Here is a 70,693-nt window from a genome sequence, read left to right on the forward strand (position 1 = left end):
AGATGATGTTAAAATCACATTGGATACGGATGTTATACGGATGCCAGGTGAGAAAATAAAATATAAATAAAATTAATATATATATATTAATCACACACTCGCATGACATACGCAGGACACTCATCCACCTTTTCATGATGAACATCGGAGTTTTTATATGCAAATGTCTGCAAGCACCAAGAATAAATCTCATATACTGTAATTGAGTATATACCTTGAAAATGTATACAGCTCTCGCAGCAGAGAAGGCTTAACCTACTGTAGATTGGCACGTTGGGGCTGTATTGTCTCATGTGTGGACGACCAGATACACTTACTGAATGAATGATTGTCCATCGTATGAAATATTCTCTCATTTTGGCTTTCAGGCTATGTGCCCACGTAGTTTTTAGGTTGTGCGGATTTTCTTGAAAAACCCGCAGGTAAATTGGCAGGACAAAAGTCCTGCGGTTTTATACCTCATAATGATAAGGTGTGAAACCGCAGCGGAAACCGCACAAAGAATTGACATGCTGCGGATTGTAACCCGCGGAAAAATCCGCAGCATGTGCACTGCGGTTTTTTTCCATAGGAAATAAAGGTACTGTACAACGCAGCAGAATCTGCTGCGGACCCGCAGAGCCAAATCCACTGCGGATCCGCAGCAGAATCCGCAGCGTGTGCACATACCCTCACAGTGCAATAAAGGACATTGTCAGATGTGTGATGCCTTTCATTTAAAATTCTTATATAATGGGTGTCCTGTGAATTGTTTCAACACTACAAGGTATCACATTAAGGGAAAATAAAGGGCAGTTCCTTCTGGAGCACAGAAAAGATAGAGAAACATTGGAGAGGAGGACATTATATACAGCAGATGTCTAAAGCAGAAAATAAGTGGATATTTGCATTAAACACATTAAAGCCGGCAGGTCTCAATAGTGAAGGAACTATTGGCGTTTGGAAACTAAAGGAAATGTATTATAAAGAAAAGTTTTGCACCAATGAACATTAAAACTCACTAGTGATGAGCGAACGTGCTGGGATAAAGTTTTACCCAGCATGCTCGGGTGCTAACCAAGGGTCTTCGACGTGCTTGAATAATACGATCGAGTCCTTGCGGCAGGGACTGTCTAGCAAACGGGTGAATTTCACAGATATTTTTTCTTTGATATTCTTAAAGCTAGATATTCTCCTCTCAGATGCGTTTTTTTTTGGCAGAACTTCTTTCCTCAGCACGAAGCGTCTAAATATGGAGTTTAATCCCGCTTGAATGGATCCATTATTTGAAAAACAATGATTTTGTCCTTCATCTAAGCCCCTCCAGCCTATATGGCACTGGTGGGATTTAGTTCTCTCACACGTACAGGGGTCATGTTATACTATATATAAAAAAAAAAAAAAAACTCACTATTGGCATTGCTGCACACTTGAATAACTGTGTAACAAAATTATTCTACCCAGTATTACGCTGCCCTCAATATAGTCAGGTCCCGCCCAATGACAGAGGGACATATGAACAAACTGGTCCGTCACCAGCCACGAGAAGACTGTAATAATGGAAGCAGTGCGTGGTTGTTTCCAGAAGCCCAGGCACATTTATAGTCAGGAATTCCAACCATGAATTGCCTTCTTTAAAGGAGAATCTTGTAGTATTCCAAACCACCAATGTGCTGGAGGCAATACGGGTAGAAGTCACACAAACTCCAAGAATGGCCAAGATGTGGGGAAAAAAGTAATATATAAAACGCAGTGTGTACCCAAAATGATACCTGTAAAAACTTCACCTTCTCAGGCCAAAAAACCAAGCCTTCATACAGCTCCATCAAAGGAAAAATAAAGTGACGGGTCTCAGAAAATGTCAACAAACCAAACTTTTATATAGATTTTGTCTTCATTTGTTTTTTGGGGGAGAATGTTGTAAAGGCGGATATCACAGAGGCGTCTGACTTCTATGCTGCTTGCCAATAAATAAATTATTTGAGCTTTAGAAAAAATGAAACACACGACCCAGAAAGTCATCACCAAAGCGGTTTATTAATTTACTAGAAACACAGACGGGACGCGCTCCATTGATACTCGGGTCCGAGGTTCACATCACTTCTGTACATCTTCCAATTTTGGTTCTAAAATACAAAGACAAAAAAAAAAGATTAACTCTCGCAATGTGTGTATGATATGGGAACGTTCTTCAGGATGTTGGAGCTTATTATTCAGAGGCAAGGAGACCAGCTTACAGGGTGTCTGACACAGCATGGCCTATGGTGAACAGGGAATGAAAGAAAGAGTGGCCTAAACTAACACCGTGCACTGAAATTGCATTAAAATGTGGCTCAAAATTTGTGATCGTGTTAAACCAACCAATATTTGGTGCACACCTCTACTAGGTTGTGTAGAGATGTGCCACTGTGAGACATACAACTTGAGAATTTTAGAACAGTCCCATCTGACAGCTGCCTAATGCGCAGGTATCTGGGCATCCAGTGAATGGTTATTAGGCTCACTGAATGGAAACAATATTCTTTTAGTCGGGTTGGTTGTGATCCCTTTTACGCTGAGCTAGCTCTGCTCATCAGATGATCAGAAGCCACAGGTCAGCCTGGTGCATATTCACACTACTGAGTGCTGTGACTGTCATCTTATAACATTATACAGTCTTATATGGTAGAAAAAAATAATACTAACCTTCAAACTTTAAGTCTGGAAACTTTTCCAAGTTCCCACCGCCATATAACCGCTGTAATTTGCTGACGTCTTCATTGAGGTCTTTCTGGTATTCGGCTCCAGCATCGACGGCACCGCCGGATTGTCTACGAGAGATTAAAGGATATACAGTTTAGATGGAATCAAGTCTCAAGAAGAAAATTAAATATTTAATTTGTAAACACAAGAGAATCTATGTGGATATCTGCACGACCGCAAAGCTTTAGGCTACGTGCCCACGTTGCAGAAATGCTGCGGAAATGTCCGCAGCATATCCGCAACTCCCCGCTGCGGGTAAAACGCATGCGGAATTCGCATGCATTTTCCCACAAAACACAAGCGTTTTTAGCTTGCAGAATGCTTGCGCTTTCCAAGCGATTTGAAGCATCGCTTGGAAAGGTGATTGACAGGTTGGTCACACTGGTCAAGCATAGTGCTTGACCAGTGTGACCAACTTTTTACTATTGATGCTGCCTATGCAGCATCAGTAGTAAAAGACAGAATGTAAAAAAAAAAAAAATATGGTTATTCTCACCTTCCGACAGCCCCCGATCTCCTCAGCGGCGCTCCCGGTACGTTCCGTTCCCAGTGATGCTTTGCGCGAAGGACCCGAGATGACGTCACGCTCGCAAGACTGCGAAGTCATCTCAGGTGATTCGCGCAATGCATCCCTGGGACCGGAAGATGCTGGCAGCGTGGCTGACAGGCGGGAAGGTTCCGGGGGCCATCAGAAGGTGCGTATATCACTATTTTTTATTTTAATTCTATTTTTTACAGGATTATGGTACCCAGGGCCTGGAGGAGTCTCCTCTCCTCCAGACCCTGGGTACCATCCGCACATGAAGCTCTCACTTTACGCATGGTAGGCATAGCCACATGCGTAAAGTGAGTGTTTCAATGCAATCCTATGGCGGCGGAATTGCCGCAATTCCGCAGAAATAATGAACATGCTGCGGATTTTACCGTTATGCGATTCCACAGCGGTGAAATCCGCAGCATGGACACTGCAACTGCGGAATCCCACAGGAATGCATGGGGATGCGTTTTTTAAGCGTTTTAGCTCTGCATTTCTTTAAAAGGTTTACTTTTAAGTAAGGAAAAAAAAAGTATGTATTTTGGCTAAATGTCATTTTTGGAACTGGATTTAAGTAAAAATTTTGCACTTTGCCTTTAGCGGCATTTAACACGTGTGTGCGTCACACTCTCCGCCCATCAGCTAGCCCATGACGTGATCACGGGTCGCCAATTAGTTGTCATGACAGCCGGTGGTCAGCTAATGACCCGTGCCTTTCTTGAAACCCTGCCTGTGGCTGGGCTTCATAAGAAACCGTGATTTCTGCTCTATGCAGTGATGCTGTGGCATTGCTGTATATAGCCCAAGTGATTGGACAATCGCAGCTTCAAGTTCCCTATGGGGATTATGAAGTTTAAAAAAATAAATAAATAAATTAGAAATTTTAAGAAAAAAAAAGTTAAAAACATCCCTCTTTTCACCTACTGAATTAACAAAAAAAAAAAAAAAAAGGAAATTGGACCTGTTGTGAAGTGGTTAAAGCACTCTGGTAGAATAGGGAGGTAGGAGATTAGTGATCTGCCATGAACTGGAGGATCCTTAGGGTAGCAGCATCCATGAATTGTTAGTGATCTTCTCCTGCCCTGCACCGGTCACATGAGCCAGTGTCAGGCAGGAGGCGAGAAGCTCCCTCAGTGACGGCCAAGAACTAGGAGCCACACTCCCTTTTATCAAGACTGTTTTGTTTTTTTGCTAAAAAGTGCATTTTATAGTCCCAAAGATATGAGGTAGATCTGTAAATCTATTACTGATAGAGGGGGACACACTCTTCTGATCCTGATCCCAGGGTCTTCCACCCCACGACCTTCTGTTACTTACTGGCTCTTTGATCTGTATTCCCGGATTTTATCGACGAACAGTTTCTGGATGGGATCTAACTCCTTGGTCTTGTTAAAGGCAATGGCCGTCAGACCAATATTCCTTCTCAAATGGAGAGAAACGGAAGAGCGGAAAAGAGAGGAGAAGCGGAAAAGCTGTTGGAGAACCATGATGTCACGTTACCTAGAGGGAAGATATTAGAATAGATATAATGGCCGACATCTGTATTCATCATACAACCCCGAATATCTGGTGTCCTGGACTATACGGTATACAGGACAGCAGAGCATCCACGGCTGCCCATATACAGCAGTGTGCCGGGCTATGGATTGCCCTTCCTTCTTGCACTGACACAGGCCAGATGCTGACAAGCGAGCGATTGTCTCCTCCCTCGTGAACGGATGTCTGCACAATGCTGCAGAGCTGAACTCTAGTGTATTCCATGGTACGAGGCTGAAGTTGGTTTCTAAGGCTATGTGCACACTCTGCGGGTTTTTCCGTGCGGAACCGCAGGTAAAACCGCAGGTAAAGTGACCTGCGGTTTGGCCTGCGGTTTTCCCCTGCGGTTTCACACCTCTACTATGTTAAAGATGTGAAACCGCAGCGGAATCCGCAGAAACAATTGACATGCTGCGGTTTATAAACCGCAACAAAACTGCATGGAAAAACCGCGTGAGCACAGCGGTTTTTAAAACCCATAGGGTAACATGGTACTGTACCATGTCTGCGGAACCGCAGCAGAATCTGCAGCATGTGCACATAGCCTTATTCTGCAATTTTTTTATTTTCTGTTTTATATAGGTTTAACAATAACAAGTAAGCATCACAATAATAACATACAATGCAGTGAGGCGCCCTGATGCGAATGCACTTAAAAACAGCTACAAAAACTATAAAACTGGCACAAAAATGGGCATTAAAGTAGGTACTGAAGGGCGATAATGAAAGGGTTTTAAGACTTTGGGACACTGATATCACACTGTAGACATATAGAACAGGGAGCCCCACATCAAACCCAGGACCCTCCAGCCTGGCCCAAATGGGTTCTGGGCATCAGAACTGGCATCAAAGTGAGAAAACAGTAGTTTTTAACCATTTGAATAAGTGGTGTTTTTAAGGGGTTACATGACTTTGTGCACTGATCTCACACTAAGAAAACACAGACATTGATGCCCTGCATTAAACCCAGGTCCCTCCAGCCTGGCAAAAATGGGTTATGGGCATCAGAACTGACATTAAAGTGGGCAAACAGCCAATTTTTACAGATTTGAATAAGTAACTAATGTATTTAAGGGGTTAAATGACTTAGGGCTATTGATCTCACACTAAGAAAACACAGATGGTGATGCCCTGTGTCAGGAAAATATGAGTTATTATTGCGTAAATAACCGAAGCATCCATCAAGAGCTTCCGGCTGCATCTCCTTGGTTAGTGAAGGACATGCTGACCCTACCCCACTAGGTTTGTGCAGTGTAAACACGAAGCACCACGTGCAGGCACGTAGCTGCAGTCCTTCCCCCCAGTCTGCCTGTGTGTAATTCTACCCCCCTCCCTTCTTCACAGCAGCGGGACACTACGCATGGCCGTATATAAGCGGTTCTTCCCGCCAAGGATCCAAATGGTTCTTTAACTATTCAAGATCGAATTTAATAACACAGACTAAGCCTAGAGACAGGAAACCTATATTTTCGGGATCAGCATAAGTAAAGCTATTCACAGTAGCGTTTTGCGACTTCTGCGCCCACCAGAAATCGAGAAAAGGATTTCTGCCCGCTAGTACTACACAGACATGTCATGCTCAGTCTTAAATGAAAGATAATTTCACAAGCAAACCTATAATCCCCCTGTCGTCACTCTACGAGATTCCCATCGATAGCTATGGCCAGTGGAAGTTTTAATAACTCTTCCAAAAGGGTCGTATATCCTCTAGCTCAGCCCCCCCAGTGAGGTCAGCCAGAGAAAAGCATAAATCTAGGATGCTCTATTAGGAAGTTGCCTTTTGTCTGGAGAATCAGCTACAGCCAGCTATGCATTTGTACGCTTTGTTCTTGGAAGGTTCTCCTCCCCCCTCATCCCAGTGACTGAGATCTGTAAGTTCTTATTTTAATCCGGTTTATTTCTAACTGTCTGAATATACTGTATTTTGTCTCTTTTGTAACATTTTTCGTATTTTTGTAAACATAATGCCTATATTTTCTGCAGTAAATCTATAAAATTTACTAGTTTTACTTGCTCTAAGAACGAACTACCACTTACTCTGCGCTAAATTACGCTACCTTGTGGGTGGGCGGGTTTCTGATTTTAATAACAAACGAGGAGCTGGTGGCAGCAAAGTGTTCTGGGGGATTTGGGAGACCCTGGCAGTGACAGAACAGAGGTTTATGTGTCTATTTCCTGCCTGCGACTGGGGATATACATACTGCCCTCACTCCAGAGTGCCCAATAGCCAGTACACGGCAAGGCAGCCTTCCTGGTGACTACTTATCCTAGGTGTAGTTTCTTGACTGACCTGAGGATAAGGGGGGGTGACAATGAGTTGCAAGTTCCAAACCGGAAATGAAGGTGGGATAGACAAGTAAATCCCTGACACATTGGTGGCAGTAGTGGGACCGCAAAATAGGATCCCTGACATATTGGTGGCAGAGCGGTGGGATCATAGAGCATTAGTGACCTGGTTTGAGCAATCATTCCTCTAACTAAAAACTTGCACAGTTCTTGCGAGGACCCTGCGCAAATAGTTTTAGAGAACGAACTCAGTGTTCATTGATGCCGAGACAATACTGTGTGTATAGCAGTTACCCCCACCCCTTCTCTTCGTTTTTCTGTCCTTTTATTTGGCAACTATGGCTACACTTGTATGAGCCTTGTATATGCAGCAGAAAAAGGACACTCTTGCTGGAATATGTACAACCAGAGGCATTGACCCAGTGGTAAAAACAAATGGTCGAGGAACTGGTGCGACTTGAAGCAGAGCCAGTCAATCCCCAGAGCCCAAGGGATGCAGGAGCCAGCCCAAGCACAGGTGGTGCTGCTGCGGAGGTCCAACTTCTGAATGCTGGCCCTACTCACAACCAGGGTAGCGTGGACCGTTATCTGCAAATGGCTCTACAACACTGCCCCGCAGACGATCAGGAAAGACGTCTGCAGCTGATCCAGGAGAGGGCCAAGCGGGAGGCCCAAGCCCAGGCCGAGAGAACCGAACGACAAGCCCAGGCTAAGCGGGAGTACCAGCTGGAGTTAGCCCGAATCCAGAGGCGGAGGTCTTCCCAGCCCAGCAGTAAGTCCAGCAACGCTCAGTTCCTTAAACCCCAGCCAGAGAACTTTCCGGTGATGGAAAAGGACGGAGACTTGGATATTTTTCTGCGGTGATTTGAAAAAGCCTGCAGACAGAACTAGCTGCCTGAGGACCAATGGACCCGATATTTAACCACAGAGATCAAAGGAAAAGCTCTGGAGGCAATTGCTTCTCTCCCTCAAGACCAAAAAGGAAACTATGAGGACATTAAGCAGGCCCTGATAAAGAAGTACCAACTGACTCCTAAGGTTTACCATAATAAGTTCCGGAACCTCCAACGTGGCCCACATGACAGCTACAGTGATGTGGTGCATAGACTCAGAACCCAATTTGATCAGTGGATCCAAAGACTGTCAGTGGCCACCTTTGAGCAGCTGCAGGACCTGATGATAAAGGACCAGCTCCTACATCTATGCCCAGCTGAGGTAAGACAGTTCATGATGGACCGGGAGCCAAAAGACGTGGACAAAGCAGCGCAGATCGTCGACACCTACGATGCCAACCGTAAACCAGGAAGTGCGGAAGCCAGTCACCGCCAGCTGGATAAGGGGTAAGCCATCAACCAACCCAAGTACCCCTGCCAGCCGACTCACTGGAGACCTTGTCCCCTTTTGTCAGGCCTACATCTGATCCCCGCAAGTGCTATTTCTGCAATTGGACTGGACAACTCAGCGCCACTTGTCCAGAGAATCAGAAGAACCCCCCAGCCAAGGCCTCAGGGCCTAATGCAGCAGTTCTTTTTGTGGGTGGGGCAGGTGGGAGGGCCTGTGAAAACTGGCAGAAAGTCACCGTGGGGAACCATGTTGCTATAGGCTTCAAGGACACCAGGGCCGAACAAACCCTCATCCGACCCGAACTGGTGACCCCCGAAAAGATTATTCCAGAGAAAACCCTGTCACTGGGATTGGGGGCGTCAGAGAGCTGCAAGTTCCTAACTGGAACTGAAAGTGGGATAGACAAGTAAATCACTGACATATTGGTGGCAGCAGTGGGACCGCGAAATAGGATCCCTGACACCCAAAGTCATTTAATCCCTTAAAAAACATCAGTTACACACTCAAATATGTGAAAATTGGCTGTTTGCCCACTTTGATACCAATTCTGATGCCCACAACCCATTTGGGCCAGGCTAAAGGGACCTGGTTTTGACGCTGGGCATCACTATCTATGTATTCTTACTGTGACATCAGTGTCCCAAAGTCATTTAACCCCTTAAAAACATCAGTTTTTCAAATCTGTGAAAATCGGCTGTTTGCCCACATTGATGCCAATTCTGATGCCCACAACCCATTTGGGCCAGGCTGTAAGGACCTGGGTGTGATGTGGGGAATCAATATCTGTGTATTGTAAGAGTGAGATCGGTGGCCCACAGTCATTTAACCCCTTAAAAACATCAGTTACGCATTCAAATCTGTGAATATGGGCTGTTTGTCCACTTTGATGCCATTTCTTTTGCCCAGAACCCATTTGGGCCAGGCTAGAAGGACCTGATTTTGATGTGGGGGCATCACTGTGTATTCTTAGTATGAGATCAGTGGCCCAAAGTCATTTAACCCCTTCAAAACACCAGTTACTTATTCAAATGGCCAAAATCGACTGTCTGCCCACTTCGATGCCAGTTCTGATGCCCAGAACCTATTTGGGCCAGGGTGGAGGGACCTGGTTTTGATATGGGGCTCCCTGTTCTATATGTCTGCAGTGTGATATCAGTGGCCCAGTCATTTAACCCTTTCATTAACGCCCTTCTGTGCCCACTTTGATGCCCATTTTTATAGTTTTTGTAGCTGTTTGTAAGTGCATTCACATCAGGGCGCCTCACTGCATTGTATGTTATTATTGTGATGCTTATTTTTTGTTGTTAAACCTATAAAAAACAGAAAAGAAAAAATTGCTGAATAAGAAACTGACGAACAACTTCAGCCTCGTTTCCGTGGCGCTACATTGTGGCACAAGCTGCACTCCTACTTTGCGAGTCTCCGGCGCTGCTCACACTGTGAGTGAGGCCATGTGCACACGTAAGTATCGACTGCAGAAATTTCTGCATCTCTTGGCAGGGAAAATGCAGGGCGAAATAGAAAGGTTTTTGTCACTTTTTTTGGTGCATTTTCCCCGACTCATTACTAGGGTGAAATCTGCCGCAAAAACGCTGAAAGAATTTACATACCGGAGAAATAAACCTGCAAGGAAAAAGTAAGCAACGTGTGACTGAGACGTCCGGATTCTCACTCACTATCACCAGGAAATCCTTCTTTTATTTTTTACAAATCTGTGCAGCAAAAACGCAACGTGTGCACACAGCCTAAAGCTACTCTCCACAGGACACCGGCAGCTCTCACACTGGATCTCCACCCTAGAAAGTGATGAGACGGCGCAGATTGGACGGCTGGGACCCCACCGCTGCGAGGCGCGAGGAGGCCGCAGTGCTCGTGTATGGCTGTGTCCCCCCAAAGTGCAGCCGTCACACTGCATGGCAGGGGAATGTGTGACGCTAACACTACTCTATGGAGCGGAGGGGGTCCCAGGGGACAACACCACTATGTAGGACAGTAACGTCCCAATATGGAGGGGGCAGGGATGGAAGACGCACTGTGGGAACACACACCAGCCTGGCGTAAGACGTTTATTTACGTCCTTTCTGTGCCCCTCACCCACGGATAACTCGAAATGACAGCGTCCTCGCCATATGTGCGGCTGACTACGAGCCGTGTATCTGCTAGGCCCCCGTGTCAGGAGGATGTCCGGCAGAAGGCGCAGCCCTGACACGGAGCAGCTGTGTCCACTCTCCGGCCACCTGTGTGATAACCCGCCCGGACAGCGCGGTCCCCGGCTCACCTCTCCCGGAGCACAGCGGAGCGGTCACCTTGCTTTCCGCCTATCACCGTGCGCGCACCCTGATGACGTCGACGAAGTCACGCACGCTGGTCGAAAGCTCCGCCCCTCGCGGCGACGCGCTGAGCACCAAGCGTGTGCTGGTGCTCTGCGCGTGCGCACATGCTCACCAAGTCACGTGCTTGTATTAGTCGCTGCCGATAGACGTGTGCACCACAAGTCCCAGAAGGCTATAAATAACAGCTGTTTCCAGCCGTCTGTGTGTGGGGACGATCCCTGCCCTCATTAGCTTCTGCGTTACTGCGCACAAGAAAACAAAAAGCCATTTCACTCCGCTGTGCTGGAGCCGATTCACATCCACATCGTGTCCGTGTCCATAGCTGCCGTCACTGGGATCAGATTTTCTCGTTTGCAAAAAACCCAGAATCTGATTAAACTCCGCACAATCCACGGCTGCATGAACTGCAACATATGGAGCCCGTCTGTCTGTCCTCGTGTGTCCTCGTCTGTCTGTCACCGTCTGTGTGTCCTTGTCTGTGTGTCTCTCTCTGTGTCCCGTCTGTGTGTCTCTGTGTCCCGTCTGTGTGTCTCTCTCTGTGTCCCGTCTGTCTGTCACCGTCTGTGTGTCCCCGTCTGTGTGTCTCTCTCTGTGTCCCGTCTGTGTGTCCTTGTCTGTGTCTCTCTCTGTGTCCCTTCTGTGTGTCCCGTCTGTCTGTCACCATCTGTGTGTCCTTGTCTGTGTGTCTCTGTGTCCCGTCTGTTTCCCTGTGTGTCCCCGTCCGTGTGTCCTTGTCTGTGTGTCCCCGTCTGTGTGTCTCTCTGTGTCCCCGTCTGTGTGTCTCTCTCTGTGTCCCGTCTGTCTGTCACCGTGTGTGTGTCCCCGTCTGTGTGTCCCCGTCTGTGTGTCTCTCTCTGTGTCCCGTCTGTGTGTCCCCGTCTGTGTGTCTCTCTCTGTGTCCCCGTCTGTGTGTCCTTGTCTGTGTCTCTCTCTGTGTCCCGTCTGTGTGTCCCGTCTGTCTGTCACCATCTGTGTGTCTCTGTGTCCCGTCTGTTTCCCTGTGTGTCCCCGTCCGTGTGTCCTTGTCTGTGTGTCCCCGTCTGTGTGTCTCTCTGTGTCCCCGTCTGTGTGTCTCTCTCTGTGTCCCGTCTGTCTGTCACCATGTGTGTGTCCCCGTCTGTGTGTCCTTGTCTGTGTGTCTCTCTCTGTGTCCCGTCTGTGTGTCCCGTCTGTCTGTCCCCATCTGTGTGTCCCCGTCTGTGTGTCCTTGTCTGTGTGTCTCTCTCTGTGTCCCGTCTGTGTATCTCTCTCTGTCCTTGTCTGTGTCTGTGTCCTTGTCTGTGTGTCCCCGTCTGTGTGTCTCTCTCTGTGTCCCGTCTGTCTGTCACCGTCTGTGTGTCTCTGTGTCCCGTCTGTGTGTCCCCGTCTGTGTGTCTCTCTCTGTGTCCCGTCTGTGTGTCCTTGTCTGTGTCCCGTCTGTGTGTCCCGTCTGTCTGTCACCGTCTGTCTGTCACCATCTGTGTGTCCTTGTCTGTGTGTCTCTGTGTCCCGTCTGTTTCCCTGTGTGTCCCCGTCCGTGTGTCCTTGTCTGTCTGTCCTTGTCTGTGTGTCCCCGTCTGTGTGTCTCTCTGTGTCCCCGTCTGTGTGTCTCTCTCTGTGTCCCGTCTGTGTGTCTCTCTCTGTGTCCCGTCTGTCTGTCACCGTGTGTGTGTCCCCGTCTGTGTGTCCTTGTCTGTGTGTCTCTCTCTCTGTCCCGTCTGTGTGTCCCGTCTGTGTGTCTCTGTGTCCTTGTCTGTGTCTCTGTGTCCTTGTCTGTCTGTCCTTGTCTGTGTGTCTCTGTGTCCTTGTCTGTGTGTCTCTCTCTGTGTCCCGTCTGTCTGTCACCGTCTGTGTGTCTCTGTGTCCCGTCTGTGTGTCTCTCTCTGTGTCCCGTCTGTGTGTCCCCGTCTGTGTGTCTCTCTCTGTGTCCCGTCTGTCTGTCACCGTCTGTGTGTCTCTGTGTCCCGTCTGTGTGTCTCTCTCTGTGTCCCGTCTGTGTGTCCCCGTCTGTGTGTCTCTCTCTGTGTCCCGTCTGTGTGTCCTTGTCTGTGTCTCTCTCTGTGTCCCGTCTGTGTGTCCCGTCTGTCTGTCACCATCTGTGTGTCCTTGTCTGTGTGTCTCTGTGTCCCGTCTGTTTCCCTGTGTGTCCCCGTCCGTGTGTCCTTGTCTGTGTGTCCCCGTCTGTGTGTCTCTCTGTGTCCCCGTCTGTGTGTCTCTCTCTGTGTCCCGTCTGTCTGTCACCGTGTGTGTGTCCCCGTCTGTGTGTCCTTGTCTGTGTGTCTCTCTCTGTGTCCCGTCTGTGTATCCCGTCTGTCTGTCCCCATCTGTGTGTCCCCGTCTGTGTGTCCTTGTCTGTGTGTCTCTCTCTGTGTCCCGTCTGTGTGTCTCTCTCTGTCCTTGTCTGTGTCCTTGTCTGTGTGTCCCCGTCTGTGTGTCTCTCTCTGTGTCCCGTCTGTCTGTCACCGTCTGTGTGTCTCTGTGTCCCGTCTGTGTGTCCCCGTCTGTGTGTCTCTCTCTGTGTCCCGTCTGTGTGTCCTTGTCTGTGTCTCTCTCTGTGTCCCGTCTGTGTGTCCCGTCTGTCTGTCACCGTCTGTCTGTCACCATCTGTGTGTCTCTGTGTCCCGTCTGTTTCCCTGTGTGTCCCCGTCCGTGTGTCCTTGTCTGTCTGTCCTTGTCTGTGTGTCCCCGTCTGTGTGTCTCTCTGTGTCCCCGTCTGTGTGTCTCTCTCTGTGTCCCGTCTGTCTGTCACCGTGTGTGTGTCCCCGTCTGTGTGTCCTTGTCTGTGTGTCTCTCTCTGTGTCCCGTCTGTGTGTCCCGTCTGTCTGTCCCCGTCTGTGTGTCCTTGTCTGTGTGTCTCTCTCTGTGTCCCGTCTGTGTGTCTCTCTCTGTCCTTGTCTGTGTCCTTGTCTGTGTGTCCCCGTCTGTGTGTCTCTCTCTGTGTCCCGTCTGTCTGTCACCGTCTGTGTGTCTCTGTGTCCCGTCTGTGTGTCCCCGTCTGTGTGTCTCTCTCTGTGTCCCGTCTGTGTGTCCTTGTCTGTGTCCCGTCTGTGTGTCCCGTCTGTGTGTCCCGTCTGTCTGTCCCGTCTGTCTGTCACCGTCTGTCTGTCACCATCTGTGTGTCCTTGTCTGTGTGTCTCTGTGTCCCGTCTGTTTCCCTGTGTGTCCCCGTCCGTGTGTCCTTGTCTGTCTGTCCTTGTCTGTGTGTCTCTCTCTGTGTCCCGTCTGTCTGTCACCGTGTGTGTGTCCCCGTCTGTGTGTCCTTGTCTGTGTGTCTCTCTCTGTGTCCCGTCTGTGTGTCCCGTCTGTCTGTCCCCATCTGTGTGTCCCCGTCTGTGTGTCCTTGTCTGTGTGTCTCTCTCTGTGTCCCGTCTGTGTGTCTCTCTCTGCCCTTGTCTGTGTCCTTGTCTGTGTGTCCCCGTCTGTGTGTCTCTCTCTGTGTCCCGTCTGTCTGTCACCGTCTGTGTGTCTCTGTGTCCCGTCTGTGTGTCCCCGTCTGTGTGTCTCTCTCTGTGTCCCGTCTGTGTGTCCTTGTCTGTGTCTCTCTCTGTGTCCCGTCTGTGTGTCCCGTCTGTCTGTCACCGTCTGTCTGTCACCATCTGTGTGTCCTTGTCTGTGTGTCTCTGTGTCCCGTCTGTTTCCCTGTGTGTCCCCGTCCGTGTGTCCTTGTCTGTCTGTCCTTGTCTGTGTGTCCCCGTCTGTGTGTCTCTCTGTGTCCCCGTCTGTCTGTCACCGTGTGTGTGTCCCCGTCTGTGTGTCCTTGTCTGTGTGTCTCTCTCTGTGTCCCGTCTGTCTGTCCCCATCTGTGTGTCCCCGTCTGTGTGTCCTTGTCTGTGTGTCTCTCTCTGTGTCCCGTCTGTGTGTCCTTGTCTGTGTGTCCCGTCTGTGTGTCCCCGTCTGTGTTTGTCACCCTGGTGCTGTCTTTTTTATTGTTTCATGAATATGACAAGGAAATTTTTTTTTGCAAATTTACAGCTTGTACTGTTCATTACGGCTCTGATTTTACGTGTGAGAAAACGGTCCCAACTTCATCAATGTTTTTGATCGAAGTATCAGAAATGTGTCAATTGTTACAGTCACAGCCCTGACTGAATCCACTCCAGACTAGACACTGTCCAATCAGGGGCTGCAAAAAAAAAAAACACTTTAGGAAAAAGAAACTCTCCAAGAATGTTTGAGAAACTCTTCAAAACCACAAGAGGAAACTGTAGTGAAATACGGATATGTATGGATATATGACCAGCAGTAAATTAACATCTGTCCTTAGACTGCAGCTCTCCACACATGACCTATGCTTTCCTGAGAAGAGACAGTCTTTCTGGTCTCAACCCCAGGGGATTCCTGAGAACACACAAAGTGGAAACATTTCACACCTTCTAGTGTCTTTGATGGAGAGACGCCAATTGCAGCCTGACGCTATGTATGAGAAAGGTCACACAAATAGTGTTCAAAGAGAAAATAATGTATTCATTGGTAAAATAACCATGGTCCTGTCACAACCAAGGATTAGAATATTAACATGAGAGGCTGGTCTAGAAATCCGATCTCCAAGCTAATCTATAAACAAGGCCCGTACACATAGAAACCTGTTCACAGTGAGGGGCAGCCTAGCTTATGTGCTCCATTTCATATTCCCCCCTCCTTTGGGGACAGAGTGTCAGGATGCAAAGTTCGATATTTCTGTAAGTTTTCTCCCTTTTATTTTATCACTGTTTTTGCATATTTGTATGTCACTTTTTATTTCCATTTGTATATCCTTTTTATTGTAAGCACTGTACCTTTTATATTAAAGCTTAAAACTTTAATAAGTCTGAACCTTGTTGCTCTAAAGAATCCATAGCCTTAGAGTGTGTGCTCCTGGTGATTGGCACATCGTAGTATTTCCAGGACTCATCGCCCGTGTGTTCGGTGATTGGTGGCAGCTAGTATGAGCGGTGTGTGGTCTGTGTCGGGGTGTGAGTTATGCTCCCACTGCAGCATAGACCAGAGGTTGAATGCTGGACTGAGTGAGGGGAGATAGATTAACCCTTGCAGGCGCAACCCCAAGTCACGTGCTGAGACGCGGGTATGTGACAATTTGCTGGCAGCGCGGTGGGATATACGAATATATCCTCCCTGGTAATTTGTGAGAAATTGAAACAAAAAACTACAAAACCCTGTAGACGGGCAAGTAACATTTTGGTGGGTAAAGGACTTAGGCTGCTCTCACATTCGGTGGCCCCATTGGGGCTTGTGTCTGGATCCCCTGCAAAATGGGACTCGGACGCATGTGCTGATGGGGCCATAGACTATGGTGTCTGCCTCCGGTAGATGTACAGGTCTGAAAATGATGCACAACACAGCGCACATTCGCTCTGCACCATTATAGTCTGTGGCCCTGTCGGCTCATAAGCCCAAATCCCGTTTTGCCGGGGGGTCCGGAAACAAGCCTGACGGGACCACCGGATGAATAACTAAACGCAACGTGAAAACTCCTTCAGGCCACGGTCACACGCTCAGCATTTGGTCAGTATTTTACCTCAGTATTTGGTCACACACTCAGCATTTGGTCAGTATTTTACCTCAGTATTTGGTCACACACTCAGCATTTGGTCAGTATTTTACCTCAGTATTTGGTCACACGCTCAGCATTTGGTCAGTATTTTACCTCAGTATTTGGTCACACGCTCAGCATTTGGTCAGTATTTTACCTCAGTATTTGTAAAAAAACAAACGAAGAAACAAAAAATTAAGTATAAGTAATAATACAACCAAATAAATTAATAAATTAACCAATATGTTTCTTCCAACAGTTGGATGGCAGACCATCCGGTATAATTAAGAAAAACCAACTACTGATGCATCAAAGAGAACCAGAATAATGGAAATGTATGTGTAAATACTAAAATAGAGGCAAAATATGTATAAAATAAGCCTTTATTAAAATTATGGCCAAACAACAACAGCAATATATAGAAAAATAAAAATATAAAAAAAATGGCAGAGAAAACCGCACAAAGCATAAATAATTAAATGTCTGTACTTATAATAATATCACCACTTATAGAATAGAAAAAAGGGGGGATATATATAATAATCCCTATATATAGCGACCTTTAAACATGGTAGGCACAATAAAACCAGAAAAAGAAAAAGAATAAAAAATAAAAGAAGAGAATAAAAAATAATAAAATAAAAAACACAAAAAAGGTGATGTAAATATACCCAAAATTGGTGAAACACTAATATACATATACAGAATTGCATAAAAAAAATTGATTAATATGCACCCAAAAATAATTCATTTATATGTGCATTTTAATATACCCAAAATTAGTGAAAGACTAATGTACACATGCATATTTACATATAAAAGAGTGATTCATGTACACCCAAAACTAGATTTACCTTTATGTGCATAAAAAGATGAAAAAATGTATATATGGTTAATTAATGTGCACCAAAGGTAGCTATATAAAAAACCTTATCCTCAAAAAGCGCTGTATAGCAGGAATACACCAAAAAATGGCCAAAAACCATAGAATAAACAGCACATGCGCTAAACAGTGCCACATGAATAGAATGGGCCACCAAAAAACAGACCTAATACACCTTGCAGCGACTAATGAGGCGCTTACACAAAGGTGCCCTAACTATGCGGCGCTATACAGCACAATGCACTGCATGAAGGACAAATGCTAATCAAGATAATAAGCTATGAATACACACCACAATGGGACACCCATGCAGCAAAACCTGTCATGGAAATACAGCGCAATGTAGGACAATGGATTACCTGGAGGATGGATAACCAGGGAGTGGTGAAGGCGGTGTGCCAAATAGAACGCGCCCCGACGCGCGTTTCGGAAAAACTCCTTCGTCAGGGGGATGGATCAGTAGTTGGTTTTTCTCAGTATTTGTAAGCCAAAACCAGGAGAGGAACAATCAGAGGAGAAGTAGAATAGAAACCCGTCACCGCTCCTGGGTGCAGTTTACAAATACTGATGTGAAAAACTCACCAATTACGGACTGTGTGAACGCGGCCTTACATCCTGTCCTGGAATTTCTGGCTGGCTGACAACCCTGATAAACAGACAGTGCACGTTTCTGTATGCGGGCTGTATACGAGGCGCACCGCTGCCTTTAGCACTGTTTATACTTTTCAATGCAAAAAAAAATAACCTTCACAGGAAAATAGAGAAGTTCTGGCTCTTGGAAGCAAAGTAAGAGAAAAAAAAAAATGGCCTCAGCAGGAAAGGGGTTAATAGCCTTCCAGACGTGAAGCGCAAATGTTAACAAGTCATACATGAATAACGGGTGAACGTATGGAATGCCCCATAGCAACCAATCAGACGTCTTCTTTCATTGTCTAAGCTGCACTGGTAATGACAGCTGCGCTGTGATTGGCTGCCTGCGCCCCTCCTCTGTATAGTGTCCTCTATCCCAGCTCTCTGGTACGGATGACATTCTGCCAGGCTTCCGCCCATATCCAGCATGGCGGGCGGCTCCTCAGCGCTGATGGTGGCGGCGGCGGCGGCCGTAGCTTTGGGCGGCGGGCTCATCTTAGTAGCTCGGCGGCTTATGAGTAGCGGCAGCGCCCGGAGCGCGGCCTCCGCCCTGATGCAGGGAAAGACTGTAATTATCACCGGGGCTAACTGCGGGATAGGCCGGGCCACTGCCGCCGAGCTGCTCCGACTGCAGGCCCGGGTCATCCTGGCGTGCCGAGACCCGGAGAAGGCGGAGGAGGCGGCGAGGGAACTGCGGGAGGAGACCGGCGACAGCGGCGGGGAGGTGCTGGTGAAGCAGCTGGACCTGAGCTCCATGGCGTCAGTGCGGAGGTTCTGCCAGGAGGTCGCCAGGGTGAGGGCAGGCGCTGGGCGGATGTGTGTGTAGTGTGTGTGTGTATAGTGTATAGATGTACTGTGTGTGTGTATAGTGTATAGATGTACTGTGTGTGTGTATAGTGTATAGATGTAGTGTGTGTGTATAGTGTATAGATGTAGTGTGTGTGTATAGTGTATAGATGTAGTGTGTGTGTATAGATGTAGTGTGTGTGTATAGATGTAGTGTGTGTATAGTGTATAGATGTAGTGTGTGTGTGTATAGTGTATAGATGTAGTGTGTGTGTGTGTATAGTGTATAGATGTAGTGTGTGTATAGTGTATAGATGTAGTGTGTGTGTATATAGTGTATAGATGTAGTGTGTGTATAGATGTAGTGTGTGTATATAGTGTATAGATGTAGTGTGTGTATATAGTGTATAGATGTAGTGTGTGTGTGTATAGATGTAGTGTGTGTGTGTATAGATGTAGTGTGTGTATATAGTGTATAGATGTAGTGTGTGTGTGTATAGATGTAGTGTGTGTGTGTATAGATGTAGTGTGTGTGTGTATAGATGTAGTGTGTGTGTGTGTATAGATGTAGTGTGTGTGTGTGTATAGTGGTAGTGTGTGTGTGTGTATAGTGTATAGATGTAGTGTGTGTGTGTGTATAGTGTATAGATGTAGTGTGTGTGTGTGTGTATAGTGTATAGATGTAGTGTGTGTGTGTGTGTATAGTGTATAGATGTAGTGTGTGTGTGTGTGTATAGTGTATAGATGTAGTGTGTGTGTGTGTGTATAGTGTATAGATGTAGTGTGTGTGTGTGTGTATAGTGTATAGATGTAGTGTGTGTGTGTGTGTATAGTGTATAGATGTAGTGTGTGTGTGTGTGTATAGTGTATAGATGTAGTGTGTGTGTGTGTGTATAGTGTATAGATGTAGTGTGTGTGTGTGTGTATAGTGTATAGATGTAGTGTGTGTGTGTGTGTATAGTGTATAGATGTAGTGTGTGTGTGTGTGTATAGTGTATAGATGTAGTGTGTGTGTGTGTGTATAGTGTATAGATGTAGTGTGTGTGTGTGTGTATAGTGTATAGATGTAGTGTGTGTGTGTGTGTATAGTGTATAGATGTAGTGTGTGTGTGTGTGTATAGTGTATAGATGTAGTGTGTGTGTGTGTGTATAGTGTATAGATGTAGTGTGTGTGTGTGTGTATAGTGTATAGATGTAGTGTGTGTGTGTGTGTATAGTGTATAGATGTAGTGTGTGTGTGTGTGTATAGTGTATAGATGTAGTGTGTGTGTGTGTGTATAGTGTATAGATGTAGTGTGTGTGTGTGTGTATAGTGTATAGATGTAGTGTGTGTGTGTGTGTATAGTGTATAGATGTAGTGTGTGTGTGTGTGTATAGTGTATAGATGTAGTGTGTGTGTGTGTGTATAGTGTATAGATGTAGTGTGTGTGTGTGTGTATAGTGTATAGATGTAGTGTGTGTGTGTGTGTATAGTGTATAGATGTAGTGTGTGTGTGTGTGTATAGTGTATAGATGTAGTGTGTGTGTGTGTGTATAGTGTATAGATGTAGTGTGTGTGTGTGTGTATAGTGTATAGATGTAGTGTGTGTGTGTGTGTATAGTGTATAGATGTAGTGTGTGTGTGTGTGTATAGTGTATAGATGTAGTGTGTGTGTGTGTGTATAGTGTATAGATGTAGTGTGTGTGTGTGTGTATAGTGTATAGATGTAGTGTGTGTGTGTGTGTATAGTGTATAGATGTAGTGTGTGTGTGTGTGTATAGTGTATAGATGTAGTGTGTGTGTGTGTGTATAGTGTATAGATGTAGTGTGTGTGTGTGTGTATAGTGTATAGATGTAGTGTGTGTGTGTGTGTATAGTGTATAGATGTAGTGTGTGTGTGTGTGTATAGTGTATAGATGTAGTGTGTGTGTGTGTGTATAGTGTATAGATGTAGTGTGTGTGTGTGTGTATAGTGTATAGATGTAGTGTGTGTGTGTGTATAGTGTATAGATGTAGTGTGTGTGTGTGTGTATAGTGTATAGATGTAGTGTGTGTGTGTGTGTATAGTGTATAGATGTAGTGTGTGTGTGTGTGTATAGTGTATAGATGTAGTGTGTGTGTGTGTGTATAGTGTATAGATGTAGTGTGTGTGTGTGTGTGTATAGTGTATAGATGTAGTGTGTGTGTGTGTGTGTATAGTGTATAGATGTAGTGTGTGTGTGTGTGTGTATAGTGTATAGATGTAGTGTGTGTGTGTGTGTGTATAGTGTATAGATGTAGTGTGTGTGTGTATAGTGTATAGATGTAGTGTGTGTGTGTATAGATGTAGTGTGTGTGTGTGTGTATAGTGTATAGATGTAGTGTGTGTGTGTGTGTATAGTGTATAGATGTAGTGTGTGTGTGTGTGTATAGTGTATAGATGTAGTGTGTGTGTGTGTGTATAGTGTATAGATGTAGTGTGTGTGTGTATAGTGTATAGATGTAGTGTGTGTGTGTATAGTGTATAGATGTAGTGTGTGTGTGTATAGTGTATAGATGTAGTGTGTGTGTGTATAGTGTATAGATGTAGTGTGTGTGTGTATAGTGTATAGATGTAGTGTGTGTGTGTATAGTGTATAGATGTAGTGTGTGTGTGTATAGTGTATAGATGTAGTGTGTGTGTGTATAGTGTATAGATGTAGTGTGTGTGTGTATAGTGTATAGATGTAGTGTGTGTGTGTGTGTGTATAGATGTAGTGTGTGTGTGTGTGTGTATAGATGTAGTGTGTGTGTGTGTGTATAGATGTAGTGTGTGTGTGTGTGTGTATAGATGTAGTGTGTGTGTGTGTGTGTGTATAGATGTAGTGTGTGTGTGTGTGTGTGTATAGTGTATAGATGTAGTGTGTGTGTGTATAGTGTATAGATGTAGTGTGTGTGTGTGTGTGTGTATAGTGTATAGATGTAGTGTGTGTGTGTGTGTGTGTATAGTGTATAGATGTAGTGTGTGTGTGTGTGTGTGTATAGTGTATAGATGTAGTGTGTGTGTGTGTGTGTGTATAGTGTATAGATGTAGTGTGTGTGTGTGTGTGTATAGTGTATAGATGTAGTGTGTGTGTGTGTGTGTGTATAGTGTATAGATGTAGTGTGTGTGTGTGTGTGTGTATAGTGTATAGATGTAGTGTGTGTGTGTGTGTGTGTATAGTGTATAGATGTAGTGTGTGTGTGTGTGTGTGTATAGTGTATAGATGTAGTGTGTGTGTGTGTGTGTGTATAGTGTATAGATGTAGTGTGTGTGTGTGTGTGTGTATAGTGTATAGATGTAGTGTGTGTGTGTGTGTGTGTGTGTATAGTGTATAGATGTAGTGTGTGTGTGTGTGTGTATAGTGTATAGATGTAGTGTGTGTGTGTGTGTATAGTGTATAGATGTAGTGTGTGTGTGTGTGTATAGTGTATAGATGTAGTGTGTGTGTGTGTGTATAGTGTATAGATGTAGTGTGTGTGTGTGTGTGTGTGTATAGTGTATAGATGTAGTGTGTGTGTGTGTGTATAGTGTATAGATGTAGTGTGTGTGTGTGTGTATAGTGTATAGATGTAGTGTGTGTGTGTGTGTGTGTATAGTGTATAGATGTAGTGTGTGTGTGTGTGTGTGTATAGTGTATAGATGTAGTGTGTGTGTGTGTGTGTGTATAGTGTATAGATGTAGTGTGTGTGTGTGTGTGTGTATAGTGTATAGATGTAGTGTGTGTGTGTGTGTGTATAGTGTATAGATGTAGTGTGTGTGTGTGTGTATAGTGTATAGATGTAGTGTGTGTGTGTGTGTATAGTGTATAGATGTAGTGTGTGTGTGTGTGTGTATAGTGTATAGATGTAGTGTGTGTGTGTGTGTGTATAGTGTATAGATGTAGTGTGTGTGTGTGTGTGTATAGTGTATAGATGTAGTGTGTGTGTGTGTGTGTATAGTGTATAGATGTAGTGTGTGTGTGTGTGTGTATAGTGTATAGATGTAGTGTGTGTGTGTGTGTGTATAGTGTATAGATGTAGTGTGTGTGTGTATAGTGTATAGATGTAGTGTGTGTGTGTGTGTGTATAGTGTATAGATGTAGTGTGTGTGTGTGTGTGTATAGTGTATAGATGTAGTGTGTGTGTGTGTGTGTATAGTGTATAGATGTAGTGTGTGTGTGTGTGTGTATAGTGTATAGATGTAGTGTGTGTGTGTGTGTGTATAGTGTATAGATGTAGTGTGTGTGTGTGTGTGTGTATAGTGTATAGATGTAGTGTGTGTGTGTGTGTGTATAGTGTATAGATGTAGTGTGTGTGTGTGTGTGTGTATAGTGTATAGATGTAGTGTGTGTGTGTGTGTGTGTGTATAGTGTATAGATGTAGTGTGTGTGTGTGTGTGTGTGTATAGTGTATAGATGTAGTGTGTGTGTGTGTGTGTGTGTATAGTGTATAGATGTAGTGTGTGTGTGTGTGTGTGTGTATAGTGTATAGATGTAGTGTGTGTGTGTGTGTGTGTGTATAGTGTATAGATGTAGTGTGTGTGTGTGTGTGTGTGTATAGTGTATAGATGTAGTGTGTGTGTGTATAGTGTATAGATGTAGTGTGTGTGTGTATAGTGTATAGATGTAGTGTGTGTGTGTGTGTGTATAGATGTAGTGTGTGTGTGTGTGTATAGTGTATAGATGTAGTGTGTATGTAGTGTATAGATGTAGTGTGTGTGTGTATGTAGTGTATAGATGTAGTGTGTGTGCCCTCATTCCTCTTGGTATTTGTTATAATCTACTGTATGTGATTATTGTTATGCTGTAATGTCTATTGTCTGTACAAATCCCCTCTGAAATGTAAAGTGCTGCGGAATATGTCGGCGCTATAGAAATAAAATGTACTATTATTATTATTATTATTATGTATAGATGTAGTGTGTGTAGTGTATAGATGTAGTGTATAGATGTAGTGTGTGTGTAGTGTATAGATGTAGTGTGTGTGTAGTGTATAGATGTAGTGTGTGTGTAGTGTATAGATGTAGTGTGTGTGTAGTGTATAGATGTAGTGTGTGTGTAGTGTATAGATGTAGTGTGTGTGTGTAGTGTATAGATGTAGTGTGTGTGTGTAGTGTATAGATGTAGTGTGTGTGTGTAGTGTATAGATGTAGTGTGTGTGTGTAGTGTATAGATGTAGTGTGTGTGTAGTGTATAGATGTAGTGTGTGTGTGTAGTGTATAGATGTAGTGTATAGATGTAGTGTGTGTAGTGTATAGATGTAGTGTGTGTAGTGTATAGATGTAGTGTGTGTGTATAGTGTATAGATGTAGTGTGTGTGTATAGTGTATAGATGTAGTGTGTGTGTAGGTGTAGTGTGTGTGTGTGTGTAGGTGTAGTGTGTGTGTGTGTGTGTGTGTAGGTGTAGTGTGTGTGTGTGTGTGTGTAGGTGTAGTGTGTGTGTGTGTGTGTGTAGGTGTAGTGTGTGTGTGTGTGTATAGGTGTAGTGTGTGTGTGTGTGTATAGGTGTAGTGTGTGTGTGTGTGTATAGGTGTAGTGTGTGTGTGTGTGTATAGGTGTAGTGTGTGTGTGTGTGTATAGGTGTAGAGTGTGTGTGTGTGTGTATAGGTGTAGAGTGTGTGTGTGTGTGTATAGGTGTAGAGTGTGTGTGTGTGTGTATAGGTGTAGTGTGTGTGTGTATAGGTGTAGTGTGTGTGTGTATAGGTGTAGTGTGTGTGTGTATAGGTGTAGTGTGTGTGTGTATAGGTGTAGTGTGTGTGTGTATAGGTGTAGTGTGTGTGTGTATAGGTGTAGTGTGTGTGTGTATAGGTGTAGTGTGTGTGTGTGTATAGGTGTAGTGTGTGTGTGTGTATAGGTGTAGTGTGTGTGTGTGTATAGATGTAGTGTGTGTGTGTGTGTATAGATGTAGTGTGTGTATAGATGTAGTGTGTGTGTGTGTGTGTGTAGTGTATAGATGTAGTGTGTGTGGGGGTATAGTATATAGATGTAGTGTGTGTGGGTATAGATGTAGTGTGTATAGTGTATAGATGTAGTGTTTGTGTATAGATGTAGTGTGTATAGTGTATAGATGTAGTGTGTGTGTGTGTGTGTGGTGTATAGATGTAGTGTGTGTGCCCTCATTCCTCTTGGTATTTGTTATAATCTACTGTATGTGATTATTGTTATGCTGTAATGTCTATTGTCTGTACAAATCCCCTCTGAAATGTAAAGTGCTGCGGAATATGTCGGCGCTATAGAAATAAAATGTATTATTATTATTATAGTGTATAGATGTAGTGTGTAGTGTATAGATGTAGTGTGTGTGTAGTGTATAGATGTAGTGTGTGTGTAGTGTATAGATGTAGTGTGTGTGTATAGTGTATATATGTAGTGTGTGTGTATAGTGTATAGATGTAGTGTGTGTGTATAGTGTATAGATGTAGTGTATAGATGTAGTGTGTGTGTGTGGTGTATAGATGTAGTGTGTGTATAGTGTATAGATGTAGTGTGTGTGTAGTGTATAGATGTAGTGTGTGTGTGTGTAGTGTATAGATGTAGTGTGTGTGTAGTGTATAGATGTAGTGTGTGTAGTGTATAGATGTAGTGTGTGTAGTGTATAGATGTAGTGTGTATAGTGTATAGATGTAGTGTGTATAGGTGTAGTGTGTGTGTATAGATGTAGTGTGTGTGTATTGTGTAGTGTAGTGTGTGTGTGTATAGTGTAGTGTGTATAGGTGTAGTTTGTATAGATGTAGTGTGTATAGTGTATAGATGTCGTGTGTGTATAGTGTATAGATGTAGTGTGTGTGTATATAGTGTATAGATGTAGTGTGTGTGTATATAGTGTATAGATGTAGTGTGTGTGTATATAGTGTATAGATGTAGTGTGTGTGTATATAGTGTATAGATGTAGTGTGTATAGATGTAGTGTGTATAGATGTAGTGTGTATAGTGTATAGATGTAGTGTGTGTGTATATAGTGTATAGATGTAGTGTGTGTGTATATAGTGTATAGATGTAGTGTGTGTGTATAGATGTAGTGTGTGTGTATAGATGTAGTGTGTGTGTATAGATGTAGTGTGTGTGTGTATAGATGTAGTGTGTGTGTGTATAGATGTAGTGTGTGTGTGTATAGATGTAGTGTGTGTGTGTATAGATGTAGTGTGTGTGTGTATAGATGTAGTGTGTGTGTGTATAGATGTAGTGTGTGTGTGTATAGTGTATAGATGTAGTGTGTATAGTGTATAGATGTAGTGTGTATAGATGTAGTGTGTGTATAGTGTATAGATGTAGTGTGTGTGTGCGTGTGTATAGATGTAGTGTGTGTGTGCGTGTGTATAGATGTAGTGTGTGTGTGCGTGTGTATAGATGTAGTGTGTGTGTGCGTGTGTATAGATGTAGTGTGTGTGTGCGTGTGTATAGATGTAGTGTGTGTGTGCGTGTGTATAGATGTAGTGTGTGTGTGCGTGTGTATAGATGTAGTGTGTGTGTGCGTGTGTATAGATGTAGTGTGTGTGTGCGTGTGTATAGATGTAGTGTGTGTGTGCGTGTGTATAGATGTAGTGTGTGTGTGCGTGTGTATAGATGTAGTGTGTGTGTGCGTGTGTATAGATGTAGTGTGTGTGTGCGTGTGTATAGATGTAGTGTGTGTGTGCGTGTGTATAGATGTAGTGTGTGTGTGCGTGTGTATAGATGTAGTGTGTGTGTGCGTGTGTATAGATGTAGTGTGTGTGTGCGTGTGTATAGATGTAGTGTGTGTGTGCGTGTGTATAGATGTAGTGTGTGTGTGCGTGTGTATAGATGTAGTGTGTGTGTGCGTGTGTATAGATGTAGTGTGTGTGTGCGTGTGTATAGATGTAGTGTGTGTGTGCATAGTGTATAGATGTAGTGTGTGTGTGGGTATAGTGTATATGACTAATCTATCGTTATATACGGGCACATGCACGTTACTTATTCAGTAGACACACACGCAGTCTAGCTGCACACTTTGCATGTCGTGGATATCTGTATACACATTACGTATTGACATACAGTATATAGCATACATATGATGGTGTGTGATGTGTGTACTGCATGTTGTGTATTCACTCTGTATAGTGTCTGTGCATTGTGTGGATACTGTATCCGCAGTACATACAGACTAAAATAAACGTAACTCCCCTCAATTTTTATTACCCATTATTCTCCTACATCCAAAGAAAAATAAGTCAATAAAAGCATATTCCATGTGCAAAATAGGGAATCTGTCACCCAATTTTTCGCATATAAGCTGCCGCCACAGCCATCAGGGGCTTATCTACAGTATTCTGTAATGCTGTAGATAAGCCCCCGATGTAACCTGAAAGAGAAGAAAAATGAGTTAGATTATACTCACCCAGGGGCGGTGGTTGTCGCGGTCCGGTGCCTCCCATCTTCATGCAATGTCGTCCTCTTCCTCACTCCTGGCATCGCACTCCTGCGCAGGCGTACTGATCTGCCCTGTTGAGGGCAGAGTAAAGTACTGCAGTGCTCAGGTGCTGGACTTCTCTGACCTTTCTCGGCGCCTGCACGCTGCAGTACTTGCCTCTCCCCTAAACAGGGGAGATCAGTACGCCTGCGCAGGAGCCGCGACATGAAGCGACGAGGATGACATTGCATGAAAATGTGAGGCATCGGACCTGGGACACCATCGCACTGGACCGCGTCCCCCGGTGAGTATAATAAAACTTTTTTCTTACCTTTCAGGTTATATCGGGGGCTTATCTACAGCATTACAGAATGCTGTAGATAAGCCCTTAAAGGCGGTAGCCACAGATTATTATATGTGGAAAATGAGGTGACAGATTCCCTTTAACAACTCTGTTACATATGAGAAAAACGTGGATTTCCCTGGAATAATTGCAGTTTACATTTTGCAGTTGCTGTCGGGGAGGTGGTTCCTCTGTCTCTCTCTCTCTCTCTCGTTCTTTTGTTTGTCAGGACATGCCACAATCCAGCACAGTCAGCACTTGATCTATACCTTGAGATCGCCTTAGACTTCTATACCTAAGGCCTTATTCTCATGTCAGTATATTTGCATCAGTATGTCATCAGTATTTCTATGCCAATATCAGGAGTGTTTCCAAAACAGCTGGAGTCCATCTTTCAATTATAGTATTTTCCTGTAAGTTTCACTATTTGCTTTGACATACAAACCCTGATGCAAAATACTGACCAAATACTGATGTGTGAGCGAGACCTTAGAGTGTTTTCAAATATAGAAGTGTTATTAGTTTATTTTTATCAATGCACAAAATGCAAAGTGATTGAACAAAAGAGAAATCCCATAAGTATATGGTGTGACTGCTCTTTGCCTTCATCAGTTTTCCTAGTTACACTTGCACACGGTTTTGAAGGATTTCAGCAGGAGGTTTTTCCAAACATCTTGGAGAACTGACCCCAGATCTTCTGTAGTTTATATCATTATTTTTCTACACTTTCCTAAATATTTGCACTATTCTGTATCTCATGAGAAACTGGGTCTGAGCAGAAAAAGTAAATTAATGTGCATGCAAAATGTAATTGCATATGAACACATGACCTTTACACAGAGAAAACCAAAAGCGAAACACACAACAAATATCCTGGAATAAAAAAGTAAAAAAATATATTGCAAAAATTGCATGAAGGTAGTAATAATAGTAATAATAAGGGTATTTAGTTAACATAATTTTGATCAAAATAATGTAGAAGCCATCCCGCCACGTCACGGCAACCCTTGTGGGACAGTCCTAACTCTTGTATTTAAAACCTTTCCACTTGTCAAGTGACGTGAATGTGAACAAGGACAGAGGGACTGAACCACCAGTAATAGTATAGGCCAGACAGGATGGATTTTCCAACTCAGACACAGGGCGGTCACACCCTTATATGCACAGAATGCACAATGAAACAAATGAGAAACTGGGTCTGAGCAGAAAAAGTAAATTAATGTGCATGCAAAATGTAATTGCATATGAACACATGACCTTTACACAGAGAAAACCAAAAGCAAAACACAAAACAAATATCCTGGAATAAAACTTTTTTATTCCAGGATATTTGTTTTGTGTTTCGCTTTTGGTTTTCTCTGTGTAAAGGTCATGTGTTCATATGCAATTACATTTTGCATGCACATTAATTTACTTTTTCTGCTCAGACCCAGTTTCTCATTTGTTTCATTGTGCATTCTGTGCATATAAGGGTGTGACCGCCCTGTTTCTGAGTTGGAAAATCCATCCTGTCTGGCCTATACTATTACTGGTGGTTCAGTCCCTCTGTCCTTGTTCACATTCACGTCACTTGACAAGTGGAAAGGTTTTAAATACAAGAGTTAGGACTGTCCCACAAGGGTTGCCGTGACGTGGCGGGATGGCTTCTACATTATTTTGATCAAAATTATGTTAACTAAATACCCTTATTATTACTACTATTACTACCTTCATGCAATTTTTGCAATATTTTTTTACTTTTTTATTCCAAGATATTTGTTTTGTGTTTCGCTTTTGGTTTATTCTGTATCTCAGCAAGATTCTGAACAATTAATGAAACCAGTAATTGATTTTATCTATTTATTTTTTTGCTTTCTAGGAAGAACCCAAACTTGATGTCCTCATAAACAACGCTGGGGTCTTCCAGTGCCCCAATACGAAGACTGAAGATGGCTTTGAGATGCAGTTTGGGGTGAACCACCTCGGCCACTTCCTGCTCACTCACCTGCTGATCGGCCTCCTGAAAAGTTCTGCCCCCAGCAGGATCGTGGTCGTCTCCTCCAAACTTTACAAATACGGTGAGATCAATTTTGACGACTTAAACAGTGAAAAGGACTACAGTCGAAGCTTCGCCTACAGCCGCAGCAAACTGGCCAATATCTTATTCACTAGAGAGCTGGCCCGGCGCCTGGAAGGGACCGGAGTAACGGTCAACGTACTTCACCCCGGGATAGTCCGAACCAACCTGGGAAGACATATCAATATCCCCGTCCTGGTAAAACCTCTCTTCAATGTTGTATCCTGGGCTTTCTTCAAATCCCCGGCTGAAGGAGCACAGACATCAGTCTTCTTGGCCTCCTCTCCTGAAGTAGAGGGGGTGTCTGGAAAATATTTTGGGGACTGTAAAGAGGAAGACCTTATACCAAAGGCTATGGACGATTTGGTTGCCAGAAAACTCTGGGACATTAGTGAAGTTATGGTCGGACTCATTAAATAAAATTTAGAGCTAATCAGACGTCGACTTCCATGTAATGAACCGAGGAGAAAGACGGAAATAAGAAGACGCCTCCTCCTCAATCACAGTCATTTGTAAATGTGAATCCTTGTGTCTCCCTCCGTCGTCCATGTCACGTTTGTTATATCTGTTAGATGAAATGGGCAATTAAAAGGGAAGTCGTTCCCACAATACTCATCACTCATCCTATTCTGCTCCTCTCCAAGTTCCCATGCCCCAATAATGACGCCCTGACACACAAAACATGATGTCCCCACCCAATTGCTGGGCACTGTGGCAACCTGCTGCAGCCAGTGATTGATGTTACCTCTGCAGCCATAGAACCAGTCTGCATTGAAATGGGAGCTGCAGTAGATTGGCGAGATATTTTGTTTCTTAATCTATTTTACCCCATTCTAAGGGGTTTTTTTTTAGTACAGGGGCTAAACATAGAGTGCCTGTTTTCTGGGTATAAAGGAGCAGTTTACTGGGGATTCTCTCTGTGCCTGGATAGGGAGCGACTTCTAGCCTTTCCACACCACTTTAGATCAGCTCTACGGAAATAGGAACTGGGGCGTGATATGGCTACACCACTCCAAACTCATGACAACCGCCAGAATTTCCCACCCCAGAAAAGTTTATCGAGTCTCTGACTACAGTTGTGTTTCTGGCACAGCACACAGGAGTGCACGCCACTTACAAGAGGCCCCAAATTCAGTAAGCAGCGTGCTCCTCTGTCGAGATTGGTGTAGTGCGAAGTCTCGCTCAAACATTACATGAAAAAAATACCTAAACTTATTAGGTATCTACATTTACTACAAACATTTCTATGGATGATTTGAAATAACATTTTCCAGGACGTCCACCTGACAGCACTATGGAGGACGTCCTCCTCCTCCTTACAGGGACAGGAAAGCACACGAGAGGTTAAAAGGCCATGTCCCACCCCCTTTCTCTCAGTGTTTTTCCTGTCCCTGCACGGAGGGACACGCGAGAGCTTACCGGAGGGACCCAGGGGATCGTGCGGCCGGTCCAATCCTTCCCCTGTCAAGAGGTCCCGGGGCCGAAACTTCCCGGTGGGGAGTCCCTCGGCTCCAAAGGCCAGGAGCAGGACGGCGCTCCTGGAGGGAGCCGTTCCTCCCGGTGGGGGGGGCTCTCGGCTCCAGGACGGGTCGGCTCCCCGCAGGCGGCTGGCCATGCGGGCACCGATAGAAGTGGGGCGGCGGGCCGAGTACCCGCAGGACGCGCTGACGCTGGGCAGTGGAGGCCGGAGCGTCATAGCAGGAAAGGCTCCCTGCTCGCGCCGAGTGCGGTCGCGCGCAGATGCCCGGCAGGAAGTGGAGGCGCGGCTTACCAGCGTCACATCCGGTGACGTCAGACGCCGGTTTCAAATCCAGGGCGCGCGCGCTCCTGGACCAGAGCGTTCTCCAGCGTCACAGGTGGTTCCAGACTGTGTGACTGCATCGGACGCCAGGGGATGGAAGGCAACACTGCATCTGGTGGAGGGGTAAGTGCGCATAGCGCAGACCACCCTCCCCACCCGTCCCCACAGCCCAGATCTGATGAGGTGCCCCTTATATTATCAGGAAAAGGGAACCCCGGCTGAGTCCCCCTCGGGGAAGGACCCGGCGAAAGCCACCGCCAAATCAGTCAGATGTCCGGTGTGCAGAGTAAAGCTGCCAGACACCTATAGCAAGACCCTATGCGGTCCCTGTACCTCCAGGGTCATAGGCGAGGAACAGCCATCTCTGCTTTCCGAAATGAGGTCGCTGATAAGGGAAGAGATTCAGGCCTCTACGTCCCGGCGTCGATCCCCCAGCCCTGGGCCAGGTCGCAAGCGTCCAAGGTGGGAACCAGTCCCAGTATCAGAGGCGAGCCCTAGCGAGGAATCCGATTTCCGGAACTCAGATCAGGAGGAAGAAGGCGAGATCCTGGGGGACAGTCAGGAACAGAACAGAAAGTATCTGTTCAGACTGGAGGATACGGACGAGCTGGTACACGCGGTCAGAAATACCATGCAGATGGAAGAAGTCCCTAAGCCACAGTCCAGACAGGACTTAATGTTTGGAGGACTGGTGTCCCGCAAACAGGTGGTGTTCCCTGTGAGCGAGCACATCAAAGCAATGATCCAGGAGGAGTGGAAGGAAGCAGAGCGTCGGTTGACACTCTCCCGAATCTTTAAAAATAGACTGCCCTTCGATCCCGAGGAAACTCGGGCGTGGGAAGAAGTCCCTAAGATCGACGTCCCGGTGGCCAAGGTTACGAAGAAATCGGCTATCCCAGCCGAGGACTCATCCGGTCTTCGAGACCCAATGGATAGAAAGGCGGACGTCTTGTTAAAAAGAACATGGGAGACGTCGGCGGCCCTGATTAGAGCCAACATAGCAGCCACCTCGGTGGCCAGGTCTATGTTCCTGTGGTTGGGGCAGTTGGAGGAAAACCTAACCAACAAGACCCCGAGGTCAGAGATACTAGCATCTCTTCCTCTTTTGAAATCAGCCACGGCGTTCCTGTCGGATACGTCGGCGGAATCTGTTAGGTTTGCGGCCAGAAACAGCTCCCTCTCTAATGCGGCCCGGAGAGCAGTCTGGCTTAGATCCTGGTCGGGGGATAACCCTTCTAAGGCCAAGTTATGTGCCATCCCTTTCTCGGGTCTGAGGGTGTTTGGTCCAGCCCTGGATAATATCCTTGAGCTGGTGTCTGATAAAAATAAGGGATTCCCGGAAGAAAAACCCAGGTGGTCCCAGTCCTTTCGGAGAGGCTCCTTCTTCAGAGGACAGTCAGAGTTTAGGGGCCGGGCGAGTTCTAATAGAGGCTCCTACAGAGGCTCCTTCAGCCAAAGTGGGAAGAACAGAGGTCCCCCATTTGCATCGACATCTAGGTCGAGGAGACAATGACGCCATAGGCATTGGGGGGAGACTTCGCCACTTTGCAGCAAACTGGTCGCGAGTCACCAACAGTCAGTGGGTCCTCAGAACCATCAGAGAAGGTTACAGGATAGAGCTCTATTCTCCTCCCCCCGACAGATATATTGCCCCCACTGTCGTCCTGGAGGACTCCGCAATGTGGTCGGATCTTCAGGACATGTTAGACTCGGGGGTCATAATACCAGTTCCAGCATCAGAAAGAGGGAAAGGTCACTACTCTTCCCTGTTTGCAATTACAAAGAAATCCGGCGAGACCCGCACCATCATAAACCTGAAGCCACTAAATGCTTGGGTCAGATACAGGAGGTTCCGGATGGAATCTATCCGATCCGCGATTCCTCTGATAGACAGGGACGCAGTTATGTGCACCCTAGACCTAAAAAAGGCATATTATCAGGTTCCTATTCATCCCTCATCCCAAAGCCTACTAAGGTTCGCGATCAGTTCACCAGCCCGGACCTGCCATTTCCAGTTCCAAGGTCTTCCATTCGGGCTGGCCTCAGCTCCCAGAATCTTTACGAAACTGGTGGTAGAGGTGGTGGCCTACCTGAGAGATCAGGGTATTGTGATTGTGCCGTACCTGGACGACTTCTTACTGGTGGCAAGATCCAAAGAAGCGCTCATCCGAGACAGGATCCGAACAACTACTGTGATGGAGTTCCTGGGCTGGGTGATCAACTGGGAGAAGTCGGACCTCACACCAAACACCAGAAAGGTATTCCTGGGAGTCCTCCTAGACTCAGCCGACAGAATATCCTGGCTACCCGAGCAGAAGCAGAAGTCCATTCAGGCCAGAACCAGAGGTCTGTTGAAGCGTCAATGCTCCATAAGGGAAGCAATGGAGGTCCTGGGCCTCATGACGGCATGCATCCAGTGTGTCCGTTGGGCCCAATTCCACTCGCGGTTGTTACAAAGAGAAATTCTCGCGAGGTGGGACAGGAGTCAGGCGTCGCTAGACAAACCCCTAAGACTCTCAGGACGAGCAAAGGAGTCCCTTCGCTGGTGGTTACAGGCCAGGAACCTTCAGGTGGGCGTGCATTGGACAACCTCTCCATACGTGGTAGTCACCACAGACGCAAGTGCGTGGGGATGGGGAGCCTACATAGAAGGGAAGATCTTCCAGGGGAAGTGGCCAGCAAGCATCAAGGCCAGATCCTCCAATTTCAAGGAACTCTTCGCGGTCTGGGCAGCGTTGCGGAGAAACCGGTCGGTACTAAAGAGTCGTCATGTTCGCATTCTATCCGACAATACAACGACAGTGGCATTCCTGAAACACCAAGGAGGAACCAGACATCAACCACTACAGGCACTGGCGGAAAAGATATTCACGTGGGCAGAACGGACAGTTCGATCCGTGACCGCGGTACATCTAGAGGGTTCCCAAAACGAAGTGGCGGACTACCTGAGCAGACAACAGATCCACCCGACAGAGTGGGAATTGAACATAGAGGTCTTCAACCAGCTTTGTCAGCGCTGGGGGAACCCCAGTATAGATCTCTTCGCAAGCCGCAAGAACTCGAAGGTTCCCAGATTCTACTCCCTAAATCCAATGGACCATCCAGAGGGCGTAGACGCCCTGAGTCAGACTTGGGGAGAATCCCTCTCTTATGCGTTCCCACCACTGGCCCTCATACCGGCAGTGCTCAGAAAGATACGCGAGGACCACGCAAGAGTGATATTGATAGTGCCATACTGGCCGAGGAGAAGCTGGTTTTCCCTTCTGGGAGCCATGGCAGTAGAAGATCCAGTCGAGCTGCCCTTGTGGGAGAACATCATCCACCAGGGCCCGATCCACCACCCGGACCCAGCAAGACTGCATCTATCGGCCTGGATCCTGAGAGGGACATCCTGAAGGCAAAAGGATTGTCGGAGCAGGTCATATCCACCCTACAGGCCAGCAGGAAGCCGGTGACGTCGGCAATTTATCGGAAGATATGGAGGAGATTTTGTCTGGAGGGTGGCAGGTCCGAGCTCGTGGCAGGTACCCCGGATCTCCCTAACATACTAGGGTTCCTGCAGGCAGGTTTTAATAAAGGCCTCAAGCCCAGCACTCTAAAAGTCCAGGTTTCAGCTTTGAGCGCCTTCTTTGATTATCAGTTAGCTGCACATCCCTGGGTGATAAGGTTTATAAAAGCCACACAGCGCCTGCGTCCCACGATTAGGCAGCTCACCCCGCCATGGGACCTGGGCCTGGTACTTCGGTTCCTCTGCTCGGACACTTTCGCCCTTAGTGAGAAGATAACCATCCCTGCTCTCACTCGTAAAACGGCCTTTCTAGTAGCCATTACCACGGCCAAAAGAATAGGGGAGATCCAGGCCCTATCCACTAAGGATCCATACCTCCAGATAAGAGAGGATAGTATAATCCTAAGGTTAGACCCGGCATTTACCCCGAAGGTAGCCTCTACAAGAAATCTGAATCAGGAGGTAGTGTTACCCTCTTTCTGTGATAATCCCCGAAATGAGGAGCGGCGGCTCCACTCGCTAGACGTGAGGCGCGCAGTTATAGAGTACCTAGAGGCCACCAATAGTTGGCGTATCGACCCGAACCTGTTCGTTCTCTTTGGGGGTAGGAATAAAGGGAAGAGGGCCTCTAAGGCGTCCATAGCGCGTTGGATTACCTCAGTAATCTCGGACGCCTACCAGGCTGAAGGCGCCAGCCCGCCTGATTCCTTAAAAGCCCACTCTACAAGGGCGGTATCGGCCTCATGGGCCGAGCGGGCGGGGGCGTCAGTTGATCAAATTTGTCGAGCGGCAACCTGGGCTAGTCTTAATACATTCTGCAACCATTACAAACTAGATGTGTTAGCTGGCCAACAAACCGCATTCGGGAGAAAAGTTCTCCAAGCAGTAATCCCACCCTGAGGAGGTGCTTTGGTACTCTCCATAGTGCTGTCAGGTGGACGTCCTGGAAAATAGGTATTAGACCTACCGGTAATGATGTTTCCAGGAGTCCATCCTGACAGCACGGGTAGTTCCCTCCCTCTTATGTTATACTATGTTGTATTATGTTATGTCATATGCTGTAATATGATTGTTTCATTAAACCGTTACTAGCATCATCCACCTTGTGGTACTTGTCAAATCACTGAGGGAAAGGGGGTGGGACATGGCCTTTTAACCTCTCGTGTGCTTTCCTGTCCCTGTAAGGAGGAGGAGGACGTCCTCCATAGTGCTGTCAGGATGGACTCCTGGAAACATCATTACCGGTAGGTCTAATACCTATTTTTTTCTATATACATTACATTGTGTGTATGCCAAAACTGCGTTAAATAATACAATTTGTGTCTGATACAATCATGGCAGAAGGAAAAAAGTCACTGCTTCTACAATGCAGAGTCAACCTGATGGACATTAAAGAGCAGATAATTCCCAAATTTTAACCTATCTTAAGGAAAGGTAATTTGCTGATGGTGGGGGTCTGACTGGTGGGAATAGCACCGATTCCGACAATGGGGGAACGACTGGAGTGGAGCGGTGGTCTCGCACAGGCGGACTGGAGTGCTGCACTTGGCTAATGGGGCATTTCATAGACCGGCTCTTGGGGTCTGTGATTGTAGTAACCCTTCTCGGGGTGAATATGAACCTTTATGGGGGGATTGTGCACTGAGATGATGTGTATAAATGTCTTGTGCTTCCTTGAGGCCTGCAATGTAGATCTGTAGAGAAGTCATGAAGTGTCATTCTGTGGACGCCGTGTGTGTACAGCGCTGTACAACTTTTATTAAACGGGTCATTCAAAAACCAAACATTTACTCTGAGTCCAATCTGTTCACAACCGACTGCTGAGCTTTCCTGGGAAATGGGAAAGCGTTAATGCACACACTGGACCCTTCCCCATGGTTAGGACTGGCAAATATTTAATGAGTATGACACCTTTAAAAGTGTAATTATCTAGACCTTCATATTGGGGACATCGATCCTATAAAAATAATCCTGTTACTGTTGATTTCAGTAAATGGGTTTTAAAGAAAAACAATTACATGAATAAGGTGGTTTTGGTCCACCCTTGGTGCACCCACGGGATGCACAGATATGTCCCCTCGATTACAATAGCCTCCCCTCATGGAGGTTTGGAGCACAGTCTGGTCCAACTCCCCAGCCCTTAATATACGGACACTGGAGCGCCTGTATACACAGTGTCGGTGTGCAGGAGAAGCTCTCTTCTCTGTGTATAGCAGCCGCCAGTGCTGTCGTTCCGTGTGTAGCGAGCGGCTGCTCTACACACAGGAGAGGGAGAGGATGGCGTGCCTGCACAGACGGCTCGTGCACACTCTCAGGCCCTGTAGTGTCAGTGCAGAGTTAGATCAGAGACAACGCCATCATGGGTTGGATCAGTGCCTCGAATGCATGGCTACCCCAAGGGTGCACCAATTTAAAAAATTATAGGAGAGAAAATCCTCACGTTTACTGAACTTTGATGTTTTATAAGGACTGAGTCCCAAATATGAAGATCTGAATGGTTAAATTTCACTTTTGGGGATGACAGACTTCCTTTCTAGGAATTGAACCTATATCGGCAATTTTTAGAAGAGACCGTTACTTTACGATGGTCGGCAGTCCGACTCTTGGCTAATACTGCACATTACATGAAGATTTGCCGGAAAGTTTATCCCATTCATTGCAAAGGGTGAAATCCGCATTGGAAGAAGTGATTTATTTCGGATTCCAAAGTCCAGACCAGGATATGTTCCGCTGGTACTGTAATATGTAACATCTCCTTTTTTTTTTTCTGGCATTTTGGATCACAAGGGCCAGTACAAGAACTGTATCTGCGCTGAGAAGAAGCAGCAGGGCGCTGGTTCACAAACGACGTAATGGCGGCAGAGACTGCCTGTTTAGAGAAGTGAAGGAACCTCTGTGTTAACAGGCCGCTCTGTGTCGGGAGAGATCATTGCAGGGCAGTACAGGCAGGTAGTTAGCAACTGCCTGCTGCCAAGTGCTTAGTACCATAGAAGACAAAAGCCCTAGATAACCCCTTAAAGGGAATGTTCACACAGGACACAAATTGCAGTGGACAAAAAATATTGCAAATTTGCAACATAAATTGACTCGTTGCAAATTTATAGCACCACTTCAGCAGGTTTTATTTTTTAATCTCGTCGCTGAAGTGGGGCAGCTAGATATACGTTCTCTGGCACTAGTATAATACCAGCTGCCGTCTTCAGCTCCAGTCCTGCGCCATCTTGTGACCCCCAACGTCTGAATGACCGGAAGTCAGAGGTAACAGTCATAAGCGTTCAATAGAAGTTTGAGACCCTCGTTCTGGCTCTACTGCATTAACATTGAGTTGGGGTCCGCCCAGCAAACACTGGAGAGACCACCGCAGCTCAGAGCGGCGCTAATAATGGATGAAGACGACAACTGCTAAATAAGACTAGGGGCATTGAACTTAGATTATTAGCACCATAGATTAGAGCGCTGCAAGAAAAAAACACCCTCTGGAGTGGCGCTTTGAAGTCCGCACTCCAGGGTCTGCGTATATTCTGTGCAGCATCTAGGTGAGATTTGGTAAGATCTATACAGAAATCCTGCAGCGTATCTGCTCGTGCGAATGGCTGGTCATGAATAGTTTGTGCACTGTCAACATGGAGTAAGTACTTGGAAGAGCTGCAACTACAGATGTGGAAACACTCAACGAGTGGCGTTGTTGGCTGACTGCTGTGCCACTCCATTTATCTCTCCCACATGCCTATTTCTAACTCTTCAGTATGTAGCGTGTGCCTCTGTCTACCCCCAGAGTGCTGTTAGATGATGGGATGTAATATAACATTGGGCCATCCATGCCTGTTGTGAATTCCCTTGCTCGGATCTCTGAGCCGACGCTCCCTCTGGTGGTTACTGAGAGTAGTGGAGCTGGCCAGGTTGATGGAAGTTCCCCACCTGACGACGATAATTGGGAACCTGGGATTACTGGCTGGGAGCATATAATTGAGCTGGCTGCTCTTGAAGGTTGCTGGTGATTTTCTTCCTTGTGCATTTGGAGTTCTTTTGTCCCCTGCCTTATCTTCATGGTTCAGTTAAGTGATTCTTTTGCATCTAATTTGGTTGTGCCTTTTTTTGCTTTCTGCTTTGCTAGGGATCAGCGTACTCCCTGCTGGGGGCAGCGCTGAGCCCTGCTCTATATGTTACAGATTGTGTCAGTTTGTTCAGTCCCGTTATGTTAGTATCTTTTGCTTTGCTTCCAGTTTGTACCAGAGTGCTAATCTAGCGGGGGTGAGGTTGTGTGGCCTATTTTTTTGTATATCAGAAGTGTTGGATTTTTTTAGGGTTTTGTGCGTGATTGCAGTGTCTCTCCTGTCCTGTCTAGTCAGTGTGGGCCCCACCGTTTGCTCAGTCTATTTTCTGCCTGTGTTTGTGTCTCATCTTGTCTCTCCGACAATATATGTTTGAGGGCTGTCTATTCCTTTGGGGATCTGCTCCGGGGCAGTTTAGATTTCACCACCTTTCTAACGTCAGGCTTAGTTAGTTCTACGGCTGTGACGAAGCGTCTAGGGCATCGTAGGAACGCTCCACGGCTACTGCCAGTTGTGTTGATAGGATCAGGGGTCTGCAATCCTCTTAGTTACCAACCTCTCTGGTTTTCTGGTGGCTTAGCCTGTTCCTGCCATCCTCCTCGGTGTCCCATTCATAACACATGCCCGTCCCAGGGATGGGGTGATTGTTGGTGTTTCCAATCCCATCAGTTTAACCCTTACGATGCCACAATAGTGACCATAGCACATGAGTTGCAGATAAAAAGCCTCAGTGTTAGCCATATACCGCAGCCTTTAACTTCTCGCCAGAGGGAGGTCTACTCCGCTGCCGGTCAGTGATGAGGGGGGTCTACTCCGCTGCCGGTCAGTGATGAGGGGGGTCTACTCCGCTGCCGGTCAGTGATGAGGGGGGTCTACTCCGCTGCCGGTCAGTGATGAGGGGGGTCTACTCCGCTGCCGGTCAGTGATGAGGGGGGTCTACTCTGCTGCCGGTCAGTGATGAGGGGGGGAGACTACTCCGCTGCCGGTCAGTGATGAGGGGGGGAGACTACTCCGCTGCCGGTCAGTGATGAGGGGGGGAGACTACTCCGCTGCCGGTCAGTGATGAGGGGGGGAGACTACTCCGCTGCCGGTCAGTGATGAGGGGGGGAGACTACTCCGCTGCCGGTCAGTGATGAGGGGGGGAGACTACTCCGCTGCCGGTCAGTGATGAGGGGGGGAGACTACTCCGCTGCCGGTCAGTGATGAGGGGGGGAGACTACTCCGCTGCCGGTCAGTGATGAGGGGGGGAGACTACTCCGCTGCCGGTCAGTGATGAGGGGGGGAGACTACTCCGCTGCCGGTCAGTGATGAGGGGGGGAGACTACTCCGCTGCCGGTCAGTGATGAGGGGGGGAGACTACTCCGCTGCCGGTCAGTGATGAGGGGGGGAGACTACTCCGCTGCCGGTCAGTGATGAGGGGGGGAGACTACTCCGCTGCCGGTCAGTGATGAGGGGGGGAGACTACTCCGCTGCCGGTCAGTGATGAGGGGGGGAGACTACTCCGCTGCCGGTCAGTGATGAGGGGGGGAGACTACTCCGCTGCCGGTCAGTGATGAGGGGGGGAGACTACTCCGCTGCCGGTCAGTGATGAGGGGGGGAGACTACTCCGCTGCCGGTCAGTGATGAGGGGGGGAGACTACTCCGCTGCCGGTCAGTGATGAGGGGGGGAGACTACTCCGCTGCCGGTCAGTGATGAGGGGGGGAGACTACTCCGCTGCCGGTCAGTGATGAGGGGGGGAGACTACTCCGCTGCCGGTCAGTGATGAGGGGGGGAGACTACTCCGCTGCCGGTCAGTGATGAGGGGGGGAGACTACTCCGCTGCCGGTCAGTGATGAGGGGGGGAGACTACTCCGCTGCCGGTCAGTGATGAGGGGGGGAGACTACTCCGCTGCCGGTCAGTGATGAGGGGGGGAGACTACTCCGCTGCCGGTCAGTGATGAGGGGGGGAGACTACTCCGCTGCCGGTCAGTGATGAGGGGGGGAGACTACTCCGCTGCCGGTCAGTGATGAGGGGGGGAGACTACTCCGCTGCCGGTCAGTGATGAGGGGGGGAGACTACTCCGCTGCCGGTCAGTGATGAGGGGGGGAGACTACTCTGCTGCCGGTCAGTGATGAGGGGGGGAGACTACTCCGCTGCCGGTCAGTGATGAGGGGGGGAGACTACTCTGCTGCCGGTCAGTGATGAGGGGGGGAGACTACTCCGCTGGCGGTCAGTGATGAGGGGGGAGACTACTCCGCTGGCGGTCAGTGATGGGGGGGGGGAGACTACTCCGCTGGCGGTCAGTGATGGGGGGGGGGGAGACTACTCCGCTGGCGGTCAGTGATGAGGGGGGGGGTCTACTCCGCTGCCGGTCACTGATGAGGGGGTCTACTCCGGTGCCGGTCAGTGATGAGGAGCATTATTCACACCAACAATTTTCCCATCTCATTTAGACCCTATTATAGTCAATGACCTCACACAGAGGAAGATGGGTTCGACTGCATTTTCCTAACGTGCATTTCAGATTCTGTTTTCTGGATGAAAATTGTCAATAGAGGAAATAAAATCAAAAAATAACCGTTTAACCCAAAAATAAATTATTTCTGATCTGTATAATGGATCATGCAGTACAGATGTCAAAACTAATCTGCTATAAAGGCGGCATGGTGGCTCAGTGGTTAGCACTGAAGCCTTGCAGCTCTGGGGTCCTGGGTTGAAATCCCACCAAGGACAACATCTGCAAGGAGTCTGTATGTTCCCGTGTTTGCATGGGTTTCCTCCGGGTTCTTGTTTCTTCTCACTTTCTAAAGACATACTGATTGTGAGCCCCAGTGGGGACAGTGATGTCTGTATGGCGCTATATAAGGGTTCTTTCAGACATCCGTGTCTCTGGTATGTGTGGTGATCGTTTTCACTCGTAATGGAGACACATTCAAGTGAATGGGTCTGTGCACGTAAGTCTGTTTCTATAGACCGTTTGACTGCAGGCAAAAGACACGGTCAGGTCCGTTTTTTAACAGCAGCACGGGCCGCAAAGCATTCTGCACACTGATGACACATGGATGACATCCGTGTGTCATCAGTGTGAGCCGTACTGGAGCCTGGGAATCCGCGGCACTGTCAACGCTGTTTCCCAGTGTCTGGTGCTGAAGACAGCTCACATCATTCTCCCCTGCTCACACTGCGATCAGCGCTAGCAAGGGAGAATATTGAGATATATTCAACTGATAACAGCAAGAGAAGGCGGCGGCTGATGGGTGTAGTATTCCTCAGCCGCCACTTGTGCTACAAATAAAAAATGGTGTGGGTTTCCTTGTATTTTTTGATAACCAGCCAGGCAAAACTGACCGCTGGGGGCTGCAACCCTCAGCAAGGCTGGTTATCAAGAACAGGTGGGGGACTCCTAGCAGTTTTTTTTTTTTTAAATTACTTATCTAGTTTTTGACAACCAGACAAGCTAAAGCTGACAGCTGGGGGATGGTATTCTCAGGCTGTTAAGAGGTCATGGATATTGGCGCCCCCCCCCCCCAGCTTAAAAATAACAGCCCACAGCCACCCGGAAAAGGCACATCTGTTAGATGCACCAATTCTGGCACTTTTCCCACTTGCCCTGTAGCGGTGGCAAGTGGGTTCATATTTGTGGGGTTGATGTCACCTTTGTATTGTCAGGTGACATCAAGCCCACGGCTTAGTAACGGAGAGGCGTCTATGAGACACCTATCCATTACTAATCCTATAGTTGTATTGTAAATAATCTCACAGCCAGAATAAAGTCCTTTATTTGAAATAAAACAAAACACAGGTCTCGCCCAAATAACAAACACAGTTATACTCACCTAACGCCTAATTCCACTGAATCCCTCGTCTCCTGTATTAAAATAAAAAAACAATATCCCTCACCTGTCCGTCGTTCCATCCCATGCTGTAATCCATGTGTGGGGGATAAATAATCTTCAACGCTTTTTTTTTTTTATTTATTAATGATGAATACTCCCATCAGCCACCGCCTGCTCTCGCTGTTATCAGTTAAGTACAACTCTCCACATTCTTCCCTGATCACCGGCAGAGCAGAGAATGATGCAAGATGTCTTCAGCACCGGCACTGGGGAACAACGCAAACAGCACCTCTCTTTCCAAGGCGCCAGTGCATCACACGGACACCGATATCTCCGGTACTGGGTATATCAGAAGATGTAAAGGAGCCCTAAGTGAGGAAAATCAAATATCGAGATGAAAACGGTTTTCAAAATCAGCTTTGTGAAGAAGTGTAAAAAAGAAAATAAAATTATTAAAAAAAAAAATAAAATCCATTATCAAATGTGTTGTTTTTGTTCATCTGGCCTAAAAAATAATACATTTTGATTGAAAAGCTCATTATGGAAAAATAAGCCCTCGCACAGCTCTATCGATGGAAAAAATGGATTTAAAAAACTTTTCAGGAAATAAACAGCCATGAAAAGTTTTTTGCTTGTTTTGAAAGTAGTAAAAAAAAGTATAAAAATAAAAAATTGGGGTCATTCATACTGGCCTGGAGAACAGAGGTAATATTATATGGCGAAAAAATTAACGCACAGTTCCAGATCTGTTGTGTTTATGTTCATCCCTCCTACAAAAAAAGCAAACACCCAAAAAAAACTACAGTTTTCGAAGCCAAACAGCAGCTCTGGGCTGTAACCACAGAAATACTCAGAATATGAATATACAAAAAATGATAGATCCGGTGAAGGCGTAATCGTACAAACCCAAATAAACCTGCAGGGGAGGGTGCCACTGTCAGGGCAGATTGGGCATCTGCTGCAGACCACCTGTCGGCCATGTTTGTACACCCATGAAGCGCGGCCTCTGGGGCAGGTGTCACAGGAGAGTGATCGTATATGCTGGGTTTGTCGTGTGTTGTACAAGTGATCACATGGTTTAAGTTTATATATATATATAAAGAAAATTATATTCAATTAAAAAAAGTTAAAATAAAAATAACATCCACATAAATAAATACCGTATTTTTCCGACCATAAGACGCACTTTTTTCCCCCAAAATTTTTGGGGAAAGTGGGGGGTGCGTCTTATGGTCGCAATACACGGTACTAACCTGGTGGCAGCGGGCGGGGCTCTGCGGTGCGGTGGTGGCAGCGGGCGGCGCTCTGCAGTGCGGTGGTGGCAGCGGGCTGTGCTCCGGTGCAGGGGCGGCGGCTCCGCCGGCATTTCTTCGCAGCCCGGAGGCCTCCGCACTTCCCTTGCTGGCCGCCGCCATGTTGCGGTGGCCTCCGGGAGCATGGACGCCGGAAAGATGGCCGCCGGTCCGGGGACGGCGCATGCGCGGGATCAGATCTCATCCCGCGCATGCGCCGTCCCCGGACCGGCGGCCATCTTTCCGGCGTCCATGCTCCCGGAGGCCACCGCAACATGGCGGAGGCCAGCAAGGGAAGTGCGGAGGCCTCCGGGCTGCGAAGAAATGCCGGCGGAGCCGCCGCCCCTGCATCGGAGCACAGCCCGCTGAGCCCACCTGCCCCAGCACTGCTGCCCCTGCCTCAGAACAGCTGCCCCAGCACAACCAACCTGCCCCAGCGCAGATCTGCCACCGCACGAGCCTGGACCACTGAATAACCCCTGTGACTACTTCTCCACCTGTGCCGGATCCCTTCCCAGGTAAGCTGAATTCGGACTGTAAGACGGACCGCCATTTGACACGTTATTTTTTTTCCCCCTATTTTCCTACTGAAAATTGGGGTGCGTCTTATGGTCCGGTGCGTCTTATAGTCCGAAAAATACGGTATGTCTCCAAGAAAGGCCTGGAGTGCGGTGACGTGTTTATAGCGTGTATAACTAGCAACATTTAAAAACAAATTCCCAATTTCTGTTTCTTTTTAATCAACCACCTCCTTCATCGAAAAAGAAAACCACCAAATCAATCCCCGCCGCCATCACCTCCATGTCCCGCCCGCGAGTTTTTACTTTGCAGTGTAGATCTGTAGTGGGCGTGGCAGGGGTTGTGAGCTGCAGCGCTGATTGGTTCACCACGGCAGTGAGGGCGGTGCATTTATGAGCGCGCTCACATCCAGATCCTGGGGCAGGCTGGGAAGGTGAAAGGCAGCGTCTGTGCATTTCACAGGTGCTGGGCACGCTTTTCACAGGTGCAGCGTCTTCGCATTTCACAGGTGCTGGGAGCATATTTCACAGGTGCAGCGTCTGCGCATTTCACAGGTGATGGGCCTGTGAAAAACACACCTGTGAAATGCGCGCCCAGCACCTGTGAAATGCGCAGACGCTGCACCTGTGAAAAGCGCGCCCAGCACCTGTGAAATGCGCAGACGCTTCACCTGTGAAAAGCGCCCAGCACCTGTGAAATGCACACTCTGCACCTGTGAAATGCGCCCAGCACCTGTGAAATGCGCAGACTCTGCACCTGTGAAAAGCGCCCAGCACCTGTGAAATGCACACTCTGCACCTGTGAAATGCGCAGACGCTGCACCTGTGAAATGCGCAGATGCTGCACCTGTGAAAAGCGCGCCCAGCACCTGTGAAATGCACACTCTGCACCTGTGAAAAGCGCCCAGCACCTGTGAAATGCGCAGACGCTGCACCTGTGAAATGCGCAGACGCTGCACCTGTGAAATGCGCAGACTCTGCACCTGTGAAATGCGCCCAGCACCTGTGAAATGCGCAGACGCTGCACCTGTGAAATGCGCAGACGCTGCACCTGTGAAATGCGCAGACGCTGCACCTGTGAAATGCGCAGACGCTGCACCTGTGAAATGCGCAGACTCTGCACCTGTGAAATGCGCCCAGCACCTGTGAAATGCGCAGACGCTGCACCTGTGAAATGCGCAGACGCTGCACCTGTGAAATGCGCAGACTCTGCACCTGTGAAAAGCGCCCAGCACCTGTGAAATGCGCAGACGCTGCACCTGTGAAAAGCGCCCAGCACCTGTGAAATGCGCCCAGCACCTGTGAAATGCGCAGACGCTGCACCTGTGAAATGCGCAGACGCTGCACCTGTGAAATGCGCAGACGCTGCACCTGTGAAATGCGCCCAGCACCTGTGAAATGCAGACTCTGCACCTGTGAACCTGTGAAAAGCGCGGCGAGAGGTAAAAATGCGCGCTCCTGAATGCGCGCGCCGCCTTGAGAGGGGTAGAAAGGCGTGCTCCTGAATGCGCGCCTTCCACCATCCCAGCCTGCCCCAGGATCTGGATGTGAGCGCGCTCATAAATGCACCGCCCTCACTGCCGTGGTGAACCAATCAGCGCTGCAGCTCACAACCCCTGCCACCCCACCTGACACGCCCACTTACAGATCTACACTGTAAAGTAAAAACTCACGTCCTGCCCGACTCGACTGCTCCTGTCACGTGGCAACCCGGACCCTTTAGCGCGCCGCACGCTGCCAAGCCCCGCCCACTGACTTCTTTCCCGCTGATTGAGGTCGAGCGGAAGTGCGTCACTCTACTTCCGGTAGTATACAGACAGGCACAGTGTCGCCGTTTCCGCCCGAGCTGTGTTTTGTTTCCGTTGGCCGCGCTGCGCGTTGACGCCACGGTTCATTTCCGTGAGTGGAGGTCGGAAAAAGAAGAGAGGGCGAGAGAAAGAGGCGGTAAGTCTGGAATGGAGGTGTCCGTGCCGAGAGGAGGCCTGCTATTAACCCTGTTACTGCCAGAGGGCTAGCGGTTCTAGTGGATTAGTAACTGGCTGCTGTCACATGGGGCCGCTGTGTGGGACTACAAGCCTCAGCAGTCGCTGCTCCTCGCCCCCTCCTGCTGTGCTCGGTGTGACTTGTCACCATGGCAACTGACCCATCTGGGGGCCACAGTGTCACCAGGAGCCCCAGTGAGCTGGCTGCGATAATTGTGGCCCAGAGCAGAGTCTATGCATCTGTCTGCTGCCTCCGCAGGGTCTGGTGCGGCTTCCGTCATCTGACAGCAAACATGGCTGCTACCGTGTGTGTTCCCTTGAGTCTGCACTGTCAGGTCGGTGTTCCCAAAATCTCAAGCGATCACCAATATTATAGGTGGTCTGACCCCCTATAGGTCCCATGGGGAAACCTGCTGCTCACTGAGGCTTTGACCACTGGAACCCCCCCCAGCTATTGTGAGACCCCTACCCCAGCAACTTTCGGAGCAGAGGAGCACATGCTCAACCTCCTCTCATCATCTATGGACACCAGAAATCCTCGGGGGTTTCCAGCACTCCCATGGACAATGAATGGAGTGACGTTCCAGCGTGCACATCTTCCATCCAAGAGGGGACTGACCAGCCCCGATCACAGGATCGCTGGTAACCCACAAGTAACTTGTGATATCTTTCCTGTTAAAGCATATGGATGTTATCGAGAGTAACTCCCTCTGTGAGTGGAGCACGGCTCTGTATGAGTAGCCCCTAACTTCTAACACCCTTGTATTACGGGGATGCTCAGTTTTACCTGCTAGAGGAAAAAAAAAAGAGTAGGATTGTAAACGCTCATGTGATTGCCTCCAGGGCGGCATTCTCTGATGAGACAACCCGTCGCACATAGTGCTTCTAGGGATATGCTAAAAGTGGGCACACTTTAACCTTTTAATTTACAGTGATTTTGTGGCAAGCACAGGTGACGTGTACAACATGACATAAATGTGTGTTGTGGTCGTCCCCCTTGGCACGCGGTTCCATCACAGTGATATTTCAGGTGCTGTGAGTTCAGGAGTGGGTCTGTAATACTCAGCTATGCTGCTGCTGTAAGCTCCTCTTACATGCCACCAGCAATAGTGAAGACAGGCTCAGGGTGTCAGACAGAGATAAAGGTGTGTGTTTTTTATATTTTTTGCTTTTCCTCCCCTTAAAATAAGTCTCACCTGATGAGGTGCATCCTCTAAGCCTCAGGTCCATGTGAAAAGATGTAAAAGGGGTTATCCAGGACTATTGTATTTTTTCATTATTGGCTGAAGAACAGGCAGGTACTTGCTAACTACCTGTCTGGTGGCACAGAACAGTCACAGACCGCTGCTGCAGTAGATTCTGCAACTTCTCTTCCGCACCTCTCCTTTGATGAGTGAATGGTGACGTCATGCTGATTGACATCCAGCTCTCTGCTGCCTGAGTGCATGGAGCCACCTGTCAATCAGCATATCATCTATCGGCAGTCACATCTTGTCAACAGAGCAGCCCGGAAGAAGAGGCGCTGCTCTGTTGACGTGGATCAGCAGGCTTGCCAGAGCCGGCGCTGGGTAGAACAGACAGGTAGTTGCCTCTGTTAGCAACTACCTGCATGTTTATAAGAAAGAGGGGGGGGGGAAAGGTCCTGGAAAATCCCTCTAATCAGCACAGGCAGGTGACACGGGTGCAGCAGGGTAGAACCCCTTCGGTGTGGGAGATGTAGTGAAGCCGTACTGATGTTGCTGAGCTGAAGGACTGAAATGGGGGAGACAGATGCAGCCTACTGAATACGTCTGAATAGCGCCAGAACTCAACTCTTAAGATTATTAATTTTGCCTTTATTAATGGATATTGAAAATGTTCACAAAATCTAAGATTCCAGCTTTCTGTAAAAACTGGATTAATTTTGAGGTACCTTATAACAGTCAGAACAAGTTCTGTAGTGTGTGCAGCTGAGTTCCATATTAACATCTTTCCTCTCCATCCGTTTCCTGACCCCCATCTGCTCTTCCTGTACAGGCTTCATCCAGAATCGCATATAAATGCCAAGCTACGTTTTTTTGTTTTTTTTTTATTGTGCTTTCATCAGAACTTGCTTTTTAATTAATATTAATTCATAGAGTTCCCCTGATCCATCTGCTTTGTAAGCGCACAGGGTTGTAGGTGGTTTCCTGCTTTGGAGACGCGGAGCTGATCTAGTTCTGGATGACCCGTACCGTCAATTTCAAGGACAACTTTTAGCATCAGTCAGGGTAAAATCTCCTATACAACTGATTGCTTAATGTAGACTATTCCTTTAAGCTTCAATTACCCACGTAGTTACTGCTGCAGTCGTGTGAGCCAAAGCTCTGCATGGATCCAGCAGGAAAGGGAAGTGTAACCCCTCCTTTATGTTCTTCGTTACCCCCAATTCTTTTTTATCCCTAGTGAGCATTTTCCTATCTGCTGCCGTATGTTTGTTGGTACATGTTGCACAGCCAGGCTGTGCTCTTCCTGTCCACCCTGCAGCATATGGACCTGTCGCATTTATTATAGCAGCGCAGCAGTGATGTCACGGAGGATTGATGACGACCTCTGATCGACTGTCTCATTCGTTTTGTGACATCATGTTTTAAATGGCCAAAGTAAATGACAGCAACGTGTGACTTTATAGATCCGTTCAGGTGTTTTTGCTGCTGAATGTGATGTAAATCCATGCTGTATATATGACAATGTTTTGCATTGCTTGTTATGTCAGCAGTAATCTTTATCTGTTTTCTGAAATCATATAGGTTTATATCAGAAAAAAAAATCGCCATGACGAAGAGGGAGGCCGAGGAGCTGATAGAGATAGAAATCGATGGGACAGAAAAGACAGAGTGTACAGAAGAAAGGTATGGAAAATCCCAACTGTAACATTACCCTATGGCTATGTTTACACGTTGTTTTTTAATGCAACTCTTCAGCTGCGTTTTACAGTACCAGTGAAGTATGAGATTTCAGAAATGTCACGCACACAACTTATTTATTTTGTGCAATTCTTTATTTTTGCCAAATGCAGCATGCCACTTTTTTCAGCGTTTTTTTTCACCCATTGAAAGCAATTAAATTTTGGCGTAAAAACGGATACCTGCTTTTTTTTTTTTTTTTTTGTGCCAAAACCTGTTAAAGTAGAATCAAGTTATTTTTTTATGCACTAAACTTTCTCAGCATGCACAAGAGACAAATGTACGATGACCAAAACACTGGGAAAAAAAATGTAACAAAAACCAGGCAATACCTGTTTTTTTTAAACAAATTTCTTACTGCCGAGAGACCTGCAGAAAAAAAACTCATCACAACGCAACGTGTGAACATAGCCTATGTGTTATAACACATGGGTTGGAGGAATGCATGCAAATTAAAAGGGTTTTCCAGTTTAAACACAAACCTCTCCAGTCTAAAGGCCCCGTCACACTAAACGACTTACCAGCGATCCCGACACCGATATGAAGGTGTCAGGATCGCTGGTAAATCGCTATGTGATCGCTGGTGAGCTGTCACACAGACAGCTTCACCAGCGATCAGCACAGCGATGCCGAGCGCCCGGCATTGCTGGCCATCCTGTAAAAAATAGAATCAAAATAAAAAATATAGTTATTCTCACCTTCCGATGTCGCGTTCAGCCATCCTGCCTCTCTCCACGCTCCGGTCCCAGTGATCCTTTGCGAGAATGACCGCGAGATGTCACAGTCTCGTGGGATAACAAAGTCTCGCGGTCATTCGTGCAAAGGATCACTGGGACCGGAGCGTGGAGAGAGGCGGGATGGCTGAACGCGACATCGGAAGGTGAGAATAACTATAATTCTTATTTTTTTAATTATTTTTTACACCTGATCGCTGGTCTCCCGCCTGTCACACGCAGCGATGCGTGCTGGCCAGCGGGAGACCAGCGACCAAAGAAATGTCCAGAGATTTCTTCCAGCGATCAGCGATACCGGCAGGGGGGCCGCTCGCTGATCGCTGTCACACACAGCGATCTCGCTGGTGAGATCGCTGTTACGTCACAAAAGTTGTGACTCAGCAGCGATCTCGCTACTGAGATTGCTTAGTGAGACGGGGCCTTTACTGTAGATTGCTGAATCCTAACTGCGAGCAATATGCATCCGATCGGGGCATCCCTCCATTACCTTCTCCAGTGGTCGTCACGTGACAGCTCATGCAATCTGTGTTTTGGCAGTCACATGATGACTAGTCATCTTTCCTGCTTCTGTTATTGCTCTGTTTGGAGAAGCCAGTTGGCAGGTGATCGCAAGTTGCATACGGACAGTGTACAGATTGCAGGATTCATTAATCTACAGCCAGACTGCAGAAATGTGTGATTTGCCCAGAAACCCCTTTGAGATTTTTTCAGTAATAATTAGGTCATTTGCTTCTCCTGCTCCAGGGAACAATTGAAGTTTTTTTGCAGTTAACCATGTAAGCTAATGATGCCTGTGTTTAACGCTTCTGAAATCTTACAAGTAAAAGTTCTTTTGCCGTACCTTTACATTTCAGCATCATAGAGCAGACCTATACCACTGCAGAGTTTGTCAGCCAGTCTATCGACATAAATGAGCCAATTGGAAATCTTAAGAAACTGTTAGAGCCCAGACTTCAGTGTTCGCTGGACGCTCATGAAATCTGTTTACAAGACATCCAGGTACGTGCACTTGTTATATATATGTGCGACTACAACATAAGGGCACATACATATAGTGTCGTCTTCAGGCGGGTCTGCGCTGAATCCTGAAAAAGTTCTCAGAAAATGCTCAGAAGTGGTAAAATAACTCCCTTCTTCAGGTGTTCTTGGTTTATAGACACTTTGTATTTTACAACACAAGGAAATGGGGTGGCGTAAAAAAAAGTTTGTGAAAGATGATGAAAACCCCACCACCACCATCCCTGCAAAAAAGACACTTGGGGCACTCTCAGTATTTGTAAGCCAAAACTAGGAGTGGGTGAAAAATGTAAAAGTGAGTGACAAAAATGTAGAAGTGGTTGAAGTCTTTCTATTACACTTTTCCTCTGATTGTTCCACTTTTAGTATTGGCTTACAAATACTGAAGGTGTGAACGTGGCCTTAAGGGGAAAAAAAAATTCTGTCGTTTCCTGAACGGCTGGTTGGCCTCGTGTAAAAATCATGTGCACATTTCTTAATAGTCATTCGCATTGTGATGATATGAGGGCAGCTCAGTGGTTAGCACTGTTGCTATGCAGCGCTAGGGTCCTGGGTTCAAAGGACAAAATCCACAAGGAGATTGAATGTTCTCCCCGTGTTTTCGTGGGTTTCCTCTGGGTTCTCTGGTTTCATCCCACATTCCAAAGACTTAATGATAGGGAGTTTAGATTGTGAGTCCCATTGGGGACTGTGCTGATAATGTCTGTTAAGCGCTGTGGAATTAATAGGGTTTAATAAATGAGTAAAATAAATAAAGTGCTGTGGAGTTAATGCCATTATTTAAGTGAGTAAAATAAAACATTTTGCATTCATTTTTTTCCATCATTTGCCTTATTTCTTCAACAGCTCGATCCAGACAGAAGTTTATTTGACCAGGGAGTTAAAACCGATGGATCCGTACAACTGAGTGTGCAAGTTATTTCTCAGCAAGGTTAGTAGTCTGACCTGGATGCATATGTACATACTAAAATACATGTCATAGCAGTATGAGTTGAACGAGCTACATACAACAAATCTCACTTTTTCACTTCTTTTCAGTAAATTATATGATAAACTTACAACTCTCCCTGCAATAGACAAGGCATCACATGGCTAGGTTGACAGAAAAAGAAATGTTATGACATCTGCCATCCACTTTTTATCATTAAAAAAAAATCCTTGCAAAAGCGCGCAGCAGATTTTGATATCCGCAGAATCATATATTTGTTGGGTTTTGTCACTGAATACACACATTGCAGTGCATATTTGAGACCTTAACCTAAATGTCAATGTAAGAGACAGTGGGACAGATTCGCTGTCACGCTCTCATCAGAGGTGACAGTAAGGTGTCAGCGCTGCCTCACTGTGTGGGAGACTGAGGACGGATGCTGCACTCCTGTCACTAATCAAGGGTGATGGAGACCATGCTTGCTGTGGCCTTTTCATAACTGCTTATTATACCCTATTATATTTTGTTGGAGTCCTATTTTATATGAACATATATGATCACAATAATTTGAGTCCATTTCTATGTCATAAATAGTTTTCCTTCTTGATTTGGTGCAAGGCTTGCACACACTTCATGTTGTGCAATGTTTTGTCATTTATGTGCATAGGCCTTGAGCCAAAGCTCAACATACTTGAGATAGTCAAACCTGTAGAGACTGTAGAAGTGGTGATCGATCCGGACGCCCATCATGGAGCGGTGGAAGCTCAGCTTGTAGAAGAGGCTCAGGTGATCACGCTGGACGACACAAAGCATGTCACCATCTCAGATGAAACCTCAGAACAAGTGACCCGGTGGGCTGCGGCATTGGAGGGTTATAGGAAGGAGCAAGAGCGCTTGGGCATACCGTACGGTGAGTGATGGCACATGTCTGCTTGGTGTAGTATATGTGAAGTCTGTTACATTGGGGGATAATTAAGTGTCCTAAATTTAGAGAACGTGACACTAGATCTGACGGCTGAAGTCCAATTTTACAGACTCCACTTCCAGGTTCCTTCCGACATGGGAGGGGGGGATAATCCCCAGTGCCTCCCCTGACCACATCCTTCCCTGCTTTATTTTTTTCTTAATTGTAAAGTGCTGCGGAATATGTTGGCGCTATATAAATAAAAATTATTATTGTTATTATTATTTTCTTTGTTGGTGCCTGACTAGTGATGTGTATGAAGGGATTGGTTCAATTCAGTAGATAAGCCTGTACCCTTTCTTTCTTGGCTAAGCATGGAAGTGCAGCAAGGCCATTGAGACCCAGAGGAGGGTTTTTTTTTTTTTTTTTTCTACATGTAAGAAGCACGTTTTGTCTCGACTTCATAGAACGTTATGCATGAAATAAACTGCAATACTATAGTATTGCAGAGTATTGTATCGGTGATCCTGGCAGGTACAAGCACCCTGGGGAGATTGATTTTACATATATTTATTTCAGAAAAAAGAGGCAGCACTCCAGTATTTTCAAAAATACGAAAGGGACTTAAATAGCCCTGGTGGCGTGGCGGCGTTATTTGCTTGAGAGAGGCTCATTCTAGCCGAAACGTCGCCACGCCACCAGGGCTGTTAAAGTCCCCTTTGTATTTTTGAAAATACTGGAGTGCTGCCTTTTTTTTTTCTCTGAATTTATTTCCTTTGGCAGGGAGGGTCTCTTTGCTGAGAGGCCCTGGCACCCATAGTACTTTTATGTGTGCTGTTCCAATTTTTTGTATTAAAAAAAAGAAAAATTGCTGTGTGTAATTGTACTAATGTTTTACTCCATACTACGTTGAAGATTAAGACTGAAATTAGAATCAAAATGGCAAAATATAGATTAAAAAAAAGGTCAAAGTCGTATGAACTCCAAAAACCAACTACAACTTATATTGCAAAAACAAGTCATACGGTTTGAAAAATAAAGGTATGGCGACTGAAACCAAATGGCTTTCAATTTTCAACACTAGCAAGGGGTAATATGTTTGAAATGCCTCAATAATTGCAGCACATAATGAAATTGCCACCCTCGCCTTGTTCTTTCACACGGTGTAACATTGATAAAATGCATATGAAGAGCCATGTGTGAGTGAATGAGGCCTAAAATAGGATTTACTATTGCTTACAGCCATGAGGAAAGATAAGTACACCCTATTAGAGTTGTATGGTTTTGCGTATCGGGACATAAAGGGAACCCGCCGCCTGAATCATTGGCACAGCCAAAAGTTTTACCATAACCAGGTTCCCCGCATCATGTTCCCACATGCTTTATGCATCCATTAGCCCTCTGCGTCTGTACTGTTACACACTTAACATTATGGCTGGTCCATACAATCAGGGCAACTGTTACCACCCACCTTTCGTGTCTCCCCTTTTTCCCTCATAGATTGTAAGCTTGCGAGCAGGGCCCTCATTCCTCTTGGTATCTGTTATAATCTATGTGATTATTGTTATGCTGTAATGTCTATTGTCTGTACAAGTCCCATGTAAAGTGCTGTGGAGTATGTCGGCGCTATAGAAATAAAATTTATTATTATTATAATCTCGCTGCCTAATCCGCGGGCAGCATAAATTGGATTCTGGCTTTACAATTGCAGCCAGGTATATTTTTATTTGAAACTCTGTTTCAGGAGAAATAATCTTTTAAATGGTTTGTCTCAGAAACTGAGTAAACATTTAATCTATAGATCTTGGAATAATAATCAGTTCCACATTTGGATATATTAAAAAAAGAAAATAAAAAAATGTTCCTGTTCTGAGGTAATCTTCTATATGTGACCCTGCTATGTACTGTGTTTGCGATCATGCAGTGCATCGGAGCTCGTATGTCACAGACTTGATTTATGATGAGCTCACAGGACTGGTGACACAGCAGAAACACTCGCTTTTGTGATGAAACAAACAAGCAGAGAAAATGTGCTGTCTCACATAAAGAAGTAGTTGCAATTCCCTTGTGTGTCATCAGTATACTCACTTCTGCCAGAAGATTAACACTTGAGGACTTGTACACCTGCTGCCATGTAGTCCTCCATAGTCATGATCTCTGTATAACCCTGCCCCCTCCAGTGAATAGCAGCTTTCTGCCTATGTACAGTGTAGTGTGATGTGGGGTTATACAGAACTCCGCATACTCAGCAGTTCTCTACCTGCTAGATCTGCAGCGACACAGTGCCATCTATATCTGGTGTAATCTGCTTCTCTTTGTTCGTTTCCAGATCCACTCCAGTGGTCCACAGACCAAGTGCTACACTGGGTGCTATGGGTGATGAAGGAGTTTGGTATGACCGATATCAATGTGAACGCCCTCAGTATTCCCGGAAGAGAGCTCTGCCAGATCGGGCAAGAAGACTTCTTTCAGAGAGTCCCCAGAGGCGAGATATTATGGAGTCATCTGGAGCTGCTAAGGAAATGTACGAAAACGTTCAGGACATGTGCAGAGGAAATGGTTCTTATGTGTCTGCATGTAATAGTGTTCTTGCTGGTGTCAGCGCTCTGCTTTCAGAGGCCGACTCTATTGGCCCATTGTGTATTGTCTGACAGGCTGGCTACACTTAGTGTAAGATGTGTTATGTGGCTCTTCTGTATGACTACTGAATGGTAAGGTGTGTCCAAGCAGCCGGCTGAGTGTGGCAGGTCCTGCTCGTCTACCCCGCTGTTTGGCAAACCTCAGGAAAGACTGATCATGCAGGGATTAGATTGGGCCAGTGTGCTCCAGAGCACAAGCAACTCTGCAAAATGTTTTTTTTCTTTTTTTTTCTCTGTTGGATGTGCATCTGTGACCGGCATATATCCTCTTAGTGCATATGAGCCCCAGTATATAAATAGGTTTCCTGCTAACAAAAAGCCCTTTTATTTAAAAAATGTTAAACACCTTAGAGCAAATGGACGTGCCTGTAAGTCCACATATGTGTAGGGGGCATAGGAGCTGAGCCCTCGCAACATGCAGCAGATGTCAGCTCTGTTTAACAGCCAGCGTCTGCCTGTAACGGCTTTGTTTGCAACTCTGTTTAACCATTTAGTTGGAGTCAGAGACCCTGATCCCAGCGATGTGTCGTTTACAGCAGGGTTCCCCAACTCCAGTCCTCAAGGCCCACCAACAGATCATGTTTTCAGGATTTCCTTTGTATTGCACAGGTGAAGCCATTATCACCTGAGCAACACTAAGGAAATCCTGAAAATATGATCTGTTGGTGGGCCTTGAGGACTGGAGTTGGGGAACCCTGGTTTACAGGGTTATGTTTTGCTTTTTTTCAATAAAATCGGTGTTTTATCAGCAGGACATTATCGCTACAGGACTATGTGTCTCGTGCCTCCTGGTCCAACTCTGACGGAGCCGCATTCTGCCAATCAGTTGTGTGGGCGGGGTTCTACAGGGCTCAGCATTCAGACCTCTGATGGATTGTATCCCAGCTGCTGCCCCCAGTAACCTAAGTGACACATCCCTGGAAGCAGGGTCTCCGCTCTTAAATCAGATTACACAGCAAAAACCTGTTGACAGATTCCCTTTAAGACTGTTGTTATGGCGTCACTTCATTTATTTTGGTGTTTTTTTCCCACCAGATGTACTAGCAAGCCAAGAACAAGGAGGAGAGATTGCAACGGTCACCATCGATCAGCGTAAGTTATACTTATGTCCTGTGTAATAGAAATGCACTCACCTAAAGCTTAAAGTAGATTTACATTAGTAAGCCTGATGTTGGGATTTTTACATTCTGATGACAAAAGTTTAGTCACATCTTTCTGAAAAACTAAATCGCAGCGTGGCAGCACTTCTGTTATCAGTTTTTCCATAGCAGCCACCTTGAGAAAAATGTCAGATACCGACCCCGGTTACTGCTGGTGTGCAGCATCATACAGAGCATACATGGTTGTCAGGTCACACATACAGGATGTGTGATCTGAAAGCCATAAAGAAGTATCACTATCCCAGACGTGTATGGCAACTATGCCGACCATGCCATAAATATCTGGATATGGGACCTAGAGGCAACATCCGCACTTATGTGGAGAGCCAGTGTACAGGAGATGTGGCCGCTTTCTCCATTCGCTTCCCACTGATTGCTTCTGCTGATCTCATACCTGCAGTAGAAATGAATGTGGAGAGCCCACATGCACGTGGTGCCGCCTCTGCCGTTCATTCTCTGCCCTCACGACCGCCTCTGCCGTTCATTCTCTGCCCTCAAGACCGCCTCTGCCGTTCATTCTCTGCCCTCACGACCGCCTCTGCCGTTCATTCTCTGCCCTCACGACCGCCTCTGCCGTTCATTCTCTGCCCTCACGACCGCCTCTGCCGTTCATTCTCTGCCCTCACGACCGCCTCTGCCGTTCATTCTCTGCCCTCACGACCGCCTCTGCCGTTCATTCTCTGCCCTCACGACCGCCTCTGCCGTTCATTCTCTGCCCATTTATTCCATGGCGCTTTACATGGGAAAAGGGGAAATATAGACAAGTAAAATAAACATGTGCAAGACAAGGGACACACAAGTACAGAAGGAGAGAGCACACTGCCTGTGAGGGCTCACAGTCTACAGGGATGGGTGAGGATATTGATAAAATGTCATAGGCCGCATAGGTTGATTCTGCACCATAATTGTTTCCAATATTTCATTTAAGCTGTTTTTTTTTTTTTTTCTGCAGCCTGTACCAGATGTCACTGATGACTGACAGGGCAGATGTAAAGTTCTCAGGCTGATTTTTGCCACAGATTTGGACTTGGCCTTACAGACTTTATGCCTGGTCTTCAGCAAAAATCTCAGTTCCTGGCGAAATCTACAAAGCTAAAGAAAATGTTCTTGTTTCCTTGCAGCCGTTCAGATCATCCCCGGGACATTGGCGAATACGACGCCAACAACAACCATAAAGGTTATAAACACTCAAACCAAAGTAGCAAAAGTCCAGCGGGCGCCTCGTATATCCGGAGAAGACAGAAGTTCTCCTGGAAATAGAACGGGTAAATGTCACCACTTCAGCTGCATGGATCCTATACATCTAGAGCTGCATTCACAATTCCACTCGGTTACAACTAGAAATCATCCAACACTTTGATAACAGACACAGATATTTTAATTCGTATTAGTGAAATCAAAATTTGACTTCAGTATATGCTTGTACATTGCGTGCAAACTCAACCCCTGAGAATGAGCCATATATCCGTTCCCACCTGAAGGATGAACACACGTGCATCCTATATTAATATTAGACCTAATTGTACCTGTTTTTCCTGCAGGCAATAATGGACAGATTCAGCTCTGGCAGTTCCTCTTAGAGCTGCTCACAGACAAAGATGCCAGAGACTGTATATCTTGGGTGGGAGATGAAGGAGAATTTAAGTTAAACCAACCGGAGCTCGTTGCTCAGAAATGGGGACAACGTAAAAATAAGCCCACCATGAACTACGAGAAGCTCAGTCGTGCACTTAGGTAAGATATGCACACTCTCCGTGTTCTTAGATGTTCATCATAATTGTGCTTTTGCAAAAGTTCAACGTGGGAGGCTGAAAATGTATGTTTTGCATCCTTACAGGCCATGCTCATGTCTTGTTGGTTCCGATTGATGACCAAAATGGATCTGTTAGCTAATTGATAAAAACAGATGCCGAATACGACCCTACTGACTATTAGGTGGATTATCTGCTTTATGTTTGGTGTCTGTTTTCAGAATAGATATACACTAAAAGAAGGAACACAAAAAAAAAAGTCGAAAAAAACCCACGGTAATACTCCTACTAATCAGGACAATCCCAAGAATGCTGGGTAGGGGTGACCCACAAAATAGTATGAGCAATCCATATAATTGGGGATAGGGTAAAGAGGAGCACATAGAAAACTATTAAATGATGACCTTTACTCACCCTCGACCTATCCCAATTTTACAACTTCCTACCAGCGGAGATTAACTGTGGAGAGCCGCTGTGCTGTAGGGGCGCCATTATCGATACAAGTAGGGTGCCAACCTCCGCGGACAGGCAGGTGATCAGTATTAGGGATACAGTATAGTTGAACTGATATTTATGGTCTTTGCTATAAGGAACTTTTTATTGCACTTTTCTTTTTTTTTTTTTTAACTTTTGCACATTGTGACTGTAATTAGATGGTATACGCCGATTAGGTGGAATTGTCCACAGCATTTCCACAACTCCCCGCCGTGGGTAAAGCGCATGTGTTTTGCGATTTGAAGCATCGCTTGGAAAAGTGATTGACTGGTTGGTCACACTTGTCAAGCATAGTGCTTGACAAGTGGGACCAACTTTTTACTATTGATGCTGCATAGGCAGCATCAATAGTAAAATATAGAATGTTAAAAATAATAAATAGGGATATACTTGCCCTCTGTCTGCCTCCGGAGGGCTCCCGGTCCTCAGCGGCGCTGCCAGCAAGTTCCGTTCCCAGGGTTGCTTTGCGACAATGCATCCCTGGGAACGGAACTTGGAGGACATTCAGGGATATTTAGGGGCAGCCGCCGTTGAGTGGTGGTGCCATTTGCCTTGAATAGGGTGCCAACCTCCGCTGGTAGGCAGGTATAAGATTGAGATAAGTCTAGGTTGAGTAAAGGTCATCATTTAATAGTTTATTAAAAGATGTCTTTAGGGTTCTGTGTTATTAATGATGTCATTGTTCCCTAAAGTGTTTTGGATTATGTTTTTAGAACAAAAGAAAAAGCGCAAAATGTGGAACTTTTTTTTAATTCTGTTTGTATGAGATAGCAAACAGATCCATTCTCAGAGTACTGTTTGTCTTTTCCTAAAAGGGCACCCACTAAGCTCCCAAACATGTGAACAGATGCTAAATGGTCCTTGTCTTTGCTACAAATGTTACAGCAATCAATAGTACAATTGAAAATGGGAAACTTTGTAACGAATCACATTAGTGAAATCTGCTTCTTTTTTCCCTTATGAGACATTTCTTTTCCTCTCCCCTGAACATTTCATTCACTATGGGGGAAAAAACTGCTAAGATCCAATTTGGTCAAAACAAGTCAGCCAGTCCACTGAGATATCAGCTGCCTATTGAAGCCTATGTAAAGGGGAGTATGATGGAGAGGAGCGATACACATAAGGAGACACACAGGCAGTGCTGCTTTCTTATCAGTGCTTTAGATCACTTAAGAACAGGTTTCACAGCTGCATATGGAGACCAGAGCAAGAATCCCTTGTATGTGTTCCGTGTATGGGGATCTAGCAGCTGGCCTCCACCCCACTAGCTCAGAGACATCTGAAAATTAGAGACTGCAGAGGCGAAAAATGCAGGATACAAGTAATTTCCTGAAACAGTGTTATTCTTTTGTATATTAGACAGCTTAATCTAAAGTGTCCCTAAACTGACAGGTATTCTGTAAAGGAGTTTTCTCATCTTATTAACCCCTTAACGACCAGGGGTATTTTTGGTTTTACATTTTCATTTTTCCCTCCCCTTCTTTCCAGAGCCATAACTTTTTTATTTTTCCGTTTATATGGCCATGTGAGGGCTTATTTTTTGCGGGACGAGTTGTACTTTTAAATGACATCATTGGTTTTACCATATCGTGTACTCGAAAACGGGAAAAAAATTCCAAGGCGGTGAAATTGCAAAAAAAGTGCAATCCCACACTTGTTTTTTGCTTGGCTTTTTTGTTAGATTCACTAGATGCTAAATCTGACCTGCCATTATGATTCTCCAGGTCATTGCGAGTTCATAGTCACCAAACATGTCTATGTCCTCTTTTATCTAAGTGGTGAAAAAAAATTCCAAAGTTTGCTAAAAAAAAAAAAAAATTTGCGCAATTTTCCGAGACCCGTAGCGTCTCCATTTTTCATGATCTGGGGTCGGATGAGGGCTTATTTTTGCCGTGCCGGACTGACGTTTTTAATGATGCCATTTTTGTGCAGATACGTTCTTTTGATCGCCCGTTATTGCATTTTAATGCAATGTCGTGGTGACCAAAAAAAACGTAATTCTGGCGTTTTGAATTTTTTTCTCGCTACGCCGTTTAGCGATTGGGTTAATGCTTTTTTTTATTGATAGATCGGGCGATTCTGAACGCGGCAATACCTAATGTGTATGTGGGATTTTTTTTTACTGTTTTATTTTGATTGGGGCGAAAGGGGGGTGATTTGAACTTTTAGGTTTTTTTTAATTTTTTTTTATTTTCAGCGCCGGAGCCCTCATCAAAGCAGGGGAAATGTCTGATGACGGACTGTGTCCGTCATTGGACATTAAGGGGTTAAATAAGTAAAATTCCAAAGTGCTTGTAAAAAAGAGAAACTTTAGCATTTTACCCCTTTGTAAAAAAAAAAAAAAAAATACTCAACAATAGAGGGATTTTTAGTTTCTAGATTTCCCTGCCCATTGCCTAGGGTGTAAGCGCACACTCTTGTGTAGGAAACCAGCCACTTCGGATTTACTGCAGATGTGGCTGGTTTCTTGCGCAAGAGCGTTCGCTTATGAGCTGTTTGATACGCAGCTTGCACGTGCTGCTCTGAAGCTGCCAAGATCTGTCCTGCTTCAGTGCCCCTGTTGCGGGCACATGGGTTATACCAGGAGCCCAACCGTGCTTCTGGACTGAACTGTCCATCTTCAGCAGGGCAGCCGTGCCTCTGGACTGAACTGTCCATCTTCAGCAGGGCAGCCGTGCCTCTGGACTGAACTGTCCCATCTTCAGTAGGGCAGCCGTGCCTCTGGACTGAACTGTCCCATCTTCAGGAGGGCAGCCGTGCCTCTGGACTGAACTGTCCCATCTTCAGCAGGGCAGCCGTGCCTCTGGACTGAACTGTCCCATCTTCAGCAGGGCAGCCGTGCCTCTGGACTGAACTGTCCCATCTTCAGCAGGGCAGCCGTGCCTCTGGACTGAACTGTCCCATCTTCAGCAGGGCAGCCGTGCCTCTGGACTGAACTGTCCCATCTTCAGCAGGGCAGCCGTGCCTCTGGACTGAACTGTCCCATCTTCAGCAGGGCAGCCGTGCCTCTGGACTGAACTGTCCCATCTTCAGCAGGGCAGCCGTGCCTCTGGACTGAACTGTCCCATCTTCAGCAGGGCAGCCGTGCCTCTGGACTGAACTGTCCCATCTTCAGCAGGGCAGCCGTGCCTCTGGACTGAACTGTCCCATCTTCAGCAGGGCAGCCGTGCCTCTGGACTGAACTGTCCCATCTTCAGCAGGGCAGCCGTGCCTCTGGACTGAACTGTCCCATCTTCAGCAGGGCAGCCGTGCCTCTGGACTGAACTGTCCCATCTTCAGCAGGGCAGCCGTGCCTCTGGACTGAACTGTCCCATCTTCAGCAGGGCAGCCGTGCCTCTGGACTGAACTGTCCCATCTTCAGCAGGGCAGCCGTGCCTCTGGACTGAACTGTCCCATCTTCAGCAGGGCAGCCGTGCCTCTGGACTGAACTGTCCCATCTTCAGCAGGGCAGCCGTGCCTCTGGACTGAACTGTCCCATCTTCAGCAGGGCAGCCGTGCCTCTGGACTGAACTGTCCCATCTTCAGCAGGGCAGCCGTGCCTCTGGACTGAACTGTCCCATCTTCAGCAGGGCAGCCGTGCCTCTGGACTGAACTGTCCCATCTTCAGCAGGGCAGCCGTGCCTCTGGACTGAACTGTCCCATCTTCAGCAGGGCAGCCGTGCCTCTGGACTGAACTGTCCCATCTTCAGCAGGGCAGCCGTGCCTCTGGACTGAACTGTCCCATCTTCAGCAGGGCAGCCGTGCCTCTGGACTGAACTGTCCCATCTTCAGCAGGGCAGCCGTGCCTCTGGACTGAACTGTCCCATCTTCAGCAGGGCAGCCGTGCCTCTGGACTGAACTGTCCCATCTTCAGCAGGGCAGCCGTGCCTCTGGACTGAACTGTCCCATCTTCAGCAGGGCAGCCGTGCCTCTGGACGGAACTGTCCCATCTTCAGCAGGGCAGCCGTGCCTCTGGACGGAACTGTCCCATCTTCAGCAGGGCAGCCGTGCCTCTGGACGGAACTGTCCCATCTTCAGCAGGGCAGCCGTGCCTCTGGACGGAACTGTCCCATCTTCAGCAGGGCAGCCGTGCCTCTGGACGGAACTGTCCCATCTTCAGCAGGGCAGCCGTGCCTCTGGACGGAACTGTCCCATCTTCAGCAGGGCAGCCGTGCCTCTGGACGGAACTGTCCCATCTTCAGCAGCGCTGGGGGGGTTGCGCTCTTGTAAAAAGAGAATTTATTTTAATCACTTGTCTTATTTTGCTTTTTCTTTTATTTACATTTTAACCATAAACCCTCATGCTGTATATTTATATATATTTTTTTTCTCTCTGGTCCTCTAGATATTACTATGATGGGGACATGATCTGTAAAGTTCAAGGCAAAAGGTTTGTCTACAAGTTTGTTTGTGACCTGAAGACTTTAATCGGATACAGCGCAGCTGAGCTGAGCCGCCTGGTGTCCGAGTGCGAGCAGAAGAAGATGGCCAAGCTGCAGTTACATGGTTTAGGACAGCCGGTCACAGCCGTGGCCCTGGCCACAGCATCATTGCATTCGGACAAAGACAACTAGGCATTTCAGAAACCCGCCTGCACCCACGGGCCACATTCTACCACCATGCAAGTTTCTCACCTCAGAGCCCAAGGCGCTTTTATTTTCAGACTGTACAGTGTTCGGCTTGATTTTCTACAGAGGACTTTAATGAATTTGGAACTTGTTATTTTTTCATATTACAAGTTTCTTTGCCAGAGCCCTTTACACAAAGGGAGCAGGAAATATTTTATATATTTTGAATATGAAGCGATAATTTACAATTTTTAGTAAGGTTTCCTCATGGAGGATATATTATTCATCCATCATTTCAGTTAGAAATACCCTAAACTTTTCCAAGTCTTTATTATTTTTATTTTTTTGTTTCTATTTTTTTATATAAATCTGCTGATCTTCTTTATGTCGAGGATCCCAAGATGCATTTTGTTTTCTGCTTCAATAACACTATACAGTATAGATTTCTCAATGTGTTCAAAGCTTTTATGCTCAAAATATATGAATTCAGATATTTTGGGGGGGAGGATCAGAATGTTTTGTAGAGGAGGCAACACACCACATATAAAATGTATGTTAGCGTTCAGCTAAAAAGGTGTGCAGGACCCTGGTCCAATGGCCATGTACATGGCTGCTGGATTAAAGCTCTGAGAACCTCCTCTTACCTGTTGGTGTCCCCGGAGGGCCTCTTCTGATTAGATGGGTCCGTGGCCTCATTATATGGCAGCACAATGCCCACATGACATTGCAGGAGGGCCAACAAATCAGAAGAGGCTAAGGATCCATCATTGCAATAAAACAACAATCACCTTCTGGCTGATCCCATGCCGGTCTCTGTATTTGGGCCCCTAGCTTGTCACATGTGGCCACTACAATCTGCGCCTACTGGGGACAGGCTATATGATACTCTGCTCCATTGTTATGGGGATTTAGTTTGTTCAGATCTTTGAAAACCTGGAATTTGTCTACAGGGGTCTGCAATTCCACTATTTGTGAACAAACCTGTAAGATTGGTGAAATATAAGAGGATGTCCACTACTTTATCATTGATCACCTATCTTCAGGATAGGTCATCAATGCCTGATGGTTCAGGGTCCGGCATCCCCTCCCCCGTTCAGCTGTTCTTGGCAGCCGCCGGCCGGAACTCCTCATTTGTGGAGCTGTTCCATCGTCTTATAGATGCCATGGCTGGGTACTATCGGAAGACGGAGCTGCTCTGCAATTGACCAGTTGTGGCCTGCGGACACTGAGGGCAACAGATCCCCGGGACATACACCAAGGAGATGGGATGAACTTTTGTAGATATGGTGAAACCAAGTATGCTCATTATTTTATCTTTTATTTTTGTATTCGTAAAATGGGGTGATTCAAATATTTTTTTCATTTTTTTTTAGTTTTATGAGCTTTTCAAGTGAGTGATGCTACTAGTAATTGATAACTGTCTGTGCATGCAGTCATGTAGGAAAGACTGGTACTCGCGGAGTTGGACCACCCACTGGACTGGTATATGCACAAACTTTACCAGGGAGATTTCAATCAGTAAAACTTTCAGAGCTGTTTGACATGTCTATGCAATTCAGTTTGATGTCAGACTGCAATGCACGGAGTGGCCGGGGCTCTCCAGATTGGTGCGTGACAGCTTCATATATTTCCATGAAGCGATCATGCTCAGGTCAGGAGATGTGCAGCCAAGTCCGTACATTGCAATTCAACATCAGACCGAATTACTGAAATCAACCTGATTAGCGCCTCCTGCTTTATACTGTTACATCCTGCCTGCAGATCAGATGCAGTTTGCGTCCTGACGGGTTTCCTTTTAAGGATTTTGCAGTTTGAAAGGAATAGCGCAACATTTTTCTTTTCAGATCATAATATTAAAAAAAAACTTCAAAATAAAATGAGTAATCTTGCAATTTTCACATTGGCCACTGGGCCTTATTTAGACTCCAAATTCAAGTCCTTTATGGAAGAGATTTCATCAGTCTCCGTATTATCAGAGGCAGGATTACAATGACGGGTAACTCCTCTATACACAGCTGATAACACAGGATTCGCCATAGGCAATGTCACAGTCCACCTCCTGTTTCACAATGACTCATTAGATGCTTCAGTACGAAAGATAGGGTTGAGGTCTGTACATTACGGCTATGTACATGTTTCCTTTGTACAGGGAGTTGATCTAAAAAAGAAAAAAAAAAAAAAAAAAAAAACTTGTGGCCAGTGTGAAAACATTTTTCTTTCAAAGCAGATTGTGATATGAGTTTAAAAAAAAAAAAAAAAACCATTAACACAAATGAAAGGAGTTGGGTCTCCTGTACTAGACCTTCAACTTTTAGTCAAAGTGGAGAGCAGCTCCAATAACCATGCCTCAGTATGGAGGACCTGGCATGTCTGTACATTACACAGACGGCCTGTTAATTTTCATGAAGCCTGTGATACTTTCTCTCACCTGCGGAGGTGCTGCAGAGAAATTTGAACACTTGCTATCAATGTCCCTCACTACATAGCTACCTGTGTCACATAAGTGTGAAGCCCGAGAGATGTGAAGTCAAAACCATAGTGTAATGGAGCTGTGTCCTTGTCCGATATGTCTGAAATATAAATGCTGCATAGAACTCAATAGATGCGGACATCTTTGGGGAAAATGTATATGCTTTTTTTTTTTTTTTTTTTTTACTGTATTTTGGGATAAAAAAAATAATGCAGTTGCGTTTCATTGAATATTTCTGAACTGTTTGCTTGCTATGAGCCGTGTTACTGTGTATTACTGACTGCAAAATGAGTTAACTGAGGATCCATCAGTGAGCTTGTTCTGACCGGGAGTTTTTAACTCTTCTTTATACCATTGTTGGAGCTCATCTCATCTGATTTATGAACACATCAAAGTTGAGCTGATCTTTGATACGAGTCGGCTGCCAGGAGCTCGGAAAGAGACAATGGAATTACAAACTCGCTGTCAGAATGAGCTCATTGACAAATTCTCAATCAAAGGGAAACTTGCCCCCTGATTTTTGCTGCCCAAACCGTAGCCAGCATAAATCAGAGCCCGGTCTGCTGTGCAGTTTGGGGCCCATGACCAGAGCCTAGTTCCAGTGCTGCTGTAGATGACTGACAGGTCTCTCCCACAGCAGCTCACTTGTCAATCAACTGCAACGGTGCTGGGAAGAACTGTCCGAGGGGGCCACACTGGACTAAGGAAGGCTGGAAGGGGGTGTAACCCCTTCACTACCATTTTTATGTCAAAGGTCCTGTCCCTGCCTTTGATGTGGACTCACTGGCCAAGTTTGCAGCTTTCCCTGCAGGTGACAGCTGATTTAATCAGTGATCATGTGCCTGTAACAGCTGCCCAATAAAAAAAATATGCACATTTGGTATCGCTGCGTTCACAACGTCCGATCTATCAAAATCTATTAATCCGATCGGGAAACTGTGTATCGAGGAAACAAAATCTAAACGCCAGAATTACTACTTTTTTTTTTTTAGCTGCTGCAACATTGCAATAAGAGGTGATAAAAGCATTATATCTACCCCAATATGGTGTCAGTAAAAACATTGGCTCAGGGTGAAAAAAAAAAAAACCCTTTTCCTGCCCCAGATCTCTGAAAATGTTGACATAAGCAAAACATTTTTTTGTCACACATATTTCTGTATTATTTTTTTTTCACTTCTTAAATAATTAAAAAAAACAAAAAAAAAAAAAAAAAACCTATACATGTTTGCTATCTACCCACTGCTACTGCCTTGGAGAATTATATTACCGGGTCAGTTTTACCATATAGTGAATGTGGTAAATGAAAAAACACAAAAAAAAAAATTGTGGAATTGCACTTTTTTTTTTTTTTTTTTCTTTCAATTTCCCTACACTTGGATTTTTTTTTCCCACTTTCCAGTACACTGTGCGGTAAAATCAATGGTGTCGCTCAAAAGTACAACTCGTCCCGCAAACCACAAACCCCATGTGGAAAAAATAGAAAAAAAGTTATGACTGTGGGAAGAAGGGGAGAAAAAAAATGGAAGGTCATGATATATAATGGTCATGATCATAATATGCCTGCCTGCAGTTTTGCATCCGGGTTCCATTACATGCTGCCTGATGAGGGGTTTGTGCAGCATTAATCAGGTGACACAGAGAAAGTTGGCTCTGTTCTTTGGGGGACGGTTTCTTCTGTTCCTGTATGTTTCTTCCTGCTTATGATTGGTCAACGTTAGGCAGGGGAAAAAGTAAACGCCCACAGAGACTCATTTCTGCTAGCGCCCCATTGGCTATCGTGGAAATTAGCATTTTGGATGCCATAAACTACCAGCTGATATTTCCACAGTAGAGATGAGAAATATAATAATAATTTATTTTTATGGGGGTTTTTTTTCCAGCTCTGCAGCTGCTATTCCATAATGTGGCCAGTTTACGGTCTCTCTTGGTGGCGTTTTTCCTTTTTCCTGTGATGTCCCAGCGCAGCTCCTTCTTTTTACACTCTGGCAGTGACGCACCATTAAGTTGATTGTACCTAGCTGCTGGGAATTTTATTTTCTTTATCGCCTTATTGGGGGACACAGAATACCATGGGTGTATACTGCTGCTGCTAGGAGGCTGACACTATGCAAAAACAATAAAATTAGCTCCTCCCCGGCAGTATACACCCACCGACAGGCACCAAGCACCTCAGTTTGTGCTTAGTGTCTGTAGGAGGCGGACCGGGATCTCCCCAGATCCGCATTTTTCTTTTCAGGTTTAGTCTGAACTTTTTAATTTTTCCCTCTTTTGTCTTTTAGGTTATTTTCCATCGGGAAACAGGGTGTAGTTGTCACCCTGATTTCCCATATCATGCGGCTGAGCGAGCAGTGTGGTGTCATCCACATCGCAACTCTCAGTACCGCAGGCAGGATTTTTCCCTTTCGCCTTCCGGTGATAAGGGTTGTGGACAGGTGGCTAGTCCTTGCCGAATCCCCCTCCTCACCCCTCTCTCGGGACAGGGCTGAGAGGAAGACGGCGATCGCAGGTGTTTTAAGCCGTCTTCTGCAGGATGCGGGTACAGAGGACTCCCTTCCCCCCAGCGGCCTGCCGTTTCCCCGTGGGCCCCTGTGGTCATCCTCTTCAGGGACGTCAGGTAAGTGCCTGTACGTTCCCTCCGGCCCCGCATAACCTCCGTGAATGGCAGAAGTTGTACCTTTGTGATTTCAGGTCCACAATTTTTGAATTTCCCGCCCTCTCTGCCTGCCGCGCGCTCACGCCGCTTGTTTCTCACTCCCAGGGAGACACTGGGGATTCCTCCACTCACCACACAGCGTCACAAGCAGGGGAGGCAGACTTCCCAGGGCCACTGTCAGATCAGCTCCGTTATGTCGGCGCTGGCATGGGGCTGCGGCGTCTTCACTTTCACTTTCCCTCACAGTCTCCTCATCGCTGTGCTCCCTCCTCCCTTCCTGAGCGCGCTCTTTTCAGCGCGCCTTTACTAGCCCATCACAGGGCTCCTTTTCGTTTCATATGCCAGCCTTCTCCTTCGGCCATGCCCTCTCCTTCGCTGTTAACCAGTCATGGAGCCTCCAGCACAAGGATTTCCTGGTTGTTTCACTCCTTCCTGCGCTGTTTCATAGAATCGTAGAGTTGGAAGGGACCTCCTGGGCCATCTGGTCCAACCCCCTGCTCTAAGCAGGATTCGCTAAATCATCCCAGTCAGATGTCTGTCCAGCCTCTGTTTGAAGACTTCCATTCAAGGAGAACTCACCACTTCTCGTGGCAGCCTGTTCCACTCATTGATCACTCTAACTGTCAAAAAGTTTTTTCTAATATCTAATCTGTGTCTCCTCCCATTCAGTTTCATCCCATTGCTTCTAGTCTTTCCTTGTGCAAATGAGAATAAAGTTGATCCTTCTACAATGTGACAGCCCTTTAGATATTTGTAGACAGCTATTAAGTCTCCTCTCAGTCTTCTCTTTTGCAAACTAAACATTCCCAAATCCTGCAACCTTTCCTCATAAGACAGGGTTTGCAGACCGGTCACCATTCTGGTCGCTCTTTTCTGAACTTGCTCCAGTTTGTTGATGTCTTTTTTAAAATGTGGTGCCCAAAACTGGACACAATATTCCAGATGAGGTCTGACCAAAGAGGAGTAGAGGGAAATAATGACTTCACGTGATCTAGACTGTATGCTTCTGTTAATACATCCTAGAATTGCATTTGCCTTTTTTGCTGCTGCATCACACTGTTGACTCATATTCAGTCTGTGATCTATTAGTATACCCAAGTCTTTTTCACATGTGCTGTCACTTAGCCCTATTCCTCCCATTCTATATATGCTTTTTCCATTTTTATTGCCCAGATGTAGTACTTTGCATTTCTCCCTGTTAAAAACCATTCTGTTAGTTGCTGCCCACTTCTCCAGTTTATTTAAATCTTTTTGAATCCTCTCTCTCTCTTCTCTAGTATTAGCTATCCCTCCTAGCTTTGTGTCATCAGCAAATTTAATCAGTTTACCCTCAATTCCTTCATCTAAATCGTTGATAAAGATGTTGAACAATACAGGGCCCAGGACAGAGCCCTGTGGTACCCCACTTGAGACATTCTTCCAACTGGATGTGCAGCCATTTACGACCACTCTTTGGGTCCGATCACTAAGCCAGTTATGAATCCACCTAACAGTTGCCTTGTCCATTCCATACTTAATCATTTTTTCAATAAGGATTGTTTGGGGGACACTTCAGCGTTTTCTGCTGCTCACAGAATCTCGGTAGGCTCTGCTCTGAGGCAAAGATTAGCTCTCCTCGGCAGTTATTCCTTAAATCCTGCGGCCATTCAGTGCAGTCTACTTATGCCCAACCCTTCAGGGGATCTCTGCTTCAGGCCCACCGCTATCTATTACGCCTGTGCGCGCTGTAAAAAGAAGTGGGCATCGGGTCAGTCGTCTCCATTCTGCCCCCCCTGCAGTCCTTCCAATATGTCAGCATCTCAGGAGCGCACAGAGTCCCGGGCGGAGGGCGCTCTTCCCTCCTCTCTCCCCCCGGAGTGGGCCGTTACTTTTGTCAAGTCAGAAACAGACTGTGACATTGTATCACAGTCGCTGGTCCAGGTTTTAGAACGATTACCTCAGCTATCCTCAGCCACCTCTGCCCCGACCACCTCTCGGGGTGAGTCGTCCGCACCTGACCGCGACCTTCAGAGAGACAGACTGGGAAGGTCTTCTAGGAAGCGGGCTCTGTCCACTTCGTCCTCGAGCTCGCAGGGCCCTTCCGCTCCCAGGCCTCCTTCTCCTTCCTCAGATGACAGCCTTCAGTCAGGCGATGATTCTCATTCGGAAGCTAGCTCTGAGGGGAACAGCGTTTCTAAAACGCGGGACATGGTCGATAGTCTTCTTGCAGCTATCTT

The 70,693-nt window shown here is 46.3% G+C and overlaps 3 protein-coding genes across 3 annotated transcripts; 2 read left to right on the top strand and 1 right to left on the bottom strand.

The window, feature by feature from the left end:
- Window positions 1-1,997: 1,997 nt before the first annotated feature.
- ATP5PF (ATP synthase peripheral stalk subunit F6) lies at window positions 1,998-10,855 on the bottom strand. Its single transcript, XM_073584510.1, has 4 exons — window positions 10,701-10,855; window positions 4,574-4,756; window positions 2,665-2,789; window positions 1,998-2,105 (listed from the first exon to the last, which is right to left on the bottom strand). The coding sequence occupies exons 2-4, from the start codon at window positions 4,741-4,743 to the stop codon at window positions 2,077-2,079; spliced, it is 324 nt and encodes a 107-aa protein (XP_073440611.1). The 5' UTR covers window positions 4,744-4,756; window positions 10,701-10,855; the 3' UTR covers window positions 1,998-2,076.
- Window positions 10,856-18,139: 7,284 nt separating this feature from the next.
- Window positions 18,140-29,903, top strand: RDH14 (retinol dehydrogenase 14). Its single transcript, XM_073584511.1, has 2 exons — window positions 18,140-18,570; window positions 29,088-29,903. The coding sequence occupies exons 1-2, from the start codon at window positions 18,205-18,207 to the stop codon at window positions 29,703-29,705; spliced, it is 984 nt and encodes a 327-aa protein (XP_073440612.1). The 5' UTR covers window positions 18,140-18,204; the 3' UTR covers window positions 29,706-29,903.
- A 16,103-nt stretch (window positions 29,904-46,006) lies between these two features.
- Window positions 46,007-63,805, top strand: GABPA (GA binding protein transcription factor subunit alpha). Its single transcript, XM_073584512.1, has 10 exons — window positions 46,007-46,217; window positions 49,024-49,125; window positions 50,768-50,912; window positions 51,777-51,861; window positions 52,526-52,768; window positions 55,092-55,286; window positions 56,437-56,493; window positions 57,683-57,826; window positions 58,103-58,295; window positions 63,132-63,805. The coding sequence occupies exons 2-10, from the start codon at window positions 49,049-49,051 to the stop codon at window positions 63,358-63,360; spliced, it is 1,368 nt and encodes a 455-aa protein (XP_073440613.1). The 5' UTR covers window positions 46,007-46,217; window positions 49,024-49,048; the 3' UTR covers window positions 63,361-63,805.
- The last annotated feature ends 6,888 nt before the right edge of the window (window positions 63,806-70,693 follow it).

The sequence above is a fragment of the Dendrobates tinctorius genome, unplaced genomic scaffold (assembly GCF_039654945.1).
Source record: "Dendrobates tinctorius isolate UK_male_01 unplaced genomic scaffold, ASM3965494v1 ptg000084l, whole genome shotgun sequence".
Classification (NCBI taxonomy): Eukaryota; Metazoa; Chordata; class Amphibia; order Anura; family Dendrobatidae; genus Dendrobates; species Dendrobates tinctorius.

Coding starts and splice junctions, on each gene's coding strand:
- ATP5PF (XM_073584510.1), bottom strand. CDS start 4,743: ATGGTTCTCCAACAGCTTTTCCGCTTCTCCTCTCTTTTCCGCTCTTCC. Junction 2,790..4,573: donor GAATACAGATCAAAGAGCCA/GTAAGTAACAGA, acceptor AATCTCTCGTAG/ACAATCCGGCGGTGCCGTCG. Junction 2,106..2,664: donor TCCAGACTTAAAGTTTGAAG/GTTAGTATTATT, acceptor TTTGTATTTTAG/AACCAAAATTGGAAGATGTA.
- GABPA (XM_073584512.1), top strand. CDS start 49,049: ATGACGAAGAGGGAGGCCGAGGAGCTGATAGAGATAGAAATCGATGGG. Junction 50,913..51,776: donor TCTGTTTACAAGACATCCAG/GTACGTGCACTT, acceptor TTTCTTCAACAG/CTCGATCCAGACAGAAGTTT. Junction 51,862..52,525: donor GCAAGTTATTTCTCAGCAAG/GTTAGTAGTCTG, acceptor TTATGTGCATAG/GCCTTGAGCCAAAGCTCAAC.
- RDH14 (XM_073584511.1), top strand. CDS start 18,205: ATGGCGGGCGGCTCCTCAGCGCTGATGGTGGCGGCGGCGGCGGCCGTA. Junction 18,571..29,087: donor TCTGCCAGGAGGTCGCCAGG/GTGAGGGCAGGC, acceptor TTTGCTTTCTAG/GAAGAACCCAAACTTGATGT.